Source organism: Saccoglossus kowalevskii, chromosome 2 (assembly GCF_978046115.1).
Source record: "Saccoglossus kowalevskii chromosome 2, keSacKowa6.1, whole genome shotgun sequence".
Classification (NCBI taxonomy): Eukaryota; Metazoa; Hemichordata; class Enteropneusta; family Harrimaniidae; genus Saccoglossus; species Saccoglossus kowalevskii.
Window position 1 is genome coordinate 22838658 of NC_140642.1, and position 61693 is coordinate 22900350.

Here is a 61693-nt window from a genome sequence, read left to right on the forward strand (position 1 = left end):
GAAAGTGAGAGTGAATGTCACGGCCGATCGTTTGAAGACGGCGAGATTCGACTCGTTGACATGTCACTGTTGAATGGCGCCCTAGAAAAAGAGATTTGTCAATTTTGCAAAGTAGACAATATCTCAATAGTAGAGCGCAGGCGTCACGGTCTAGGCAGTCAGTTTGAATTTCTTTGCACGCAAGGAGGTTGTATTCAATCGAAACTGAGCCAGCCTAGCTTCCCGTCATCCCGAAAAAAGGGAGCAGTTTTCGAAATAAATAGAAAAGCTGCCATTGGAATGCGAGCGATTGGAAAGGGACGGCACGCTCTGGTGAAACTGTCAAGCTATTAGGGGTTATCCGTATTTACATATTTGCAAAATTCTATTGCGTGTTTTCACAAACCTCGCGCAAACCACCGGTATACTCTAACTTTAACACCAAAAAACGTGCTTGAAATTTGTGACTTTCGGAAAGAAAAAAAAAAACTTAATGCAAAAAATAGAAATACGGATTTAAACTTCATGACCTTTGCTTCAAAACAGTGTAAAGTTTTTGATTGCATGAATGACTGTAGAGATGACAATTAAAATTTTATTCACGTTAGTTAAATTATCAGCCTCGCTGATTTTCAGTATCACGTGACGCTAAAACAAACACAATGTTCACAAAATATTAATAATAGGAAAATACAAGTCAAGAGCTTTCCAAACATATATAGATTGTATGGTTTCTTGTAAAATGTATTCCGATTATAGGTGTTTACATTTTTCATGCAAAAAAACTATCCTGCTACCTTAAATGTTCATTTGGAAGATTTACTATTCATTTCGGTATGCCATTTCTGCCATGAAAATCAACGCGAATATGAGATTAGCCCGTACGTGTTATTCTCTATAGGTTCCAATTTACGATTGGACCACTGTATGGATAAATCAGGTACACGTACTGTACCTTATTGAGGAACTGTGATTTATCTTCTGTCGTTTATTTAGTTTCTGCCGTTTATTCAGTTTATTTGCCATCTGTTATCTAAATGTTGTTGGTTTTTGACCTTCAAAAAATTAGTTCCCTAGCCGGGAATCGAACCCGGGCCCTGTGGGTGAAAGCCACATATCCTAACCACTAGACCACTAGGGATTACTGAAACCCGTAGTGCGCTGAAACGTATTGGACCACTCATGATAATAGGTGAGCATACACAATCACTGTAAAGCATTAAATATCAACAAACATTGCGATCTTTCAAATTCACAGATAACTATATGCTGATAGCGTATCTACCGGGTGTGGTGAAATGGGGGAGTACCATAGACGAAATAATTTAACACACATACCTACGAGGGCGCTGTCACAGTCAACATTGAACCAGGAAGTGTTTTGGGCGTCATCGTCGGTTTATATCGCTCCGAAAATGTCGTCTGAACAGTTCGAGAAACACGAAGATGAGTTTCAAACATTATATGAATCATTAAATTCAGCAGTGTCTGACAGAATACCTGCTTCAAGTGGAGGTGAGTTATTTAGATTTAGTCGAAATGTTAACGTGATGCGAGTGAATCACATGATGATCACAATCCAAAATGGCGCTCACATTTCCATTCACAAGTTGTAGTTTCGTCCACAATGTAAAACCTTGAAAAGCAGAGTTATTATATACATTATATAAAGTTAATTAATCCTGTACTTCGAATCTTAACAAAAAAATAATGTGCTCAGTGAAAGTCAATTCCAATAAATAAAGACATTCGCATAATAGAAAACTGTATCATCACAGCAATTTTTGCCCATATTTTGGTGAATTTGTGAAAAAGAGCACGACATTCATGGCTAGTACCTGTAAAATCTGAAGATCCAAGGACAATGTTTATGGGTTCAGCAGACTAGCATATTAATTTTGAAAGTGTGAAATATTTATATATTTGTGACAAGTACATTCCCTCTGTTTAGTTTCAAGATTGATCTGTAAATTAAGACACTGCTAAAGATTTATTTGGTTTTCTGGGGGTTGATGGGTTGAATTCTCATAAATTATGGGAAATATTTACCAACATTTAAAAAAAAAATTCAGTGATGTTCAGCATGTTTGTTGGCTTCCCATTTCTAATACCTTTTGAGTAGCATTCTGACAAGCACAAGTTCAAAACGATTTACCTCTGTTCTGAATTACTGTGGGCCTTGTGGGTAAATGTGGGCGAATTCTCAGAATGCAACTTTATAGTTGTTGTGTCAGCAAAACGTTGTTTCAAGACATGTTAAGTAGTATGCGCACTGTGATAAACACAACAACTATGGGATTCGCAAGATGTTTTTCAAAAGCAATATTCAATGTGAAGCATTTTCCATTTAGAAAAAAATCACACCATCAAACATTACATTTTTTTCAAATTTGTTGTGTTTAGCATGCTCCTGAAGCAGAATTTGAACAACAAATAAATACCTCAGTTGTTAAATTGTACAATGTGTCGTGTGTCATGATTTTTGACCAAGTGACTCGATATTAAATGGGCTTTCAACTAAGTTTTGCCGACAGTACATCTTTAACAAAACAATTTGAAATACAAGAATAAGGAGTGCCTTCCTGCATTCATATAAATGTACGTGCATATGTGATTTTGTAGCTGGATAATTGTATATAATCCCACTATATTTTCTCATAGTTTAACATCCGCAGACAAAAATAACAAGTGAATAACAATACTGAGAATAAATGTAGGAGCTTGCCAATATAGATGCCAAAAAAATTATAATATGAATTTTGCTATTTTCTGTTTCTTCGTAGAGGAAAGGAAAAGGTTGATACGGGAAGCTGAACGAAGAATTGAAGATGGGTTCATTTTGGTAAGAGATGCCCTTACTCCATCAAAATTCACCATCATCATATGTGTATAGCACATTATGACACTATGACCTTTGTATAACTCATAACGTTGGATCTTGCATTGGACAGAAAATGGTTGTTTTCGTGTGTACTGAAGCTAGAGTTTGTACCTGCCTGTCTGCATAATGTACATTATAGGGCTTAATTATACACCGGGTTTTTTTTGTGCTCATTTTGCAGAAAGTTAAATGTTCTAAATTAAAAGCCATTGGTTTCAGAACCTAGGGAGTACATTGGAATCAATAAACCCATATTATATGCACATTCAAAATTTCATTCAAATTCAAATAAATGATTGGCTCAGTCAATTAGAGCAACTTATAAACAATTTATAATGTACATGGCTTTGTTGACACAAATGAATATTACTGCAACTTCAAATCCAATCAAAGTATTTTGCCATCTACAAAATTGGCCACATATTAGTTGAATAAATTTGGAGACTGTATAAAAATGCTGTCGATGAATGATTGGTCAAGTTTTTCTTTGTTTAATTTTGATTTAAACTTTATGTTCAACAAGACACTGACAGATTGCAGTTTCAGTGTGATGATTACATTATTTTGTGTGTATACAACTTATTTTCTGGTGTCCCTTTTGATCTTTAAACTGATGGGGTCGCCACCTGCACATACACAGTAATTGAGTTCCAAGCGACGATAACAACACACACTAAAAACACAAAGACTCGTGGGTAGACTCGTTTTTGTCAAGAACGACACGCTATGGCCGTCTGACGCATACATAGGTGACCACACTCCCGCTTTAAAGCACACCCAACCATAAAAAATTGGTAGGTTCTTTTAATTAATTTTGTAACTTTGTAAACACATTTCAAAATTAATTTTGATTTTTTTTTCTGTACATATTTTAGGTGCATGAAATGGAAGAGGAATTGAAACCTGCTCCAGGAACTTACAGAATACAGTCTTTGAGTAAAGTCAGAAGTTACAGACGAGATCTTGAAAAGATACAAAACAAATTGGTAAATAACTAGTAACAATACTTTAGAACACTAATATGAAATGTGTATCTTCCAAACAAAGTAATAACAAGTATTGATTGTTATTAGAAAATGTTTGCTTCAAGGAATTCGCATTACATTTAAATTAAAAAAAGAAATAATTATTGGCCAACCACTATAACACTTCACTGTATTTTGGTACAGAGTATTAATAATATAATTTAAAAAAATTAATCTATTTTAAGCTTCAAAGTTCATTAGAAAAGGATCACTGTGTTTTGTTTAATTTAGCGACAGTTATCGAGTGGAGCTAGTGGTCGAGATTCTTTTGGTCCTGGTGTTCATGATACTCAGGCAGAAATTACTGTAAGTAAATACTTTTCATAAAATTTGAGTTTTTTGTTGTTGAGATTTATTAATACTAGTATGTAAGCAAATCATTTTTTTGACTGACTTTGCTTTCTTTGATGATGATTAATAGCCGAGTTCATCATCATCCAGTGTCTTCTTCCATTTGAAGGTTGACAACAAGACTGCGCCAGAAACTTCTGTTCTCAGCTTTTCTCTTGGCAACCCCAAGGTTTTCCGTGTTTGTCCATGTTGTGATGTTCTTTCCCCAGGTTCTTCTAGGTCATCCTCTGCCTCGATATCCCTCTATAGTACCTTCAATTACAAGACTAGCAAGCCCTCCATTAGATCGTCTAAGAACATGTCCTGCAAACCTAGCTTTCCTTTGACACAGCCTTGTTGTCAATTTCAGTTGACATCCCATACGTTCTTCAACCTTTTCATTTGTTAAATTACCCTTCCAGCTCATTCTCAAAATGCCCAACTCTCGGAACCATAGCTGACTATTGAGAAAATATGCGTATCTAGAATCTTTTAAAACTGAGTTACTCATGTTTAATATGTGCTGAATGCACCATGACATGTGTTGAATCATGCAGTGGCATGTGCTGAGAACACCATGACATGTGTCAAATCATGCAATAGTATATGCTGAGAACACCATGACATGTGTTGAATCATGCAATGACTTGTGCTGAGAACACCATGACATGTGTTGAATCATGCAATGGTATGTGCTGAGAACACCATGACATGTGTTGAATCATGTAATGGTATGTGCTGAAAACACCATGACATGTGTCAAATCATGCAATGGTATGTGCTGAGAACACCATGACATGTGTCAAATCATGCAATGGCATATGCTGAGAACACCATGACATGTGTCAAATCTTGCAATGGCATGTGCTGAAAACACCATGACATGTGTTGAATCATGTAATGGTATGTGCTGAAAACACCATGACATGTGTCAAATCATGCAATGGTATGTGCTGAGATCACCATGACATGTGTTGAATCATGCAATGACTTGTGCTGAAAACACCATGACACGTGTCAAATCATGCAATAGTATATGCTGAGAACACCATGACATGTGTTGACTCATGCAATGACTTGTGCTGAAAACACCATGACATGTGTCAAATCATGCAATGGTACATGTATGTGCTGAGAACACATTGGCATGTGTTGAATCATGCAATGACTTGTGCTGAAAACAACGTGTGGTAAAAACAGAATGACATGTGCTGAAAATACAATGACATATCATGAAAATGCCATGCATGACATGTTTTAAAAATGCCATGACAGAAATTAAAAACTCTGTTTCCTCTGCTGTGTAATATTGTGAAGTGTAAGACACTGTTTGATTGGACATGGGGATGGTCTGAAAATTGAAATAAATTTTAAATTGCCCCCCCCCCCCCCAAGTAGAAGCAACAATTACCATTGACTTGCCTGGTTTGAAAAAACTCAGAAAAACATCCATGGATGAACACTGTAGAATGAGTAAAAAGTTACATTCAGTGTCATTTTATATATGCAAAGTCTTACTTTGTATCTTACCCGGTATTACTAATATTATGTTTTTAAAAACAATCCAATAACTGAATAATTGTTTGCAATTTGCAGCCATTTATTTCTACTCTAAATAGCTTTTTTGTTGCCACTGTCTTGGTCAAGTTGCAACATATTTCAGAAAGTCTTGAATAACCCACTTCACTCTAAGGTTAAAGGTATGCATGAATTGCAATCTTACAGTATGTCACCTTATCTTAGGCAATGCAAAGTTCTCAGAGATCACGATTATTACAAGGGACAGACACATTGATGAGAGCATCAGACAGCATTGATAGATCACGTAGGGTGGCAGCAGAAACAGATGAGGTTGCTGTGGAAATAATTGGTGACCTGGGAGAACAGAAAGAGCAGCTTGTTAGAACCCAGGACAGGGTAGGTGGTTGTTATCAGTATTTCTGATATAGCACTGATGTTGAGTTTTTTTTAATACTATGGTTTTATCAACAGATACCACCTGTAGTTCCACCTGTTAGTTACTATGGTGGAAAATATTTTATTTTGTGTCTCTTGTGACACTGCCTACCCTTATATTATAGAGATATGAAAACCATTGAACAAAGCACTCACTTTAAGGCATTATAACCTGATGGAACAGAAGCTGGCATGTTATCTGCCCTGCAAAGAAATTGTGTTTGTTTTGGTACATTCCACAGTGTATAAACATTCGATATATATCGCATATATATTAGATATATATATGTGAGTGAGTGAAGAACAAAATTTAAAGATCACATAAAATACTTGTACAATAATACAGAATGTTTTGACCAAGTTGCTTGTGTTGTTACCACCAGTGTGGTAGCTGATAGTAACTGTAACAAATACATCATCATACAGTAATATTGGTTAGAGCAGTTATACTTGAGAACTGCTCTAAACACTAGTTAAGACTCACAAGTACATGTACATTCCCCGATTTCAACACACACATTACTACATAGTGTATATTGTACCTTTTCTCATAAATCTCTTTCTCAATCTTTACAGGTACATGGAATGAATGCAGAACTTAGTAAAAGTAGAAAAATTTTAAATTCCATGGGAAGAAAGTAAGGCAGTGTATAACAAATAGAGTTGTTTTTTGCTAGTCCTTGTGGTGGGGTGGTGGGCGTGCATCTTTCTTGCATCTATCTTATCAGTATTCAAATGAGGATGGTTCAAACAAAATCAAAACATTAGCCACTGCATTACAGCTAATAATTATTTATTATAACCAATCAATCTTACATGTCTCCAAGTAGGTGTAAAATGTTGTGAAATATTTTTCTTATACATAACAAAATGAACAGAAGCATGTGAAAAATATTATAAATCATAAGGCAACCATGTGACCTAGACATACTCTGTGGCATATGTTGTCAAGATTCTGTTTAATAATATTGATTTCAATCATGTGCCACCCATTAAGTAGCCTTCATGCAGTAAATTGTAATATAAATACAGGTATTAATGCAAGAGAATATTTAATTTTTATGGTGTCACAAAAGCCCAATGTAATATAATAAAATAATGAAATACAAAATATCAATGAAAATGCTTCACCAATTAATTCTCTTGGTGCAGAAGTAACTCGTGATCTGCTAAATAAATACATTATAGAGTTGTGGTTATGGCCAGTACCTCCTAGAAGGAGTGTAAATTTAGACTCCACCTTGATAATCTTTGTTCAATAAGCTAAGAAAGACACCAAGAGTTACGGGAACTAGAAATTGGTGGAAAAAATTCACTGAAGTAGACATATATTTGTATAATATCAGTTGAAGATTGTTTTTAAAGGGTCAGAGGGCATGTGGCCTGATTGTTTTTAAAGGGTCGGAGGGCTTGAGGCCTGATGTTGAGGAAGGAGATATAAGCATAAATCATGGAAAATATACATTTAATATGTGAAACTGTCAATGGAATAAAGCAGTGGATATACTTAAAACTGAAAAGTGTACAATATGTTTGTGGATAGTAAAAACTACAACATCTTAGTAAAAATTTAAATAATATTGCAGTTTTTGCAACCAGACGTTGGTAGTAAGAGCACCCACTGAATACAAAGTTCAGTGGATTCTCTCACTATTAAGTTTTTTAAGTTTTTAATTTTAAGAAACAGAAACAATAAGCCAGGCACCACTCTAAAGTTTCAAGAATACATAATTATTTAATGTTAGCTGTCTGATTTGATAATGAAGTTATCACATTGGCATACTGTCAAATACTTCATTTTAGCTGGAATTAATGTTCACTAAAAAGAATTTTGAGGTTTTTTGTATCAAATTTATTTTCATTGATTTTTGACAAGTTGAATGCAAAATATAGGAAAAAAAAGTATATTAACTGGGTTTTATTTTCACTAAATCAACCCTTCAGTGAAAATAAATATTTTGCAGTGTCTTCAGAATATTATTTGAACATCAAATTATTAATCAAAAACCTTGATTATAAAACAACCACAACCACATATTTTTTGCATCACAGCCTGTCTATTGTATACTACCGGTAAATAGAATCTTGGGCACTATACTATAAGGTTTATACTTTGCGGTATTCTCATAATAACCTTATTATTATACATCTTATTCAGGCTTCCAGTAATAATTTAGTGCAATTTAACATGCATTTGAATGTTGCATAAATAATCTCAAATGTGTTCAGTGTTTTCTTACTCCAAATAAGGACCATTTCGAAAGTTTTGTACGAATGCAAATATGTCATTATTGTTTTTAATGCTACATGATGACTGATATATCGTATATTATTCTGTCTTGCAGGTTGATCACAAATAAACTTATACTTGGATTCATTATACTCTTGGAGATGGCAATACTTGCTGCTATTTTATACTTAAAGTTAAAATGACTGCAAACAAACAAATCGTATGTGAATAAAATAAGTGGTAATGGACTCATGCATATTGGTTGGTGGAAGTCACAACATTTGAATCAACCAAACAAGAAATAGCCATATACTGCTATACCACTGTGGATCGGTTTTGTTAGGGCTGAATATCTTTTTTGTTTTATGAAGATTCTGTATCGCAATAATGGTATTTTGGCTTTAAATCTAAAACAAAATTGTACTATCTCAATCTTCAATCTGTGTAACGAATTGAAAACATGCTGAATGGTAATGGTCAAACTTCAAACCAAAGAATCATGTTGCACCCATGTTGTCTGTATTTATAAATGAAGATGGGACGGAATGTTTTGGTGCCTATCAGCTATTTATAAATAATATCTGAATCCTGTTTGAGTGATGAGGTTTTGCAGATGCTCAGCATATTTGTACACACTTCTTCTACTATCCAGCAAGGATTTGTTTCATAAAAAGGTGTTGAACCTAGGATTAGAAAAGACCTTTTGACATGCAAACTTTTATGTAAATATGATAATAAAATGTTGGATTTTGTACATAAGGAAAAACTTAATTTAAAACTGTTGTGCAGAGTGAGTTTGAATTTTATTTAAACAATATATTTTACACATATTTTATGTGCCCTTTATCAAACACAAACATGTCGGAGGTGAACATCACATTAACATAGTACACGTCAAGGAAATATTACATTGACATACATGTCAGAAGTCAATACCACATTGACATCTTACACGACAGAGGTCCACATCACATTGACATTGTACTCAGCAGAAGTTGACATATCCTATGCTGCAGGTCAACACCATATTGGCATTGTACACAGCAAAGGTCAACGTCACATTGATAACTTACACGACAGAGGTCCACATCACATTGACATTGTACTCAGCAGAGGTCAACACCATATTGACCTATCATACAGGGCAGAGGTCAACACTACATTGACATATCCCATGCAGCGAGTCAACACCATATTGACATTGTACACAGCAGTGGTCCACATCACATTGACATTGTACACAGCAGAAGTCAACACTACATTGACATCTTGCACAACAGAGGTCAACACCACATTGAAATATCCTACAAGGCATGTCAATACCATATTGACTTTGTACACAGCAAAGGTCAACGTCACATTGATATCTTATACGACAGAGGTCCACATCACATTGACATTGTACTCAGCAGAAGTTGACATATCCTATGCTGCAGGTCAACACCATATTGACATTGTACACAGCAAAGGTCAACGTCACATTGATATCTTACACGACAGAGGTCCACATCACATTGACATTGTACTCAGCAGAGGTCAACACCATATTGACCTATCATACAGGGCAGAGGTCAACACTACATTGACATATCCTATGCAGCAAGTCAACACCATATTGACATTGTACACAGCAGATGTCCACATCACATTGACATTGTACACAGCAGAGTTCAACACTACATTGACATCTAGCTTGTACAACAGAGGTCAACACTACATTGAACTATCCTACACGGCATGTCAACACTACATTGACATTGTACACAGCAGAGGCCCACATCACATTGACATTGTACTCAGCAGAAGTTGACATATCCTATGCTGCAGGTCAACACCATATTGACATTGTACACAGCAGTGGTCCACATCACATTGACATTGTACACAGCAGAGGTCAACACTACATTGACATCTTGCACAACAGAGGTCAAAACTACATTGAAATATCCTACATTGCATGTCAATACCATATTGACTTTGTACACAGCAAAGGTCAACGTCACATTGATATCTTATACGACAGAGGCCCACATCACATTGACATTCTACTCAGCAGAAGTTGACATATCCTATGCTGCAGGTCAACACCATATTGACATTGTACACAGCAAAGGTCAACGTCACATTGATATCTTACACGACAGAGGTCCACATCACATTGACATTGTACTCAGCAGAGGTCAACACCATATTGACCTATCATACAGGGCAGAGGTCAACACTACATTGACATATCCTATGCAGCAAGTCAACACCATATTGACATTGTACACAGCAGATGTCCACATCACATTGACATTGTACACAGCAGAGTTCAACACTACATTGACATCTAGCTTGTACAACAGAGGTCAACACTACATTGAAATATCCTACACGGCACTTCAACACTACATTGACACATTGTACACAGCAGAGGTCAATACTACATTGACACATTGTACACAGCAGAGGTCAACACTACATTGACATATTGTACACAGCAGAGGTCAACACTACATTGACACATTGTACACAGCAGAGAATTACCAAAGATTACCAGTTAATGATGCAGAGATACTTCAAAAACAATAAAAGAAATCTCACAGAACAAATGTCAGAGGCATTTAAATATCAAGGTAAAGACAAATACTTCTTCATATGGAGGTGGCCGTAGTCCAGACCTTATAACTTTTGTATCTTTGGAATAGCTATAGTTTGAAATGCAAACTGCAGTCACTTTATAAAGAGTTTTGGGAACATTGATGATTGTACATTCGTTGAAACCTGAGCAGAAAATTATTATTATAAATGTATCCCTTTCTAGCACTTCGCCAAAGATGAAGCCAAAAAAGACAGATTTGCAAGGTGGTGTTAGCACCATTACATGTAGCCCTCTCGTGTTTTTTTAAGAATTTTGGGGAATATATTTGGCTAACATTATACATACTAGATATTTTGTTTTGTAGTACTTGCATTTCATCTCGTTACTCTGAGATGTATAAAAATCTTCCATCCTCTCAACATCAACGAGAAGGAAATATAACTCGGCTGGTGATTTAAAGTATTTTCAAAAGTAGTTTGTAGATAGCTTCTTAAAATGTGCAATGAGTAATACTACTAAAGTTCAAATACAAGAAATCCCAAATGACGCACATTGTGATTGAACAAACATTATTCAACTACATAAAAACGAACCTACAAACTACATCTTGTTTTATTGCCTTATTATTTTTCTTATTTATTTGTTGCTACCCTTTTACAACAGGGGCTCACTAATAAGTGATTAGGAGCTGCAATGAAATTATTGGAATTTTTCATTAAACTTTAAAATAAATGCAGAAAATATGTCTTGGCTCTTGGTAAGATCGACGAAACACATGCACATGAAGGGTTCCTTGTTCCTTGTAGTTATTCTACGGTGTATAGTATCTTGAATGAATTCTGTTGTGTTGATTTCACGGAAGCACTTGTCACAGTTGAACATCAGAGGCTTTGGTTCAGTAAATGTGTCAACATGTCATATCGTGTACGTGCTTGTAAAGCTCATTGTATTGACCATTTTTGAACGTAATACTTAAAGGGGAACCGCTCAATCCCTTGGATTGCACCAAAGAATCATGGGACACTATTGTTTATGTTGTTTACAATGTTAATCTATCTTTTGTTATCCATTGTTATTTTAATCCAGAAAGTAAATTTGTTGTAAAATTAATCTTAACTGGAAGGTGCCCCTTTAAGTACGTCAAGGTTGCGTGCTTAGTCCATTTCTCTTTATAAATGGATTCGAGTAAGCCGCGATTGTTCCATGGTGCGATGGTCTAGTCGAGATTTGTATTAGTTTGCCCGTAGTTTGAATGAGGCATATACTGGTTAGGTAGCGTGATCCTCCTACCAAACCAACATGTAATCAACTATGGTTAACTCCGATCCTTCAAAGGTCTTGCTGCGTTTATCTTTTGTGGTTTAATCTTAACATTGTCAAAATGTATCCATGTACCCATGTTTGGTAAATTGTAGTTTCTTGTCATTATGATCACCGTTTTCTGAAAGTGTAATAATTTTGGTTTATATCCTTGGAATATTATGAATAAAGATTCTAATTGTTAGCGGTGAACATTACGTTGACATTGTGTATGTCAGAGATCTATATCTATCTATATCATAATACATTTTAACGGTCAATATCACATTGACATGTCACCATCATGTCAGATGTGAAGATAACCTTGACATTGTACATATCAGACGTGAACAACACATTGTTATAGAACATATGAGAGGTCAACCTTACTTGAAATAATATGTCAGGTAATTGTAAAGTCTACTTGACTTTGTATTCTGTTTGGTTAGAATTAAATGGTTCTCTTGAATTTCTGAGATGTCTTCTATTGCGTCTGTAGACTCTTCCATTTTCTGTTCTAATGTCATATGATCTTACATCGACTTGTTGTTCTACACGAGCTTTCACCCATTGGCCAGACCGATCATGCGCCTTTGGCCTCATACGTACTATTTCTCCTTCCTTCAAACTAGGTAGTTCTTTCACCCCACGATTGTAGTACTGACATTGTACTTGTTTTCTTTCATGTAGTTTGGAGGGTACTTTCTCAGGTATTTCTGGTCTTAGCAGTAGACAAGCTGTTGGTAGCAGTGTTTTTGTGCGTCTACCACATAAACGTTGTATATGAGATGTTCCCATTCCTTCACTTGGTGTGTTTCTCCAATTAAGTAGTGCGAGGTAAAAATCAGTTTCTGCATCTTTTGACTTTTTCATTAACAATTTGGCTGTTTTTACGGCATTCTCTACTTTACCATTACTTTGTGGATATTCCGGGGAGCTGGTAATAAGTTCAAATTCATAGTCTTTGGCGAAATCGCGAAATTCTTTAGAGTTGTATGGTATATTATCACTGTAGTACTGATCTGGTATACCGTGTACTGAGAAATGACGTTTGGTTCTCTTGATGATTTCAGATGCAGTTTTCTCATACAAGCGATCAATCTCAAAGTAATTGGAGTAATAATCCACAGTTATGAGATAATCTCTTTTGTTGAATGTTAGAATGTCTGAGGCAATCTTTTCCCAAGGACGTTCTGGGATACCATGACTTATCATTGGTTCCTTCTGTTGATTATTTTGGTATGTATTGCATGTTTCACACTTTGAGATGAAATCGGTGAGGTCTTTGTTCATCCCTGGCCAATATACGACTTCTCTTGCTCTTCTTAGGCAACTCTGAATTCCATTATGAGAGCTGTGTAGTTTCTCTCTAATCTTTGGTCTCAAACTAGTTGGTATTACACATCTGAGACCTTTGAACACTACACCATCTTGCATGGCTAATTCAGAACGGCAGTCATAGTAGACATGTAGTTCAGCTGGCAAATGGTGTTTGTCATCAGGCCATCCCTTCAGTATAACTTCCTTCAATGACTGTAAAGTTATATCTTTGCTAGTCTCTTGTTGAATCTGTCTGAGCTGTGGCTCAGAGATGGGAAGAAAGTCAACTACATGAATGCTTTCAATTTCTTCTTCAACTTCTGATCTATCTATGTCCTGTAGTGAAGCCCGTGAGAGTGTGTCTGCGAGGTACATTTCCCCACCACATCTGTAACGAATCTCTACATCATAAGCGTGAAGTCTTAGCAGCAATCTTTGTAAGCGCTTCGGAGCTGAGGCTAACGGTTTGTTATATATGGATACTAGTGGTTTATGATCAGTCCACAGAAGTATTTTCCTTCCATACACATACTGGTGGTTTCGCTCCATTCCAAATACTTGAGCTAATAGTTCCTTTTCAATCTGCGAATATTTCTGTTCGGTACTGGTTAAAGCTCTGCTCGCGTAAGTTACTGGCTGACCATTTTGCATTAATACAAATCCTAGGCCTTTTGAAGATGCATCACCTTGTCCTTCCGTTGGCTCATCTGAATTGAAGTACTTTAGGACAGGAGCAGTAGAGACTGTTTCCTTCATTTTCTCAAATGCTTCATCTTGTTCTTGAGACCAATTCCACTCCACATCTTTGTGTGTTAGTCTTCTCATTGGTTCACAGATGTCTGACAAGTCTTTGAGGAATTTGGTTAAGTATTTAATCATACCGATGATTCTTTGCACTCCTGCAACATCTGTTGGTTTCTCCATTTCCTGTATGGCCTTCACTTTATTTGGATCTGGTTTTAAACCTTCTTTTGTCAAAGAATGTCCGATAAAGGTTATCTCATCACTCTTAAGTTGAAATTTCTCTTTGTTTAACTTAATGTTCTTTTCTCTGCATCTTTCAAGTAGGTTTATCATATTTCTATCATGATCCACGTTTGCTTCCTCAGCAGTTTCACCACGTCCTGTTATTAGTAAGTCGTCGGCTATCTTATATACACCAGGTAGATCTTCTAGGTTCTGATCTAGTTTCATTTCAAAGTTCTCTGGTGCTGGAGTAATTTCGAATGGCATTCTTAAGTAACAGTATCTGCCCCATGGCGTCTGAAATGTAGTGAGTAAACTTAACTCATCATCTAGTTCTAACTGTAGGAATCCATCTTTGAGATCAGCTTTACTGAAGACTTTAGTATTTGCTAGATCTGGGAGAATGTCTTCGATCACTGGTAGTGGATAGTGACTTCTTTTCAATGCTTTGTTAAGATGCTCTGGGTCAACACAAAGTCGAAGCGATCCATTTGACTTCTTGACAATGACTAAATTTGATACCCAATCTGTTGGCTCTGTAACTTTCCTAATGACACCAAGGTTTTCAAGACGACTTAGTTCATCTTTGAGTTTCTCCTTAATGGCTATAGGTACTCGACGAGGAGGCATTACAACTGGAGTAACAGACTTGTCTAATTCTAAGTGTAATTTACCATCCATCCTGCCTAATCCTTCAAATACATCACCATAGGATTCCATTATTTGATCCTTGCTTAGTTCACTATTCCTTGTTGTCTCTTCAATTTGGAGTATATTCTCAAACTGGACTGTGATTAGCTTCATTTGCTGTGATGCACGAGACCCTAGCAGTGGTATATAGTCACCTTTGACGACTACAAACTCTATTTGATATTTCCTGTCAGTTTTTGGGTTACGTATATTCAGTTTACATGTACCTATAACTGGCATGTTCGTCTTGCTATACATTGTGAGATTATGGTTGGATGTCTGTATTCTAGTCCCTTTTGGTACATATTTCTCAGGTAGTACATTGCAAGTAGCTATCAATTTGCATCTGGACTGGTTTACCTTTTATTTCCATTGTAGCCTTTATTTTGGTTACATACGGTGATTTGTTTATTACGTTCACTTCATAGTTGTGTTCTAGAGTTAAGATCTGTTCATCAAACTCAGATGTGTCGCTGTACTCAGAGTCATTGCCTGTGCTGACTACATGTACTTTCTTTTTGTTTTTCCTTGGCTCAAACCTGTCACCTTCACATTTCTCGGCAAAGTGATTCTTTTTTTTACATGCTGAACAAACTTTTCCATATGCTGGACACTTGTATTTATTCTTCTCGTGTCTTCGTCCACAGAATTTACAGTTATTGACAATGTTAGAACTTTGAGTCATTTGTTTATTAGGCTTATTTCTCTTCTTCACAAAGTTTAATTGATCTTGCTCAGTTGTCCCACCCATGGCTTTCACTTGAACCGTTGTAGCTTCTGAGGCTCTACAAATGTCTATACATTTTGACAGTGTTAAATTCGATTCTTGTAGTAGTTTGCGTCTAACCGTATTACTTTGGATACCACACACAATTCTGTCATGTACCATCTCTTCTGCCAGTGTACCATAGTTACAAGTAGTTACCAAGGTTCGTAATTTTGTAACATATGCATCAATACCTTCATCTGGCTGTTGAGTATGATTGTTGAACACATAGCGTTCATATATCACGTTTGTTTTTCCTATGCAATAGGTTGTCCACAGTTCAATAATTCTAGCTATGTTCTCCTTTTCACCTTCATTTTCATAAGGCAGACTATTATGTATTTCTAACGCGTCTAGTCCTATACATGTGATGAACGTAGCAACTCTGCACTTGTCATCTTTCTTATCAAGGTTGGTTACAATTTCGTATGCATCCCAAATCTGTTTCCATTTCTTCCAATTTTTGGCAAGATTACCCTTCAATTCAAGTTTTGGAGGCAGTGGAACATTAGATGTAAAGTTCGATGGATGGGGGACATTTCCTTGTGCTTGATCATCCGCCATACTTGAAATTTATGAGGTATAAACTCGGAAAAATTGTCTGCATTCACGGAGCAGCAACGGCGATTGCAAAGTCACGTGTGTACATTCAACTTCGAACAGGGAAAGTTGGTCTGATCAGTTTAAAACTCACCTCGGCGATTCAATTTCAGTTCGCTATGGATTTCTGGGTTACAAAACGTTTCCTTGTGCATTCATTTAGCAACAAGACCACTTCTGACACCATGTAAAGTCTACTTGACTTTGTATTCAAAAGAATAAATATTGTACACAAGGATGACCTCGAGCAATGCCCGACAGTAATATTTTTTAATGCCCACGCATGCGTAATGGAACATACCATTACATAAGGAGGAGCCGTAGCTCTTGCAATACAAGGGGCAATGTATACGATACACTAACGTTACAGTAAGCGCTATGTCACAGTGACACACATGGTCATGTGACATCGTATTGACATAGTACGTATCAGAAAGTTAGAAAAGTGGTAAGTAAAATTAGGTGAAAGTCTTCAACATTTTTACCACCAAATCAGTGAGCATTTTTTTTTCTTGAAACATATTAAGGGTTGACCGTCTGGAAGGGATGGTGTATATTTTCACGTACACGGCAGACATCTATCTAGAACTTTATTTATACGTACATTTGTACTTTTAAAAAAAATATATAGTGGTAAATGTATTTCAATACCACGTTTTAAAGAAATCGGATTTTTGATATAAATATTAAATAGTAGCCTCCTCTTCTACCCTTACATGCTTAGGTGTATTGTGCAACAAAAGTTGCTGACTTGCAAAATTTTTACCAAATTTTGATCGACAATTACCCACCCCCATATACACATCAGAGGTCAGCATCAAATTCCTACGTATTGAAAAATGTCGGTTTGTATCACACAAGAGTTTTTACTTTTTCTCCATCAGAAGCTGCGTACAGTATTTTTCTGTCCGTCTGAGGGACGTATGTACTGATTTGTTTTGGTAAAATTGTAATTACAGGTAAATGTGAGCACCATTGTCGTGATTGAAGATGGGTCACTTTGTCATGATCGACTTCTTCAAAACCATAAGCCTGATTATATATATTATGTTATGTCCTGTGGGTGCTTTTCTTTCGAATACGTTAACCATTGTTATAAACAGCGCCCTCGCACAGTCCCAGTATTGCATATAGGTGGCAGTATACATTGTATACTGGTTACCTGTTAACTCAGTGAAATTCAATACATCTCACATTATTGTCCATCAGTCGTGACCAATCAACATAAAAATTTCACTTTTATATTGTCACTACGCTGGTTATGTTACAACTGTCTAGAATAAGCAGTACACATAATTATTTACAAAGTATATACTTATTTAATTTTGTATTGCATGTCATGAAAGTAACTTCAGCTGTCTTACTGCCTTGGAGATGAAATGCGATTTGGTTGGTAGGGTTTTTCGTGTCCCTCTCCCTCTCCCTCTCATAATTCATCGCTAAGTCCCCACAGAAATCAATAAGTCACCTTCGAGATTATTTTGGAGAAAAGGCACGTAGACATAGTAACAAAGCATAGTATTTCTAAGAGCCATTTATGTCACATAGTAAGGTGTACTAGTAGAATGATCTACTGAACGAGAACTATGGAAACAAAAGTGACTTAATTTTAATTATCTTTATCGTAAATTTTAAACTTCTAAAAACGTAAAGTTTGTCTCATCTGATTCTATAACACTTTCGTATTGTCACGACTCGGGAGAATTTTGCACATACCAAGGAGGGGTTCACCGAATAAATATGGTAGGCAAGCTGAAGTAAAACAAAACAAAAAAACGCGTAAACGGGGTGTTATTTAGTTATTTGACGCGTATACGCGAGTATCGGATGTAACTTAGAGTATAGTAATAAAAGGTGAAAAAAGGTTTCTCATGAATTCCTGTTACCTCAACTTGGAAACATTATGATTTTAGTATGTATATAGGGTATCTATTTTATGTTTCTGCGCTTGAAATGGGGTATAATTTCACAAAAATAAGTACGTGTTTAGAGGTTTTGTTGAACGGCTATACTTTAGCATGGGTACCAGGTCTGACTTGGAGTAACCCCCCCCCCCACCACCACCACCACCACGGGTGCACATACGTATCCGGGCAAAAAATGATTCCTTTTCATTTGGTTTCTCCGCAGTATACGATATCCCTGTGGTCTATAGAAGAGCGTTGTTTCCAGTGCAATACTCCCTTCTGTAAAAACAAAGAACCCCTTTGTTGCGAAATGGCAATTCGGCTTTCTACCCGAGTATCCACCCGATGGGCGTCCTTCGCGTCCAGGGATGGATACAAGATGTGCAGATGCTATGTGTAATTCCCTCTTCCAACTTGAACTCTAAAAACTGTCCCTACTCGTTCAACGATATATTTACAAAAGCTAAATACATGCAGAAAAAGTTCCAAGAAAGTAACACCGAGGTTATATGATTATTTGTTGTTGTTTTTTTTCATTTGAGACACCGTTTTTTCGGAATTGTTTATAAAGTTCAAATACATATGATGCGACATGAATCATATTAATATATTCATGAATCATGTTTGTCAGCATGGTCATCGTGACTCAAAAATGAAAACGGGTGACGCAGTTTTTTTACCGAGGCAATAGACGTGGTACCAACTTGTTCGTTTCCATTTATTTCAAGCGTATTCAATAGTATTTTGAAATTTACCATACTAAAAAATCATGTACAGATTTGCAGCGAGTATGCACATAGCCCATGTGTGTCGTTGTTTGTTTTGATGTTCCAGCTGGCGGAAGCCGCTCGTTAGTGCGTTCGGTCGGTCGGAAGTTTCGCATTCCGCAAAGCATGTCGGTAAAATTATAGAGAAATTCAAGATGGCGGACTTTGCCGTTGTCGTTGCCTTCGTGAGTTTTTCTGTGATGTTTACTGTGTATCTGCCGCAATGTAAAACAATCTAAGCAACATCAAATACTAAGGTAGGGAACTAATATCGTTACTACTTGTTGCCAGCTATCACTGTCTAGCAATTTGTCTCGTGAGATACGAGCAGTGTTGATTCGGACGTGAAAACATTGCATACCAAACATTCCGGTAACTCGACTTTAGAACAATCTGTTCTCGGTCGCCTTTCGTCGTTGCGTACACAATCTTTCCCAGGTGTTAGTATCGCTGTTTGATATGTTTTTATAGCTGCTCACTGCGTAGGTGTTTTACAAAACTCTGAGGTACGTTACGTTCCTTCCTTGAATGTTAATTCTGTGAATAACCAACCCTCACCCCATATTTTAAAAATCTGTTTTTTGTGCAACCTAGATTTGTGATTGTTTTAGTAACTGCCACTTCAGTGCTGAGGGATTTAAAATCGCGTACGTGTCTCGCAGTGATACTACGGAAAATAATAATTACAATAAATTTAAACAGGCCAGTGCGTATGCAATGTCATAGATTTGCCCAATTCACGTACAAGTTAATGAATGGTACGCATACAGGCAAAACGTTCACGTCCTACATCTTGGAAACATAACAAGACTAAGTAAGAGTAAAGAGGCAAGAGTGCCTCCGTGGAAATCGATATTCTAATATCACTTCCATGTGTTGCTAAATCGCCACCCCCTTTCCGGCCTCTCGCTCGTTTTTTGTTTTCTGCGAGTCGATTGCAAACTGGCCACAACTGGAAAATGTTGGGTTGCTTCATCTATTCGGGGTCTTGACACCGGGTCCATGAACCGGCTTCTTGTGTGTTGACATCACTGGTGCATGTGTTCAAATCCTTTTTATTTCATTCCTTCAAAATTTCATCTGTGTCAATAGTGGATTGGCCTTAACAAGTTTATTATAAATATATTGCAACAATATAAGTTCTAAATACTAAAACAAGTGTCAAGTTTAAAAAATCTAAAAAAAGCAGAAAGTTTTTGTTTAGTCTTAAATATACAGCTACAGTACATTAAAATACACCTAGAGTAACCAAAATTAAATACATACATTTTTATTCTGTTAATTGGATTTGGTGTATAATGTATTGTTTATTATTGTTTGAGGTGGGTGATTATCTTGGTAATTGATGTCTACATGTTATGGGAAATTGTCATCTTTTCATGATTCTACATGTTAAACTACTAGGAAGCATACTGCCAATTGAGATTGGAAATGTACCAAATAACCCCCCCCCCCCCTCCCTTCCATTATTTGCTTGTAATTTATTCACAGTAAATAACTTTTGGGGTTTTCAGTGAAAATAAATATCACCTCGAGTAAAGTAGTCCTTAGTACTCATACCAGCGGTATAGTGTTGCAAATTGCATTGTTTAAAATCCAATGTTATTTTTTTCTCTAAAATGCATCATATATATTTTGGCTATTATTTATTAAAAAAAATACTGAGAATTGTAATGTCAGTCATTTCAGAAACTGAACCTAGAAAGTTCAAGTTGTGCCGTATTGTAACCCTATCACTGTGTCTTCACTGAGTAGTTGAATTACATGATTAAAACACACTTTGATGCAGGCTATTTTAAGCGCATTATTTGTTGTTGATTTTTTTTTTCATGTCAGTTTTTCTGTATTCTACCGCCTTGGTATCTTATCATCATATAGGTGTTGTTAAGGAGATTTTATTGCAAAGTGACACAAGTACATTTGTCAACGCCTTTAATTTTGGAATAGGCTGATAAAAATCCACTGAGGGACTTTGTTGAGTTCAGTGGATGTTAATATGTCACTAGTGAGATATAAGAGACAGATTAATAGGAGGCATTTGTTAGTTTATCTTATACACTGTGCATATGTCACCAAAGATTAAAAACACTGAGCTTGGTAGAGTCCAGAAAAAAGTCTTATCGTTGTTATGTTTTAAGTCAGGCTCAATTAGACTGGCTACTAGTATATTTGTTGTGAATTTCAGAAAATATTTTCTTGACAATTTCTGTAAATCTGTTGTTTCATTTTAATTAATATTAGCATGTTGTCTCCATGGTGACAGTCTTTTCTAATTCATCGCTTGACAATCCATCTCCATAGAGGAAATGATGCTGATCATCAGACCTCATGTGAATCTGATTCTAGAATTTGTACATGATGGCAGAAGCTGACATCTTATTACTGTTGATGCTATATTTGTGAAGAGAGGCTTTCTCTTGTATTTAAATTACTGCAGTGTTTTTGTGTCTATCAATAATTTTGGACTTTTATTTTTGTGTTCTTTTCTACTGTTGTGTCATAAGACATCCCGTTTTGATCAGTATTTCACCAATTAATGAGCCATTTAAGTGATTCACGTAGATTGTCAAGAGACATGTTAGGACATTGATCTTAAATACATGTACAATGTCAGTGGGAGGTGGCATGTATTGTTTATAGTCTTAGTGTGTAAATGCAGAGCATTATGTATGTATTAGGGTATAAAAAGGTGATAATGTTTTTAAGGGAGGGCGAGAAATCAGGAAAGAAAGAAGTGATATTTCTTCCATTGCTATAATTAGTAATGCAATGATGATTATTTGTTGTACAATAATGGCTGACATCGATGTTGTCATGTCAAGTAGACAAAATATAAAAGACTATATATATCAAATGATGTGCAACAATTTCTGACATTGATTAGAATTGTCGGTGACACTATTGTTAAGTTATCCATCATTACCAATGACCTCTATAGTGTGGAGAGTGCAGTAACAGTAACATAATGTTGAATTTGTCATGATTGCACAAAATAGTCACTATTTTATTTCAATGATGTTTTAGTGCATTGTGTTGAGATGGTTGGTTACAGTTCACACACATTTATACACTGCTTACCTCTGTGTTGTGTTATTGGCCACTGTATTGATTTTGATGCACAAGAGAAATAACAATGGGCATTTTTGAGCATTTCACTATTGATTCCTTTGGGAGGGAAAATGATAATGCCTATAGATTCACATGGTGACATATGGTGAAACAAATCAGATGACATGCTAAGGAGGAGAATCATAGTTTTGGTAAATTATCAAACAAATTACATGTACATGTAACTATCAATATTGTTATTTATGAATTCTGAGCTTACTCTCGTTTTTTTTTTTTAGTGTTTCATTTAAACTTGATAATCACGAAAGGAAAGTGATAATTTCTAGCATATACATATACCGGTAATAATAATGGGATTTTGATATTTGGTTGAACTTTGTTGATTGAAAGATTATATTGTACTGCTGGGTAAAAATTATTAAATTTCATTACTTTTGCTCAAGTGAATATCATTAATGTATTAGTTTGGTAACAGTATATTGAAATTAATATTTGTTCTATGTTTTCAAGGTTAGAATGCCCTCAGATGACCTTGAAATCGCATGGGATGTGTGATTATTTTTGACATCAATCCCTGAGTTCTGTCAGAGTGAGTCCAGCCTTTCAAGTCTGTTGGACATAAAATGTTTCTGTGCACATTAGGAATTTAATTTATAGCAATTTGCAATTTTCTTTAGATGATCAAAATTCAAAAATATTTGAAATTCAGATCAGTGAAGAAGTTTACCGTTTATAAATTATAAGAAATTATAGAAGTCTAGATGTCACCAAGACATTACAGTGAAAACCATGGATGTTGTAAGTTAATATTTTAAAATATTGTCAGTTACCAACATATTTTCTACATACAGTAGAAAAAGGTAAATACGTCTAGACTGTAGACAAAGGTCTGCAGGTAATCAACAATATTTTTTTGGTCTGATCTTACAACAATCAGAGCAATATACACTGTAAAATTAGAATTTCCTATATTGGTATGTTGTTATATTTCATGCTTCTGGTGTAGCCATGCAAATTTCTGAGAGGATTGACTGCACAATTGAGTGAAAAAAGCAAATTTAATTTACAAAGCATTTTAACATATCTTTTATTATCGTTAACTTAAAATCATACGATACATCATATATGAATATCTTTTGTTGAAAATCATTAAGAAACTTGTATCATTTTCATTGAGGTTAAAGAAAAACTAATTGGTTTTGCATATTATTTTTGTCTAAGTGTAGATTCACAATGAGAAGTACATACTGCAATTTGAATGGCCTGAGAGTTGCACTTAATTCAACTTAACAAGGGTGAATCTTTGTGTATCAATTCATGTTGCAACATGATTCAAATACATTAGCAAATGGTTAAGTACAAGCAAATAGGTAGCTGACATATTTTCTACTTGCTTAAAATCATTGAAATTTAAATGTTTAAATGTAGTTGCCTCAACTCATGCCTATTCATACCTGTAAATACATGTCAACAAAACTGAAAGTTAACATTTCAGTAGACAATTTTTAACACATGCATTGTTTGTGCATACAGGATAAGAATAGTATGCGTATTTACTGTAACTGATATCATTCATTATAACTGAGGTAAACATCAATAATCATTAATTAGTACTGATTTACTGTCAACAATGACTAATTAATGCATTATCCGCTATTGTCTGCAATAGGTGCATACTTATGAATCTATTGTAGTAATTGTGCATTGGTACACCAGTAAGCAATTTACATCTATAAAATAACAACCACCAAGCTAGGTGGTCATTATGGCCTACATTTGCTAAGGTTACACAACAGCGTTTTATTGGAGCCTAACTATTGCTCTTCTTACAAATTAACAGGGGATTACATGTATCTCTTGTGCAATTGTATTGTTGTGGCAGGTGTGGTTTGAAGCTCCGCCTGGTTTGTTTTAGCATGGATGTAAATGGTTATAGCCAAGCTGTAACAGTGCTTTTTACTGGGTGTTTCTGTTTAGAAGGTTGGATGGAGCTCAGTCCTTTTTTGTATTCAACACAACCCAAACCTGACTTGAGCTTTTACATGGGCATTTTCGCTAGCTCTAATAAAATATTGTAAACTAGGTAATTGTTTATACTGCATAGAAATATACACAAGTACAGATAAAGATGATATTTACACAATACACTGTGAACCACCAAGTGTTTGTGTGGACAAAATTTTGCAGATGTCGCTATGACTCCACATCGTTAGAACCGTAGTGAAATTTTCACTGCTACAATTTGTAATTAATTGGTAGCTACAAAATTTTTTCCACAAGTTAAACATTTGTGAAGCACTACAGACAGGAAATATCGTCTATATGTTGTATTGAATTAAAAGTGTTTTGTATATCATTGAACATTACTTCTTCAAAATCTATTTTCTATTTTAATCTGAGAAATGATTGAAGTCTATTTTCTATATTTGCATGGCCTTTAAAATCAATGGATCTCATAGCCGTAGGAATCTCTTTTGTATAGCAGTGGTTTTTGTTGGTATTTCTTTCCATCATATATGATATTATCTGAAATAATTACGCAGCCTCTCAAATGGTTTAAATTTAAGCCTAATGATACCAAGTTGATGTATTAGACCTCTTGTGTCATTGCAAAGGATTGATTGCTTCTCCAAGGATATATGGTTGGCAAGGTATTGATAACCCTTGTGTGCATATTTGCCCTGTATTAGATAATAAAAATTTAGAAATAATTAAATATTCACCTCATTACTGAATGTGATATGTCTTGAAATGTACTTGTATTGACACTGTGGACCTTAAATGCAGCAATTTTATCTTTGATAAAACATATCTTGTGTCATTACTGCTAATTAGTAATGGTCATCGCCAAAATGTGGACACTGAAAATATAGCATATACATGTATACTGACTTTGTACATTAGATGGCAGTTGGGTTACGTCCAGGTTTCCAGAGAATGTCATCCATTGAAATCCATTTTTTTCAAGTGAACCTCTGGGATCATGGTACAAGATGACACCTTACTGGGGGTCCTGGGCAAAATGTCAAAAACATTGCCTTCTTGGGGGGACTAACCTCTCTGACGACTTCTCACTGATTATTTTATGTCATTTCCCACAAATAATGTGCGCTGTGCATCATGTTCTGATCAAGTAACCGATTTCAATGAATGACGACTACTCGACCCCTAGTTTCCTGTACATCACATTTTATGTGACATTAGCCTTCTGTAACATTACTTTGCCCATACAATCTTGTATAAAACAATATTTTGTAAAAGACTTGGTCATCTTTATATGGTTAAACAAATAAAGAATCACAGCTATTGCTGCTTTAAGTTAATTGTCCTCTAGTTTATGAGTTCTGTTTATACGTGTATTGAAACACGTCTTTAGTATAAAATCGTTATTAGGTTAAATGGGCCATTGCATAATGCATTGCAATGCCATGCCATGATCACGATTTTTCTCAAGGAAATCTGATGTCATAACAATCTTGCTTCCTGTCTCGCTCTCTCAGATGTTCGCTCTCTTTAAATCATTCTGACTGTGTACCTTTCCTTTGACGTTTATTTAATGAGTTACATGAAACCCTGCAGCTGCCCTTTGTTGTTATTAAAGCATACTTTGAGAGGTATAAATTGTGAGGTTGACCTTTTTGATGTTTAGTGTGGTTGTGATGTCCGTTTGCCAGTCCACCATCATTGTACATGGATATCTAATTTAGAAACATGGCGTCTGTTATTTTCTAGACAGTTCTTCAAGAGCTACGTAAGTATGTTACTGCATTGCTGCCACTTGCTCCGTGGTATCTCTAGTGCTGTTTGTTAAAGTGTAGTATTTGATATGCATTCTCTGGAGCTTTGTGACCTAGTCTGCTTCAGCTATGACCTCGATGTACGTTGACAGCTGAAGTGAGCCAGCATATTGTATTTATCCCAGGTTATCGTGATGAAACAGAATCGTGGCAAAATTATTCAAGCTAATTTTAATCCTCTGTTTTGTGTCACATAACATGCTTAAATCAAAACAACAGTTTGTTTGCGTATTACTGTTGACGTCATAAGGCTTCACATCATGTTATGTAATAGATCATGAAGAGCAAGGTTTTGACAATGTAAACACAATGTGGTGGCTGATTTGTTTGTGATGTTGGCAGTAACAGCACATAACGGCATTTGTTACTGTTGTTGTCACATAGCATTATGCTTATGTTATAGAGTCCTTGATTATGTTTGACTCTTGTTTCAGGCAAACATATTGTAAATGATAAAGAGGCCAATTTATCAGTGATGTTATGACTAAATTCAATGAATTCGATTTTAGAGTTTGGTTTTACAGAGACGTGATATTTCTCCGCAATGGAAAAAAACGCAGTTGGTGTTCAGGGCATCGTCCTCCCCTGTGAATGTTTCTGTTATATGATCTATTCATTGCTGTTCAGTGTTTTGCTAATATTAGTACCATAAACTAAGGCTTTTAGTCCCTAAGTAACTATAAGAGTTAATTTGGTCATTGATTCTTGTAATTGCCAAATAAAATGTACTCACAGTAATACACGTATGACTGTAATGTGCACACAGTGTGTGTCACGAATTAGTCACAGGTGGAGACTAGATTTTATATGATGGCCTTCAGTTTATATATTGGAGTTAAGTTTTATAACTGAAAACTGTTCAGTATCATGTATTTGTACTATCACATCAATAGTGCCAGTTGTCACTGCTTGTCAAACCATGTAAGCCACTATTCATTTTCAGTAAATAAAGTGAAATATAATTATCTGTGGCTTTGAATTATAAATGCAGTGAATTTTATGATAAGTCTGATTGATGTCATTTAGTTGGTAAATGTTGATGTAATTATCACTTGTGCTAATAGATGAGTTCTGACTTCTCTGCTTTCTATGAACCTGCGCAGTGTGGATTCTGTATTATATGGGTAGGGCTAAGGGTGCTTTCATTTGAGCCTGTTTCCTAATGATTATTTAAATAAATCGGATCTTTCAGAGGAAGTTAGCTAATTTGCATCCTAATTTGTAAGTTGCATCCTAGCGCTGAACAATCAATGCAAAATGAAAAAAAGAAAACTAATTTTACTTAGTCAACATAGCAGAGCTATGCATATTGCTTCTTGAAAACAGAAAATCAGCTTGCTTTGATACTTCGTATATATATGTACCTTGGGTGGACCCTTCTCAGATTTGTTCTTTTCATGAAGATATCTTCAAATCTCTAAAAAGTGTTATTTTTGAATTCTTCTTAAAAATGGTTATTTTATATGTAGACAGCTCAAGTGGACCTTAGTTAGATTTGTTCATTTTGTTATGATACCTTCAATTCTCTAATTTTAGTGAATATTTTTGGTAAAAAAAAATTCCATTTTTAACTGTCTAACTATACAGCTGTTATACCAACCTCAAATACTACTTTGATGTCATTATATTATCTTCACAAATAAAAAAAAAACTCTTTGTGTAAAAACAAACTTTCAAATAGTCAACTTTGAATATTTAACAAGAAATAATGCCAAAATACCAAGCTTAGTCCCTCAGGATAAGAGTGTGTATCCTGTGTTTTTCCCTATATGAGAAACAAGTGTTGCATTTCTAGTCTTGAATTCAATCGTCTAAAATTCCTGTCAAGTATTATAAATCAGTCACTAGTTGTATATTGACATAATATAATAAATAAAAACATATTTAGCTTTGTTGAGCGGAGCTTATCATATGAGTGATTGTCCGATGTCATCCGTCGTTCGGTGTCGTCTGTCAACTTTTTACTTTTTTTTCGTCTTCTTGAAAACTACAAGTCTGATTGCTTTGATACTTGGTGTATATGTACCTCGCATAACCCTTGAGATTTGTTCATTTCATGAAGATATCTTTCATTTTTGATAAAAAAAGATATTTTCAACTTCAACAACAAGTTTGATGGCTTTGATATTATACATATAGGTACCTCATGTGAACCGATCTCAGATATGTTCATTTTGTGATGATGTTTTCAATTCTCTAATTGAAATGTGCATTGCTAACAGCGAACTATCTCAGCCGATAGGCTGCTTCTTTCATGTTTTGAAATCACTCTTTTCAAAAAGAGAACAAAAAGAGAATCTGTTGGCTATTAATAAAAACGACTGGCACTAACACATTAATAATACTACTTGCATTTACCAAGTGTCAATAATTTTTCGCATATAGCCATTGTTTTATTGATGGTTAATTCAGTCAGTTAGTTTTCCCAGATGTCCAATTCATAGTTGTTCTGTTAAACATTGGTGCTACTGTCTGACACTTGGTCTTTGTTTATTGCCTGGTAATTATACATGTACAAGGGGTCTCTCAATAATGTTGACATCTTCTAGTGATCGTTTGAAACAACTTTCGATCAGAAACAAAGAAGGACACATAGGATAAATAGGGGATGCTACTAAATGAAGAGGGGCCGAATAAATTTGAGAGCTGAGACTCTACCCCCTAAAACCACCCGTGAAGAATACTCTCTAGAGTGACTTGTACATTTGTAGTCCATGCATGGATACCAAAATATTACATATTATTAGTGTGTCCTGCTTCATTCAGTGTACCTGACATAATCAACAAACCTGAAGCTGATACACTAAAATCTCAGCATAAAACTGCATATACTTGGTAACCCTAAATATACAAAACATGTAGTGAAACTCTCTCTTTGTTTGGTTTGCAAGATTGATTCTGTTACTTGCATGATAACATAGCAACTAAAGAAACCAAGTCTCTGCTATTGAGCATTAAGCTTTCCGAGATTTGAATAGTGAGCCTTGATAATTTTAGAAACTGTAATCACACCTCGGCAGACTGAGGGCCCTATCTCTATTGTATTACTCTTCCCAGTATTGTCTTTCTGTTCTGTCACTAATACTAAAATGTGAGCGTCAAGAGAAGAGGAGCATGTTTCATAAAACAATACGATCACCTAACAATGAAAGCCGATCTCTTGAATATCCTTGCATGTTTTTTCAGCTTCCTCAAATTACTTTGATCTGGTATCATAGAGGATGTCTGACGAAAAATGATAAGTTTGTGATGTTACAAAAAAAATAATCTGATTGGTGGTCATGCAGTCGCATGAATGCATTAGGGAGTGTTTGGTAGGATGTGAGTCAACAGTGTTATCAAGTCACGACTGCAATGTACATCATGACCATGTGATCTCATCATAGTATGTCGCTGGATGGATCATCATCATCAGACCACTTTCAGGATTTGGAAGCATCTCTTTACCTCGACTGTTCTTATTAATTGTTGGCCGCTAATGGACATATATCCAATATGGGATATTTCAGTGCGGGAAAGCAGCTGGTTTATAATATTACTGTTCTCATCATGCCGCAGCAGTGAATTATTCGGTACTGGCATGACTTATTTATATAATGTGTGTTTATCTCTAATTAACACATTGTGTATGCTTCTTCCCTGTGAGATACGTACATGTAGACTACAGTAGTAGTGTATTAATTGCAATACTTCAACTTCAGTGTTGATATGACCTTGGCCTTATTCATTGTGTTGTTTTTAGATATCATCAACATCCCTAACAAGTTGTTTCTCTTTGCGATTACTGGGCTTTGGCAGTGATCTTACTGATGGTCACTTGTCTGAAGTTTCGTGCTGATTTGCTAGATAATATGAGGACAGCCAAATGGTATTTATTGAATAGTTGTACTTAATAGGTCAGCATTCTGATCGGCTATATAGGCTATCAGTTACTGGTAATGGAAACAGTGTGTAGTGATTTTCCCTTGTGCCGATCCAGTCCTGGGTCATGGTCTTATTCGCCATACTTCTAGTGTCGTACGTCCTTCATCATTTTTACTACCACGTTTTGCTTTGTGTATTGGTCACCTGTGGCGAGCGCTGTGAGAAGACTGATAATGAAATCGCTGATGAAAGTTACAGCTCAAGTATAACTTTTATGATTGATATAATGTTTTATTTAATGACGTGTTTTTCTTTCTGCAATGCAGGATGAGCATGAGCTCTCCATGGTTGCACGAACAACAACAACAGCAGCAGACGAAGACGCAAGAACACAACTACGTCCAAGTGACGAGTAGGTAGTAGAAGATGACTGACACTGATCTACTACAGGCCAGTGCATTGGTTAAAGACAGATGGAAAGTGGTAAGTATGTTTTATGTGCCCTCAATTCCCCCATGCCCTGGTGTCTAGAATCTGTTTATGTATTGGTCACGTTCATTGAGAATCAAAATAAGCTTGGTATAAAATAGTCATATCTATTCAGCTAGGAACTTGAAACTACTACCCCTCCCCCAAACCTGCATTATGTACACTTTTACTTGCATATTAAAATAATTTGTATATATTTTTTTTTTCTATGCGTAAATGTATCAAGCTCAATTCATATAAATTATGTATAGTACTCAGTATACTGTAATAACACTTAAAAATTACAAAAATGAATATTAAATAATCATTTTGAGAGAGTTGCTTGGATTTTATCAAATGTTATTAAATGTTACTACTGATCAGCAATCACCTGCTCTAGAACACGTCAAGACATGTGGGTCATTTTCAAAAGGCAATGCACAGAAATAAAATATCTCCAAAAAAACATGGGTAAAGCCCATTTTAAACTAACGCACACAGACCAGATACATGTCTATGTTTTTTGCCCTAACCTAAGAACTACAGATTCTAATTGGAAGCACTAATATTTGCTTTGTTGCACTGAAATGTGTGGATAATTTTGTTGGAAAGTTAATTATATATATACAATGGTCATGATATCCCCATTGACCCCTGTTATTTGAACTGCAGCACTCTGTGACCTTATTTGACCTTATTTGATGATGCATATACAGATAAATTACCTGTAGGTCTGAAAATGACTTCCAACTTAAATTTTGTATGCTTCCACGCTTTATATCTACTCCTGATGATCTTCGCAGATTAATTTTATGCAATAGGGTACTTTTCAAGCTGAGCAACAGATTAATTTAAAAAAGGGTGAGCCAAATTCAAGCATGTTACTGAATGTATGTGCAATGTATTATGGGAAAAAATGCTTTTGAATATGAATGAGAATGTATATTATCACACTTCGTAATAGACCAAAAAAAATAGTTTTGTTGCCCCAAGCGAAAAATATGAAATATCAGGTGGCGGTTTGTTTGTTTTTTAGCTCCGCTGTCGACTTTGTCGAGCGGAGCTTATCATATGAGTGATTGTCCGTCGTCGTCGTCCGTGTCAATGTTTTACTTTTTCGACTTCTTCTTGAAAACTACAAGCCTGAATGCTTTGATACTTGGTGTATATGTACCTTGGGTAGACCTCTCTCAGATTTGTTCATTTCATGATGATATCTTCAATTTTCTAATTTTGGTGAATATTTTTGTCATTTTTAGTAAAAAGTGATATTTTCGACTTCTTGTTGAAAACCGCAAGTGCAATTGCTTTGATATTACATATATAGGTACTACATGTGGACCTCTCTCAGATTTGTTCATTTTGTAATGATATCTTTAATTCTCTAATTTTGGTGAATATTTTTGTCATTTTTGGTAAAAAGTGATATTTTCGACTTCTTGTTGAAAACCGCAAGTCCAATTGCTTTGATATTACATATATAGGTACTACATGTCGACCTCTCTGAGATTTGTTCATTTTGTAATGATATCTTCAATTCTCTAATTTTGGTGAATATTTTTGTAATTTTTGGTAAAAAGTGATATTTTCGACTTCTTGTTGAAAACCGCAAGTCCAATTGCTTTGATATATTATACATATAGGTACTACATGTGGACCTCTCTCAGATTTGTTCATTTTCTAATGATATCTTCTGTTCTTTAATTGCCATGTGCATTGCTAACAGCGGAGCTATCTCAGCCGACAGGCTGCTTGTTTAATAATATTAAAAACTCACTATTTTAAGCAGTAAAAAAGTGTTTCCTCTAAAAATTAACGATCCTGGATCGCTGTTTGATCCCCAAGGTCCCGAGGGGATAAGTGGCGACTTTGAACCTCGGGTTGATCTGTATTTAAATACAAAAGACTGAAAGAAACACTTTGATTTTTGTGTTTAATATCTAACATGCGTTTGATTGATTCCCATATACCTCGGCTATTTACGATACCCTTAGTTTTCACAAGTTTGAATAAAAAAAAATTCTGACCGACTGCCCAAATTTTTCAATTTTCCGACTTGAGGGCAACATAAGTTGTTTTTTTTTGGCCTAATATCAGGACTCTTACCAATTTATTTTGTTTTTTCCAGTTTTTTTACTCTCACTAATCAAATTGTCTCTCAAAAATGTGAGGAAATACATGTGACTATTTATAAATTTAGAAAATTAAATGAAATGATGTGATTTTAAACATTTGTTACTAAGTTATTTTACAACAGACAATTCGAACAACAAGCATTTGAGTACACTATCTCTACTATAAGGGGAACAGAATACTTCGGTATCAAGTCTCACATGGATGGATATTTGTCTCATACTCTATAAACTGATGGAACTGCAATTCTGCCTCGCATACTAATTTCACGTTGAGAAGACTGCAATAACAATACACAACCTTTTTAATCCCTGTTATGAGCCAAATTTCAAGAAATGTTTTCACTATAGAAACAAAGATATTTTCATGCAAATTGTCCCAATTTCCAGTACACTGTGGACTGGATTGAAAATTGAAAAATAGTTGGTTGACCCCAATTTATGTATCTTAATGAAACCATAATAAAAATACAAAAATAAGAATATCTAATCATTAGTCTAATCATTAATCATTAAAATCAATCTAATCATTAGAAAAAAATACATCTGTTTCACATGACATAAGTAGTAGTGTATTCTGTGTATGTTTCTATAATTAATGCACAAACACATCTGCTTCCATAGCTATGATGACCGCCCCCTCCTCTCTCCCCACCTGATTAGTTTGCAACATGCTGTATGATTATAATAGTTTTAATTAGTGCAAAGTCTAGCTGTTGAGACTGATTTAAATCTCACAAATACCATGTCCATCTGTTTTAATTTACCACTGCTGTACATCATGGGAAGGCATCCATTCACTTCAATATGTGCATGTTCTAGCAAGTTTATGGGAAAATTTTAGTCAATAAAATCTTTCCTTCAGTCTGGTGACAGTGACTTCTGTGTGGAATGTAAAAAATAATCAAATAAAAAAGCAGTTGATTAAACAGGTGTTTTGTGTCAGTTAAGTGTTTATTTATCATAGCTTGGGTTGTTTCAGCATGTCTCCGTAGTTTAGTCTGAACAGAAGTTCTAGGGTGTAAATGTAATGTGTTGTCATGGGTCAGGGGATAAACGGGTTATTAAAACCCCAAATAAAATAATATTTTATGTATAAAGTATGGTTGTATTATACGTATTTATGCAACTGGCGCTGCTAGGTGATCAGTGCATGGTTTAGTCATCCACCATGATTATGTAGGTTATCTAAGGTAGACTATTAAAAGTTAATCATCTGCAAATGTAATAATGTGACCTGAGAACACAGGCAGAGGTCTTTTGCTCATGTCAAACATTGTTACTGTTGTCCTTCACTCACTGTGTTGAAGGGGAAGGTAATTGGGGGAAGATATGTCTGTTATGTCATCAAATTTTAAGAAAGCTATTGAGTTATTTCCATTTAATTAACTTCCAATTTTGTTATGTCATAAATAGTTGGTTGTATAATGCTTGATGCTCTTGTACATATATGTGCGTTTGATTAATGAGGCATGCTCAAAATGAGGCTTAACCTTCACTGACCTTGTCTTTCCAGGCTCTGGCAGGTTATTTTGACTGATTTTGCAAATCATGGCTGACTGGTGGTAGTGGTCACCAAAAAATGAGTTATAATACATTATTGTAATTTGTTTTAGCTGACACTGACTGCGTAATCTGTTAAAATAAATGTTTACCCTGTATTTTGTGTGTCAAAATAAATTGTAATTTATAGTGCGAATTAAAATGTGTAGTATAGATTGACAAAACTTAGTCTATGCCACCCTTCTATGTCAAATACAAATTAAAACTTGTTTTATGCCCTGAGAATGAATTCCATGGAATTGTCTTTGAAGAAATTTAATGATAATATTGTCTCAGTCAAAACACAACTGCTAACTGACCTAAAAAAAACATGCCTAGACATGGCAGTTTACTCTCAAGAATGTTTGTTATGAAAGTGAATGTTTTATAAGGTGTCTGCAGCCTGCTGTTTTGGGCTTGAAATACAGTATGCATTACATGTACTGGTATATGACAATCTCTTATAACTGTGAATTGTATATGTATTAGTACTCAAACTTCAATTTTGATTTTTTTTAGGTAGCGAAAATTGGTGGTGGAGGCTTTGGTGAGTATTGTATTTTATTCATGTGTTCAGATGAAGGGAGCGATATCATAAGGCCAACAATTAGGGAAAATTGAAAATGATACAGTGACATGAGTTAAATATTATTTAGTACTTGAAAAGCAAGATATATTTTCATCGTTTATTAATTATTAAATATACAATGGACAAAAATCTTCTGACACATAAATAATCACATCTCCAATTTATTGTATGTTGTGCACTTACCCAGGATGCAAAAGTGTGGAGCAAAGGTTTCTAACTACTTCTTGAGAATTTTATACTGCTCATTAGCAAGTATAAGTTGTGGGTATTTAGGTTTTTTTTTTTTATTACATGTACCAAGACGTTATAAGAGTGGAATGCATAGATTCTAAGATTGTATTGCATATAACTTCTGCCTCTTTACTACTTCCAGGTGAAATCTATGAGGCTTTAGATCTTCAAACCGGTGATCATGTTGCTGTCAAATGTGAATCAGCACTTCAGCCAAAACAGGTGCTCAAAATGGAAGTGGCTGTTCTCAAAAAACTACAAGGTGAGAATCTGAGGTACCCCCACCACCACTGCCACATAACCCCATCCCATCCTTATTTTTTAACCAAAAACTGTAAACGGATATATGTTCACTATTTGTGATAATTAAATGGTGTTCACAAAGACTGGATTCAACAGAAGTGAAATTTTTGTTTCTTCAGGAAATTATGATTTTCCTTTGTGTAATTTTTTTTTCATTTGTAAAAATATTACTCAATATGGTAAAAACATTGAACATAATTGATGCTCATGGGCTTTTAGTGGCATTGTGATTAAACCTAATTTTAGTTGAAACCAACAATACTCATCACCATCGTGATGGTTGTTGCCTTAGCAACCATAGTTCTGCATTTACATTTACTGATAATAAGGGTCTTATTGCTATGGTAACTTACAATTGGTGTTATAAGTCATAAGGAGGAGTATTATCATGACAGGTACCACTGATTCATGAGCAGTCTGTCTAAAGGTTGCTTGCTAAAGCCACATTTCCATTCCAGATGTTGTTTTCCTTTTAGATGCATGTACTAAATGACCTAAAAGTCACTTCCTGTAATCAAAATGTCTGGAATCTAATATTGACCATAGTTGTTCAAAGGATATTCAACAAATTATGTACTAGTGGTATTCATTCTGTGAATTTAATTAGGTGCAGGTTTTGTCTGTCTGCAACTAGCTTTCTGACCTGATTTCATTTCATTCTTTCATGTACATGACTGTCCTACTTTCATTTATTTTGCAAAGTCTATGAAAGATGAAAAATAAAAACAGTTAATAGTGTGAAGTGGTAGAAATATATTTATAATTTCAGAGTTTGAGATGCAGCTTTCAATCTCTTCTCATAAGATTAAAATGTCATTTGTGCACATACAAAACATTTACTTTACATTAAATACTTTAAATTGTTAAGTTGTTATGGGTTTAGTGATAGGTGTTTGCAAAGATGCAATTTCACCAAATTCACTGTCTCTAAGGACCCATTTAAAGTGCTCACTGTACAAAATTCGTTGTTATTCCACTCATGAAAACAAAGCAGTTGACACTATATTTTGATGGTATTGTTACAGTATTTTTTTTTCAAAGCAGTACATTGACTCAGAAACTTATCTTCTTCTGTCTTATAAGGAAATGTATGATTGGGTGATGTCATTGGGTTTCTATCACATGACCAAATGTTTTCATTTCTCTACAAAAGGTCAAGGGTCAAACACTGGAGATTAAGATGATAGATACTTTTCCTATATTTTGCTGTATATTTGGCATTTACAATTTGTTTCTCAACACTGCGTCCTGTTTCTTTAGCAGAGATAATCGTTCTGTGTCTGTCATGTTAATACTGTACATTCTCTGCCAGTTTCCCATTATAGCTGTGTTTTTACTGGTATTATATGTACACAGCTTGTTGCTCACTCAAAATAGCAAATGTCAAATGGCATGTTTTGAGATAGTGTTACCACACTGAATCTTTAAAATTTGTAACGCATGTATTTATTACCCGATGAAATTCTAATTTTTGCTGTATCCCAAGCTCAAAACAGCTCATATTGTTTTTATGTGAGGTTGTTGTTTTTTTAAATTTTTTACCAGACAGAAAGTATGGAAGTCAATTATGCTGATGTTAGAACCGGGTGTCAAATAACCCATTTTTAAACTAACTCACACACAGCATGGATGAGGTGCAGTCAGATAGATACTACTGGTAGTTTCAAAGTAAAGATAGATAAACACATTTTTTTTAAAGTCATTTATTAAAAAAAATGTGACCATATGTCTGCTAGTGATGGAAATGTATGAACCCATACAGATGAGGACGGTTGCCAAGTAACCATGCCATTCGCCCTCCTAGTGATTGCATGCAGTTGAGTGTATTACTAGATGATGATGATGGAGTTCACAGTGCACTATATTTCCATTTCTAATGATTTCCTACAAATAATCTATCACTGGACTGCAGGGATATTGTAAACTATTAAATTTCACCAGAGAAACAAATCTGGGATTAAGTAGAAATGCAACTTTAAAGCGGGGGAGTCGTCACCTGCGCATGCGTCAGATGGCCATAGCGTGTCATTGTTTACAAACAAGCGTCTACCCATAAGCCTTTGCATTTTAAGCGTGTGTTATCATCGCTTGGGACTCAATTCTCGTGCGAGCACAGGTGACGACCTTCTCGCTTTAAAGCTAAACTAAACTATTCTTTTATGACTTGTTAAAATACTTTTCATAAAAATTTGAATACTGCTAAAACTTCCTGAAATGTTCAATTTCGTGTGAAGGTTGTAATAGTGTGATGTAGAATACTCAAGAGATGTGTGGTGTTTGATCTGATAGAAGGCATGCTGCTTTTCAGACCAAGTTACTTCTCTTGTTCTTAAGATCAGTTTTAAATCTTTAAAAACTACATATGGCCATAAAGCATGACTGTGTTTTATGTTTTCACAGGAAAAGATCACGTTTGCAGGTTTATTGGCTGTGGACGTAATGATCAGTTCAACTATGTGGTTATGTCGCTACAGGCTCAAAACCTCGCTGAGCTCAGAAGAAGTCAGGCTAAAGGAACTTTTTCAATTAGTACTACACTACGTCTGGGTTTGCAGTTATTACAAGGCATTGAAAACATACATGATGTTGGCTTCCTCCACAGAGATATCAAACCGGTATGTATTTACTGACAGATCTCTGGCACTTCATTTGCTGCCTTTAATTAATTAGAATCCCTGTGTGCGGTGACTATGAATTATTATGCGTCCTAGCAACACAGATCACATGTGCTTTCATGTGTTTTTCAAAGTAAAGTTCTAACAAATAAGTTGTGCATGATACTTTCTCATTGTGAAGGATGCTCAGTATGCATGCTGTTCGTGTGATTGTTTTTACTGGGTTGATCAACTGATATTTCATTTAATAGTGTCTGTACACATGTCGTACATTTGTTTTATATGTACCATATATATAAACAGTTGCATCGATTTGATTCTAGTTCAGAATGGTTTAATTAGAATTCAAATTTGATTTGGTGTACTGTAAAATACTTTATTTTTGCTGAAGGGATGATTCAGTGAAAATAAAATCCAGCGAATATACCTTTTTTTCCTATATTTAACATTTAACTTGTCAAAAATCAGTGAAAATATATTCCATACAAAACACCCAAAAAGTCTTTCTCAGCGAATAAGACAAAACCATCTTTTTATTAAGAATCTGTTTTCTGGCAATAGAATATCCACTTCAATTTGCAATTTGTAACAGCCACGTGTATATGACATTTAATTATATATTTAATGCCCACATAATGCATCTTTGTCACATTCACAGAAAAGATGCAATCACATAAATTGCTCATTTGTAGTGTTATCATGTTACATCCACTCATCATTCGATGTCTTTTCCTGCTTATCTTGCTCGACATTTCATGTCTTATCTGCATTCATTCAGCCAGTCCCAAAGTGACAGGCATATATCGGCTAACGTATTACATTCAGTAATTCATTTACATATTTCCCATCCCTGTCTTATTTCTAGTTTATGTTGTGTTTTGTGGTTGTGTAATGTGGATTTAGATCATGAACTAATGTCCTACTGCGCTGTTACTGTATCTACCATCCTTGCATTGATATACAATTTTGAAATTTGTATTTTAAAGGTGTGTCCTGTTATACGCCTAATTCTCATAGTAAATTTACTTGGATAAAAATGGTAATTGAAACAGGTTTGAAAAAGACATTACCTGTAACTGCGCTGTTCCATGATTCTTTAGTACAATTTCAGGGTTTGACAGATTACCCTTTTAATAATGGACAGGCCTGACAGTGATATATATAAAGTGTACACAAGACAGAGACGGTGTTGTCCCACAATGCCATGGTGCAGTTCCGGGGATTGAAAGCCTTCCCTTTAATAGTCATGCCGTGAAAAGTATACTCAAGACAGAGACAGTGCTTTCCCACAATGCAATGGTGCAATCCCATTGATTAACATCCTTCCCTTATTCAGAGCATCTGTTATGTTTTTTTCTACAGTCCAACTTTGCCATGGGTCGGCTACCTACTACCAACAGAAAAGTTTATATGCTAGACTTCGGTTTGGCGCGACAATATACAAATTCAATGGGCCTAGTTCGAGCTGTAAGTATGCATTCATTCCATAGTTTCTGTATTGTACATATTCTAAATCTTAAATAACAGAGGTGTGGTTAAAATAATGATCCAGTATACACTGAATGCAATCTCAGTAAAGATGCTCTTCCAGTAGAAGAAATATATGTGTAGTATTCTTGGGGAATATAAGGCATATGAGCCGTATGTGTGCTGTATACTGAGGCCAAAAAATTGTCTTAAAATGTCACAGATTTATGTGAAGGAAGTATCTATCACTCTGGCAATCAGTGTGGCTTCTGAATTTGTATCAATGCATTTGTTATGTTATTACTACAAATTATATCACATTGGAAAGGCATCTTTATAATCCCTTTATACACTGTGTTACTACCAATGTCAAAACCTCCAAGCTAGGCTGAAAAACTATGCATTACTATATGCACTATATACCGATAGAGGATGAGATTGTATGTCTGTGACCAGCAGGTCATTTTGGCGATTATTTCAAATTTGAGACTTTGAAAGTCACTGTTAGGAAACAGTTGTAAAAGTATGTATGGCAAAAATCATCAAAATCGATCAGGCTAATTTTAGGGCTAATCTATTTACCTTAAGAAGATTTATGAATGGAAAGATGTTTGAATTTGTTCCAACTGACACTAACACATGTTTTGTAGGTGTCAATCATAATTCAGTCAGTTAGTTAGTTTTTTCCAGATGTAGTTTTCCCCAGATGACCAGTTGACTGTAAAAGTTGTCTGTCAAACATCCATGCTACTGTTTGACATGAGGGCTTTATTTATCGCCTGTTAAAGTACCTAAGAAATGTGATACACAAGCTTTCATTTTTTTTGATGGGCTTTGCCCTGGTTTATGATGTTTTAGAATATTTATGAAACTAGAATATGAGCATCCGGCTGGTAAACGATGATTACTTTACATTTGAACCACATCCTCTTAACTCATGGCTTTTGACTTTTTCTGGCTCTCTGGCAGTTTCCGGATTATAGTGTAACCTCATCCTAATGAACACCTTTGTGATGAATTTTCTTATACAATGTTTGTTCCCCACAAAAAGTTTGTTACAACAAGGTCAGAATGTACATGTAGTAAAAACAATGGAAATCTATTGACACTGTGCAAGTGGTATTTCTTTATTCAATTTTTCTAGTGATCCTAGGATTTGTTTTATGGACTAAGACTGTAATTTTCACTGTATTATATACCAGCACATATTTCATTACAGATGCTTTTCAGGATTCATTGTCTTAGTTAACGGAAAAAAGTTAAGCTCATGTTAAAACCTGATGTTGTATCAACAATATTCAGCATACAGGGCTGAACCACATTTCCAATAATATAATAAAGATGATATTGACATTGAAATCCTTTGAAAAATAAAAAGCAGTACTCGGGTCATGTCACGCATGAATAATAATACCGGTACTTACATTACCAAAATGGCCACCTCATACTCAAAGTTCAGAACATACATTTAAAAATTATGATTCATATTCATCAACTCAAGCCTATTGGATTTACAAACAGTTTATCAACACATTGATTAAAGTGATGCACATTCATATCATGATCAAACAAAACAATTTGAGTTTTGAATGCTGCCTGCACTAGAAGTCGAGCTAGCATCGGAGTTGTTACCAGGAACTGTTGTTGCGTTAGCTTCAACCTGAGAATTAGTTTGGTTAAATGTGCACTTTCTGCTTGGTATGTGTCTTTTGATGAATCAGAGTCCTCAAAAAAGGAAGAACAGAAGTTTGAAAGTTTCTACTCCCTAACGCCTACAATGTATGTCAGTTAATACAAGTCTCTAATCACCAAGTGACGTCACAAATCTGTGTTTGTGGAGCTTAATCCAATTTTTAACTGCTTGTGAAATTGAAAAACAAGAAATATATCCAAAGAACAAATTTTTGCAGGTGAAAAACAGAATTCATTCATATTTTTTGGCTATATTTTTGGCAAGGAAAACATATGTTACTCAGACACTTTATTTGAACGAGAGATTTTTCAATAAAATTGTTGTCAGGACACTCACTCACTTGATTGAATTTTTCAAAGATGGATGCCCTCATGTTAATGTAAATTAAATGACATCATTAACAGCAGATGTTACAACTTTCGAATAAATACAACTTTTATTCACCTGGAATGACATGATGAACTCCTAAAACATGGTTTAACAAAATATCAAAATTATTCATATATGTGTTATTTATGAAATTATATTTAATATTTTCAGCCACGGGCAGCAGCTGGGTTCCGAGGCACTGTTCGCTATGCGTCGGTCAACGCACATCGTAATCGGGTAAGTATTTTTCGGTATTGTAGATATGGACGTGTGCTGTTCACGCATTCCATCAGTTTTAATTGATATCAATAATTTCTCTTGGCACCTGACTCTTTGCTTGACCTCTTGGTGACCTGTCATCCTCAAAGATGTCCTTCTGTTATAATAAAATCAGATATCTGTAATAGATATGAACCAGTGTATCAAATTCATTTAGTAATAATGAGCTTTTAGATAATGCAAAAAAAAAATGACCTTTTGACTTCAGAAATGTTAGCTCATAAAAATACCACTGTCATAATATTCAATATTCTTGCTTCTCGCACTGCGGTAATAACAGTAAAAGTTCATAATATTATTGCATGCTGTTGATTTGAAATGCCAGCATTTAGGTAGTGTAACAGTAGGAACTGAGTTATGACTTGGTAAACATGTTTACATCTTAGTTGTATTTGATGCTGTAATAATTTACTGAGAGAATAAAAGTGAGGTCATGGTCTCCATTAAGATAATTCAATATTTTAGTTCTATTGATGTGAGATATTCAATGTATCAAGGACTGTTTTGTTTTCTGCCTTATTAGTAAAAAAAACATTCTACCACCTGTTTAAACGACTGGATTAGACAAAAAACATGTTTACGACCTGTTTAAAATACTGGACTAGACACAAAACACATTCTACCATCGGTTTAAAAAACAGGCTTATTTTTTTGACTGATTATTTATTTTTGCTCAAATGGGAAATCGTTGAATATGCTTTTTGCTGTAGTTTACCAATCACCAATTGAATACTGTAGAACTGGAAACTTTTGTGCAAGAGTCAAAAGTAGATATTTTGCACAGTTTAATTTTCAAGAACGATCTCTGCAAGTCATTTACATGTCTATATACCATACAAGTATCAGAAACAGATGCAATTAGAAAACAAAAATATCAGTAGAATATTCTGATCGTTTTCTAATTGTTTTTCCACAAATCACCTGAAAATAAAAGTGGACAAATAATTTCCAGTACTGTAGTATGTTAAAGGTGAAATTACTGTAGCTCATAAAATATGTTCATATATGTACTGTAAATAGCTATGTGATATTTTTGACAATTTAGTTTAAATTATTAAACGCCTGTGAAGGGTATCAAATAACTTATTGTGAGAATATACTTTATGCTGAATCAGCTATATATCTTGTGACAATACAGCGAAATCAGCTATATCTGGTTACAATACAGCGAAATCAGCTAAAATGAGATGCTTAATATTAATTTAAATTCCATAGTTGAAATAATGTGATGTACAGAGGATATTAATGGTTGCTTCCTTAATGGATTATGTCTTCAGCACGCTGATCGTGTGTTTAATTTACATGTGCACAGTTTGAGATGTTATACAGTTATATTTTATCCCATTATCTTCTTTGCAGGAGATGGGTCGGCATGACGATCTGTGGTCTCTCTTTTACATGTTAGTTGAGTTTGTAGCAGGACAGTTACCCTGGAGGAAGATCAAAGATAAGGTGAGAAGTTCTTCTTAAATGTACTAGCTCATATTCCATTGTTGCGACAAATACCTGGGTATGCACCAATGGTGAGGTTATCGGTAATTCATAGTTCTGGAATCAATGCAGACAATTATTTTTGCCATAGATGTTGCTAATCCAGTTTTCAGCTACCAAAGTTCCCACTTTTCTGTCCTATTAAAAATGTAATTTGCAAATGTTTACAGTTTCCAAACATTAATAACATGTTTTGATCACAATGCATACGTTAACAGAAACAAATTGCAGGCAAAGCCTGTTTTTTTCCAGCAAGTTTTATCAAATTTATTGTTTCAGCGAAAATTATCCATAGCCTTCAAATAATGCAATTGTTAAATTACATGTAAAACAATGTATTTGCACACACATTGTATACATCACATTAGAACCATATCAAACACCTTTATATTTGTCAACACTATGATTATACCTGTACTATTTTGCCCTCATTACTAAAACACTTTCTCTGTTGTTTGCAGGAACATGTTGGCACTTTGAAGGAAACGCATGACAACAGAAAATTTTTGAAGCAGCTTCCATCTGAATTTAAACCTTTTCTTGAACACATCCAGGGATTAAAGTATGAAGATAAACCAGATTACAAAGTAAGTCATTTTTTTCTTTTCGTCTCAAGTCAGCATAAAGTATCAGTGTGCCCTCTAAGCCAATATGTCCCCTAGTTATACTCATTCCCTGGTGTGTCATTGACATTAAAAGAAAATTAACACAAGTGTGAAAACATTAAAGAGGCCACTACATTTTTGTTTTGGGCCTTCAGAAGTCACATTGAATGTCACTGCTGTCTCTCCTGAATTTTTTTTTCTGTCCAAATTGCAAGTGCTGACTTGTAGTGCATTGTACCAAAGAAACCATGTTAAATGTTTTTGAACTACCTGTCAGGGCTGCGTAACTATCTGCCTATCATAATGACATTATAAATTACCATAACAAATTTAATGTCCTTACTCTCCATTGCATCATGGAGCCCACCTGTTTTTAATTCAATGATAATAGTATTATGTTACTATTACTTTGCCAAGGCATTCAATATGCACTCATGTTGATTGACCATAATGGTGATCATATTTTAAAATAGTCTCTTTTGATTTTTCTTTCATGCAAATATTAAAATATTTCAAAAATATGTTAGTTACACTAAGGACTAACTTTAGCTGTTAAGCAAGATGCTGTATAAATGTATATAAATGAAAATGAAAATATTCTTTGTTCAATGTACATTATTTCAAACACAGGGTGTTTAATTTGCCTCCTATCCTCCTATTTGTAATCTTGCCTGTTGAGTTTTCACTTACCTAAAATTTGTTGTGTTTCTGGGCTTGTTTTATTGTGTCTGGTGATAATTTGGGAATCAGTCAAAGTGCAGAATAAGCATCAATTGTTCTGTGTATGTAATAGTGTTTTCCCACTTTATATTGGTATTCCATGCTGTATGGAATATTGGTGTGACATCTTTATCTTTCTTTTACAGTATCTCAAAAACTTATTGGAACACTGCATGAATCGTAAAGGTATCAAAGAAGCCGATCCTTATGACTGGGAAAAAGGCATTGGTGAAGGATCATTAACTACAACCACTGGCACCTTGACTACACCCCCTAAAATACAAGGGTAAGTGAACAGTTTTTAGGGAAAATTCTTTCATTAAATTGTCTTCCAGTGTATATTTTTACTTTATCCTCTTATTTTAATAATTTTTCCTCTCTTTCTGTTTCTTATTAGTCCCGTAGCTGACTTACAACCTGCCAACACTGATGCGGTACTCGATGAAAACTTCAGTTACCATGAGCAGGTGAAACAGGTTCACATTGAAGTAAACAAGCAAAAACCTGAGAATGAGTACATACAGGTTGAGGAAGTCATTGAACGACAGAGAGTGGAAGAGGTTGATCTACAGAGAGAGATTGAACTGGAGGAAGTTGAGATTGTGGAAAAGGAGGATGACGAGGATGAAGAAGATGAATACGAAGAAGAAGAGATGCAACAGGAAGAAGAGTGTGAGGATGTGGAGAATAGAGTCTTGGAAGTACCACCAATTGTTAGGAAACCTAAACTGCCAGGTGAGAAACCGAAACGTCGGAAAGGTGCCAGGAAACGGAAGCCTAAAAGAATGAGAATTCATGACAGCCATGCTATATTGGAAGGTGAAATGAGTTTTATGACATTCAGGGATCATTTAGGACACATGATGAGTGAAAAAGACCAATCAGTTCAAGATGATGATAATGTACAAGTTTTAGGAGCTGTAGGAGGAACTTTGGACGGTGAAGAGGCTTTGGAAGCAGTACCCAATAATGTGCAAAATGGTGTCGCTGGACGACCACCATTACCAGCTGGAAAGCCACCTCTCCCATCTGCCCTTAACTCTGCCACTGCGAAAGAACATGTATCAAATGAAAATGGCATTCTTGACGATAGGCCGCCAATACTTGGCCCTACCACAGTACTAACTGAAAAAGAAAGTTGCAATGAACAATATGATACAGCATTACAATTTATTGAGCCCATTGAAAATGGCTATGAGCATATTTATGCACGTCAGCCATCGGTGCCTTCGGATTATAAATTAGCATATGAGGAATATGAAGCTGATGTGGATGAACCAAAGCCAACGTTAGACAGTGCGCCGCATGAGAGTGATAAACAATTATCGGCATCTGCCAATGATCAGGTGGATGTAATACCACCAGAACATCTGACAATTAAAACTGAAGTGTCTCATTTACCAAAAGACTCTCCTACACCTTGGCATGAGGAGGAGGAGGAGGCACAGGCGAATATTTGTGCAATAGAAAGAATTGAATATCAGGGTATAGAGGAAGTTCAGATTTGGAAACCGCCATGTCTCGAACATGTTCAGATCTGGAAACCTGAGAGAGGGACTCATTATGAGAATGTGGAGAACTTTGAAGCAAAATACAATCAAGAAGAGAATGTTGAGGATGCACTTGAACTGCAACCGGTTTGTGTTCAGGAAGATGAAATTGAGAAACATGTTATCGAATACACAGGCTACCCTGATGAGATTTTGCATGTCTCTGAAAACAGTGTTGACTTAAATGAAGCTAGGATAGAATTTCCTGAGGGGAAATGTGAAATAGCTGACAGATTTACCTGTGGCAATAATAAACAATTTGAACAGAATGCAGGGTCAGGGTCAGTTTCAGATGACGTCATTGAACATGTGCATTTTGATGCATTTGAAAATTTTAGAAGAGACGAAGAATACAATGCATCAAATGAAGATGAAGAGGAACATCTTGAAATACGGCGAAAATTTGAAATATCCTCTGAGGAGGAACCTGTACCTTCTTTTCTGAGGATAGATCAAGTTAAAATGGAAGACAAAGAAGCAGATAATCTTGCCATACAAAAATCTACTAATGTTTCTGGGCCGGCTGAGACGTCCATAGAAACACTTCAGGACAAAAATGGTGCTGACAAACAAAAAACGGTGCTAGTAGAAGTTCAGGAAAAAACTACATTAGACATTGATCATCCATTGCATGAAGAGAAGGTCACTGATAGGACTAAACTGATCAGAGATGAGGACACAGTGGAAGATGAGGAATTGAATAAATTTCAAAAAAGGCTTTTGCCAAAGATAACTCAAAACAGAGAAAAGATGGAACAAATTTTTACTTTTAACACTGAGTTTGAAAGTCCTGGGCAGTCAATCGAACTGTGTGTAGAAACTGAAGAAGAAGCTGCTAAGAGGATACAAAAACATTTATCAGCTAGTAAAAGGAGTCCCAATAGAGATTTAATGGAACAAATTTTAGCTGGTGATGACTCAGAGGTTGATGAGAGTCCAAGTGCTTTACTCAGGGTATCAAGCAATAGGCCTCGAAAATCTACAACTGAAAAAGAAAAGCCAGAAGATTTAGTTTTAAGAGATTTTGAACAAATAGATGATACCAAACATTTAGTGATTCCTAATATAGACATTTTAACTGATTCTAAGGAACATTCAAGTGGTTCTGGGAATGCTTTATCGGATCACCAGTCCAAACACAATTATGACACAGTAGAAGGCAATTGGGATGTCCCAGATGAGAAGAATTGTAAACGTCTAGCTGATACAGATTTAGAGGAGCGAAGTCTACAGAATAAAAACAAACCCACTAACAGTGATTTGGAATATATACCCTCAGTTCATTCACTGAGGATTGACACTTCTCAACTTTCTGAGCAAGTTGGGAAGATTGGATTGGTTTCACCAAGGGCTGCTATGGAGGAAATATTTGCTCTTGGTGTTGATTCTTTGGAAGATTTCAGTAGTGAGAAGAAAACACCCAGGAAAATGAAGGTCCAACAAACTAAGAAGCAATCTGAGAAGAGTTTGTCTGATGTTGATCAGTTCAGTCAGAGTTCTGCTTCCAGTAAAAGTTTGAGCCGGTCAGACAGGTCTAATAGATCAGGCAGACAGCTTCCCTTAGTGCCAAAACTTAAAGAACATTTGAAGAAACTTGCTGTTGAAGAGAGTGAGGGGAGTTTAAATAACAGAAGGAAAGGGAACAGAAAACTACCTGCTGTTCCTAGGCCATGGGCAGATGATGCAAGTAGCAGAGAGACAGATGCTAAAGAATCAAACCCTTCTTCATCAAATTTGGAGGAGGCAGATAACCCAGTGCAGAAACAAGAAGAAAAATTTGTCAACTTCACTGCCAAGATGCCAACAACTTTCAATTTACCTGAGGAAGAAAGAAGTAAAAGCAGCAGTGACTTTGCTCAAGCATATCAGAAAGATGGCCTGCACCCTGTGAGTGAATGGCAGCCATCTACATTGGCTGTTGTTGCGACAGTTATGATGGATGATGACGCTATAACAACTGCCCCCATGATTCACCCTTCAAAGTCCAAGTCATTATTAATGGATGATGATCATTCTTCTTATAAACAACCATCAGATATTTCACCTGCACTTGTTGATGAAGAACAAAAGTCAAAAGAGAGAAAAACTGTACTTTCAGATGACCGAACTGATGGGCATGAGGAAAAAGCTGTCCGGTTTGCTACTGATGCCATAGATGCAGACCACAAAGAATACACCCATGAGGGATCAATGGGCAAAGTGGATCAGTGTGCCACTCATAATCAAGTACCAAGTTTTGTTTTAGATGCTCATCATGATGACTCTATACCTCCATCTCCTGTAGCAAAAGTTTTCCAGTATGATTTTTCACAAGAACCTCAACTGCACAATGCTGGGTTACTGCCAAAGGATGATGTTTGTTGTGAGAAAACCTCAAAAGAGAAGATTTTGGAATTGTCAGATAAGATTTCTGTCGCAGTTGCTGCAGAAAAAGAACTTTCAAAAGTCAATAAGACACCGGTAGAATCAAATTCAATAGTGCAATTAAAAGATTCAGTCTCTAAGAATGTTAAAATCATTGATAAAATTGACTCTGTTAGTAAGAGACGACGTAGAAGAGATAAAAACATAGTACCTTTACCATCTGGTGTTCCTACGTTCAAAGTTGGGAAAGGTGGAATACCATTCATACCAGCTGCCAAAGGGGATCTTACAAAACCTCCCAGTCCTAGTGAAAAGGCCAGGTTTTTTAGGAAACCTGAAGTAAAAATACAAACTGGTGAAGATGATAAATTACCCAGTGAGACTAGTGATGTTTCTACAAGTGCAAGAATAGAACAATATTCTGCTATTGATGTAATCAGTGCTCCAGAAAATGTACAGACAAGGGACTGTAAGTCAGACAGTGAAACTGGTCGTAAAGAGGAAATTGTTCTTGAAAGATTTTTCACTTCAAGAAAAGGATTACTTGGTGGATTAGCTTCAAAAACTGGCAAGCAAAATAAAGATATCAGTCAAGGTTCTGAAACTAGTCACATTCCCACTTCTGAAAAAAGCAACAAGGACAAGAAAGATAAAGATAACAAACTAGAACTACCAGAGAAAGCAGTTCGGAAGAGAGGTGATAGAAAAAGAGAACGACGAAGGAGAAAAGAATTGAGGCTACAAGAAGCAGATCAGACGGAGAGTGTGACTTCTGCATTAGATTCAGAAGTACATTTTGTGGTTACTCTTCCTCAGGATAACAACAAAAAACCAGTGGAATGCATAACCGAACCATTGGATAAACCCATCACAAATGAAATAAAATGTGATGAAACAGTCACAGCTCCAGCTCCCAAGGAATCCTCTATGCCGACTAGACGTGCATTATTCAAAGTGGCTGAATACTTAGAAATTGGAGAACATTATGAGCAGTGTGAACAGGTAGATGCACCTAAACCTGAGCAAGCATTACTAGTGACCAGTGATTCACTGAAAGAAGAATCTGCAGTGTACACTGCCAGTCCTGTGCAACAAAGAAGAAGAGAAAAACCTGCACAGCCATCTTGTGAAGTAGTGATAAAAGAACCACAATCACATCCCAACGATGAAGATAATGATTTCAGTGTCCGATCCGCTGTGTATGCACAAGCAGGGGGAATAGAGGATCAAGGGTTACATGAGCTAGATGATCATCGACTGGAAGCTCTTAGTAGGAGAGATGAAAGAAGAAGAAGTAGGAGGCGACAACGACAAGCATCTACCGGGGACAATGACCTAGAGAAAGCACATTCCACTAAACCAGAAAGGGACCTGTTAACTGTTGTATCTTGTGACCAAGTAGTAGATGAAAATAAAAATCTGGCGCAAAGTCAAGCGTCCATTAGACAAGCAAGGGAAAGACGAAGGAGAAGGAGGTCACGCAAAAGTTCAGAAGACGAGAAAGATTTAATTCAAGCACTTGAAATATACAAGGCTGAAAGAGAAGAGGCATTGAGGGGAAATAATGACCAATCAGAACTTTCCCCTCCAGTGTATGATAATTTAGCAGAAACTGTTCAGCCATCAAGCCCTATGAGAAGTCCCTCAAGACCAAAAGAACCCATGTCTCCACACAGACGGGCTCGGTCAGTTAATAGAAATAGAAATCGTAATCGAAAAAGCCCCCAGAATGAGCCTGATGAAGGACAGCCTGAATCATCAGCCCAGTTAGAGATTTCCCAGGAACCAATAGAGCGAAGTCCCAGTGTTTCACCTAGACCCGGGCAGAGAAAACGATGGCGAAGGCGTACGCTTGAAGGAGATCAGATTGAACTACCACCAAAAGAGGAAGTACTTGTAATATCACCATCACCAACAAGTACTCGGAGCATAACTTTTGGAATGGACACTTTAGAAATTCCTCAGTCTGCAGGAAGTCCCATAACCTCACCTCTCATGCGGAGGAAGAGAAGTAGAAGAAGGCGACCATCTGAGGATGAGGGCACTCTTGAAACTGCAGTAGACTTTGACACACCTTATTTAGATTCTAGTCCCCCCATGATCAGAGACGATTCTTATCGACTAGATTTATTATCAACCAGTCCAAGGGCGGTATCCCCTCTTGGAGGCTGTGCGCCAGAATCACCTCTGTCACCACCACAGTCTCCCAGATCTTCACCAAGGTCACCCAGGTCTTCACCAAGGTCATTGTCAGTGTCATTGAGGTCATCACCTAGATCATTGAAATCATCACAAGAAGACCAATTTTCCCATTTATCACAACCAAGTGAACACACTTCCTCACCCAGGGATGAAGATAGTCAGATGTCTTCAGCGGCACCCAACTCATTGGCACGACCCAGACCACCTCCAGGACAAGCACCAAGACAAGGGTGTATATCAGCTAGGTCAGTGTCTTTATTGTCTCCATCTTGTTCAGATCAGAATTTGTCGATATTAAGATTCTACCTTACAAACCATGGCAAAAACCATAAAAAAAAATTGCAATTTTTCACTAAATAGCATACACTTGTTCTATGGGAAAAAACATACTTAAACTAAACATGGCTTGCCATGTAAATGTAAGGCTGAGTAGATCATAGCATAGGGAGGAGAAGGTTAGATTAACTGTATATATAAGATATTAATCATCTATTTAGATTGTAGAAAAAAATAAGTTACTCATAATGACTCTTTAAAGAAACAATTTAAAGGAATTCAAAAGCAGGTGTAGTATCAAGTGTATTATGTTTAGTAACACAAAAACAAAAGTCTTAAAGCTATCCATGCTGTTAATTTAAGTTGAATGATCTGACCTTTATATTCAATACTAGTGTTAATTTGTTTATCATAAACTTCAACACAACCAACCTAGATTTGTTATATTGCATGAATGCACATCCCCTCCCTATTTTGCTGAATGGTTTAGCCCTAATTGATACCAGCATTGTCCCTTTAATATGGTAAAACAAGCACACCGTTCTAGTGAATATTTGTTATTTAATTCATTGAAAGTGTTAAACACTAAAGTTATGAACAAAAAGTTAAGGGGCACCCTCTTTGATAACAATTACAAAATAAATGTGACATAATAAAAAAACTGAACAAAATGCTGAGTAAAGGGAAAAAAAGAAAAGAAAAAAAAACATGAATTCTTCTTTATAAAGGGAAAAAATATTAAGTTTCTAGCATGGGATTTAATCTCTTGATTTTCCACATTACACTATTTAGTTTCCCAATAGACACTATATACACTTAAAGAGGCACTTCCAGTTAAGCCTAATCTCCTATCAAGCTTACTTTCTGGATTAAAATTACAATGGTCAACTCTGAAACCTATACAGGTCAACTACATACCTTCCTGTGATCTTCTGACCATAAGCTGTTATTTTTTTCTGTCCTTTGTAGTCTATTTCTCCATCTTGTGCAGGGCAAGCCGTGTGTAGTTTAACTATGTTTATTAGTTGAGGAAGAACTTTCTATCCTCATTAACTACAGCCATGTACTTACTCACAAAGTCTGTACAATTTACATTCTCCATAAAAACAATGTCGACTATGTGAGATTGACAATAGCAGTTTACAAGTGAGATTTGTTTACAGTCTACGTAAAAACAAGGAGACAAGTATGACCTAAACAATGTATCACATGATTGAGAGGATCATGGATAAATGGGATAAAGAAGATGATATGTGTGATGAAACAATACTGATGTAAGAACAATGAAATCTGAGGACTACAGCTTTACAGAAATGAAACTCAGAACCATAGTTTTGCCTTTTTAAAAACTGCTATTTGGATATCAACTTAACGTGACAGTACCCAAATTCCATCAGTCTACTTCATGTTAATGACCAGTCTCATTGGCATGTCAGCTGTCTGTTTGTCCTTCAAAATACACCAATGATATATAAATCACTATGTTTAGTACATACTGCAATGTCTTCAATGGTGAAACACTAATAACCATATATGATGTAATCCGTAAAATAACTTGGCATAGGATTCTACACATTCCGGCTTCCCACATGCAAAAATACATGTATTTAAAAAAAATATCAAATTAGAGGTTTGACCATTAGAAATGCTGGGAGGAGATACTATTTGAAAAAAAACTGGGCAAATTTCCTGTGTTTCCCTTGATTTATTTTAGAAGGATGTAGGCAAAAATTAATTTTTCCTTCACTCTGTCAAAGAATTGCAGATTTGTTTATGAATAATTTTTGTTTATGGTATTTTCCCCCTGAAACCCCTTATCAATATTTGTTGTTTATTCACCTAGTTCTCCTGCAATTGTGGACAACACAAGCTATGGTTGTATTGGACCAGGGGTTAAAAATGAAATATGTAGCGAAAATCACAACCAAAGGAGTCTGTGTTACCAGCATTTTATAACAAAAATCACATTAGTGTTTTCACCGGGACAATTTTAAGCATGACGATACAGCTGTTTGAGTTTTCAAAAAACTATTAGGTACAACATAATTATGTTATTTATGTAAATCAGACATTGATATGTTATCATTAAACCATTCATTGTACATAAAATACAATGTTTACTGAAGTTAAAACCAAACAATAATGTGCTTTCCTAATTACAGGCGCAGGCGCTTTAGGCCAGCTCATCTGGCATCTCCTCGCGAACACGAACAGTTGACACAGACCACTAGTTAGCTGAGGAATACATTGCTGCCAGCGTAAGGTGTAGACTGCTTTGCAATCAGTGAGTATGCCATAGAATTTAAACTACCATGGGACACCAAGTTATCAGGAATATTATTAATTTATGTTAAATTATATTGTTCAGCAATGAAGACATGACAAGAAGGTGAGTTGTGATTTGAGAGTTTATTAAATTTTCACTCTGTGATCATAGCTTGATTGTTGTTTATTACATGTGTATTTAGTGTTATGAATGCTGTAATCTTGTTCTGAATGACTTTACTCCCAGCTACAGTAATTTGAAATAGTTGTTCTTTTTTTTTTTTGTAAATCCATGCTCATTGGAATACTGATCAAAAGCTAATAGTAAGGGGTGGGCCATTACAAACTGTGAGGGTGGTGGAATTGAAAAAAAAAATTGCTCAGGAAAAAAATACTGCAGGATCAATAACAAAAATAAAAATTCTGCATGCATTCTGCATATTCTGTGTAATATTTTTTCTTTGAGAAAAAATTCTTAAAGAAAAAATATTACACAGAGAGTAAATATAAAAAATTACAGCGAATTGCTGAGTTGCTAATGGTCCACCCCTAAGCCAAAACAATCAGCATATTTCATGCAATACTCACAAATAATTCACATGATAGTTCTAGGACCTCAATAAAGCTTTAGGAATTATTTCATAATGCAACTTTCACCTCACTTTTGTAGCTTTGAATCTTATATTCTGAGCCTTTGAGCACAACTTTTTATATTATCGCGGTGTATTTAGAGACATTGTGATTATTGTTTTACTTTGAGTCTATGGTAATTTAAAATTAGTGATTGTGATAAAATTGGCACACATACCAGTAGTTTAAATCCTTGGAGACGTCATAATCATAAAATCCCATACATTCGATAAGAAAAAAAGTTTTGGTTTACACGTGTCACAAATTCTGCCATTCCAGGGAATATTTTTGTAGCGTCCAACTTCAATTTTATGAGTGTGATGTGATGTGATGATTCAGTCGGAATTTGGATATACCATCACATCCAGTGCGTATCTAAATTCATAATTAAAGGTATAAACCCCAGATAAGTTGTATCATATATAAGACATAACTTGAAACGTACCAGTCGAAGAAAACAAACATGCTACTCTCTCATTGGTCTGAAAAACAAACATGCTACTCTCTCATTGGTCTGAAAACAAACATGCTACTCTCTCAACGAATGTGGTGTTGGGTAGCCACATTCACAAATCTTGTGTAGAATCCCATTCATTGACTTCGAAACTTGGGTTTGTGGCATCATGGAGATACAAATAGTGTGGTACATTTTTCTCCACCAATTTAGAGTTGTGTTTATATTAATTAATATTATTAACAGTTCTAATTATATGTGGGATTATGCTGAGTGTCTTTCATTGTATATACAAGTTATAACAGCTTAACATTCGACCTTCAATAAATTTCATCATTTCACCATCCGTATTTACTATGGTAAAAAAAATCCCATATGTCATTTCGAAACATGTTATTTTTTTGGGACGATGGTCTGATTCAAATATAATATTACACTTTGGTTTGAAAATCAGCCAGCTATGTGTCAAACGATAGTGATACAAGCAAGATACATGGCAAGTGTGAAGGTCAGGTCATAACAACTACACAAATCCAGCTCTCACTGCCTCCACGTTTTACCTCTAAAATTACTAAATTTATAACCATTTGAATATCAACTTTCACAAATTAAATCTGCATAATTTTCCCATATTTTTTTTCAATTTTGATTTATTAAGCAATTTAACCAATTGCAAATTAATAACAACGTTATTATGGAACACTAGATGACCAAAAATATGGCATTTATAAAAAGAAAGGCTTGATAAATGCACTATTTGTACCTTCAGTACTTGCATGTAAATAACATTTGGACACAACATTTATAGTCCCCGTTGGGATGAAGTCTGAAAACGGGGACTTAAAATTAGGTCTCCGTCCGTGCGTCCGTCCGGAGTCATATCTCAGAATCCCTTGGACCGATTCTGTTCATTCTTTGCATGTGCCTAGTACTTTATGCAGGACATATGCACATGCAGTGGTTTAGCGATTCGATTCAAAATGGCCGACTGGCAGCCATCTTGTTTCTTGAAAATGTTGTATTTTGGACATGCTTTGTCAGTTTTCATTCAAACTTGGTACATAGATTATATATGTTAGGATACATGTCCATGACGATTTATTTCGCAATTGGATAAAAGATTGCTGGCAGGCATCAGTCAGTTTTCATTCCAATTTGGCACTTTATACATGTTAGGATGCATGTCCATGACAATTTGTTTCAAAATCTGGTCAAGGATGACCGATTGACAGCCATCTGACTTTTTGGCCTTACTACTATATTTCCACAATTTATGTACCATTTTCATTCGTATTTAGCACATACATCGTACATATCAGTGTGTTTCATAATCAGATCAAAGATGGCCGAATAACGACTGTTTTTATTATTGGCCATATTACTACTACACGGAACACGTGTTTTGATGTAAATAAACAATCTGTTGTATATGCCAATTGGAACTCAAGTTTCAAGGACACGCTCCCGACAATCCCTCCGAGCACAAAGAGAACTTTCAATAATTTAACGGGGACTGTGTCATTTTCAATGACTTGTGTTTTTTTTATTTCATATTAATTTCATCTTTTGCAGGAATTATTGTGCCTTTTGCCCCTCTACTCATTTTAAAGTGAAGAGAATGAATAAATAATTTTGGTATCCGTCCAAGGGTCATCCATCCATGGCTATTTACAAATGTGGTGATATATATACTGCCATTGTGGTTTTACCCACCAGTACGTCGCTGAAACTGACTGCGCCATTTCACTGGACTTCAATAAAGATGGAAGGATACTTTAACGTGACAAGACATTATATACAAATGTAACTTTTTCTGGAATTGGTGCAACAAACAATTGAACACAGCCTGGTAATATATGCTATGATATTCTGGAACTATCGAGGCTGATGCGTTTTTTTTTTCTAATGATTATCATTTTTCTTAGTAACTGACTGACTTCCTTGCATTGAGGGCAGTATCATGCCAACAAATATTCTGAAAGGAGAAATTTTCACTGGGTATGATTGTTGTTAATTCATTGGATAGTTTTATGAAAGAAACAATACACTCTATGATCAAATGAACTTGCATGGTCTGTGATAATTTAGCTATAAGCAAATATATAAACCCCAGTGAATTATTACCCTTTTATGGTAGTTACTTTATGTGGCATGTAGGTATTCATTTGAAGACTTCCATTTACAAATCACTTCATTAGATATGCATCTTTATTTGTCGAATTAAAAACAATTGTCATTTTAGAATTTTTCACAGAACTTTCAAAATTGCTGTTGATATTTGAACGTAACTGCCAAAACTGATACTTTCTGTGGATCTGATTTTATTTTTATTGATTTATGATACCAATTGAATGTCATGCTTAATTAAAACTTGTTCTTTTATTGATAATGCCCAAGTCAGCGGAAAAAAGCTACACACTGGCAGTGCACCAGATATAACTGCTGCAGCAAGTGCTTTGAAGACTTTAGCACTGCTATTCTGACAGACAGCATCTGTGCAGGTCAGATTAAAGGCTTATTTTAAGCCCTGAAAACTTGGCAATGCGGAAGCTTAATTTGTTCGCCATACGTTGCCATTTATTATTTGCAATCAAATGTATGTTATGTATGTGTCAAGGAGTTCACTATTGTTTTTTTTTACAAAAAAAAAAATTACATGTATATAGGTGTTCTTCCTGGATAAAATTTTAAGAAATTGTTATGTTTCTAAAGTTGCCTGCTACCGTTTTCCTGCATGCTGAAAAAACATCTTGCAAATTTTTTTTGTGATTTTTTTTCTGGTGCATGGGTTTCTCACAATTGGTAATAAAGTTATATATAAATCATGATACAACCAAGCTGTTATTTGCAGAAAGCGGTGTTAGCAACGGTGGCATGGCTTCCTTCCTAATCAAGAATCTGATGGTTACATGAAAATGTAGTGATACTCCCATCAATAAATATGTTACAATAATAGATCTTTGTACATTTTTAATATAAATGAAATCAAAAAAAAAACAAAAAAAACCTGAAGGGTCTTAATAGGTAATTTACATAATGATATACCACCTAAGTTGTATAAAATGAGTCAGGGAGGGGTAGGGTGTAATATTTTCATCTGAACTATACTGCTACAAATAATCAAACTATTATTGTATTTCATCACTTTTTCAAAGGCATAAGATTTTTTTTTAAATTTAAAAATTTTCTTTAGTATCTTTTTCAGTCTTACCTTTAATTGTACTAGTGAATGACCAAATCTCTTTTTTTAATTTTTTGTTTTTAAATCTTTAGCATAATATTGGAGCTGGCAGCAATCTTACCTCCACCCCTTGTTCAACTTCTTATATTACATACTACAATGTAAATATTTATTGTAATATTATTGCCATACCTGGATGTGCCTTGTTGAAGGCTTCCTGCTACTTCATGCGCGCGAGCCAATTTTTAAAAAGAAATAAAATTGTTTATAATTATTGATATGACTGCTTATAGTACTAGTATTTATTTCGTCACATTGCCCATTTGAAAGCATAGTGTGGAGTTACTCTCTAACGATTTGATGCTTTGAAAAGGGTATCTTCTAATGAATACAACCATAGTTGTTTACAATCTCCATATGAATACAACAATAGTGGTTTACAATTTCCATATGAATACAACCATAGTGATTTACAATCTTCATATGAATACAACCATAGAGGTTTACAATCTCCATATGAATACAATGTACAACCATAGTGATTTACAGTCTCCATATGAATACAACCATAGAGGTTCACAATCTTCATATGAATACAACCATAGAGGTTTACAATCTCCATGTGAATACAATGTACAACCATAGTGATTTACAGTCTGCATATGAATACAACCATAGAGGTTTACAATCTTCATATGAATACAACCATAGAGGTTTACAGTCTCCATATGAATACAATGTACAACCATAGTGATTTACAGTCTGCATATGAATACAACCATAGAGGTTTACAATCTTCATATGAATACAACCATAGTGATTTACAATCTTCATATGAATACAACCATAGAGGTTTACAATCTCCATATGAATACAATGTACAACCATAGTGATTTACAGTCTCCATATGAATACAACCATAGAGGTTCACAATCTTCATATGAATACAACCATAGAGGTTTACAATCTCCATGTGAATACAATGTACAACCATAGTGATTTACAGTCTGCATATGAATACAACCATAGAGGTTTACAATCTTCATATGAATACAGCCATAGAGGTTTACAGTCTCCATATGAATACAATGTACAACCATAGTGATTTACAGTCTGCATATGAATATGAATACAACCATAGAGGTTTACAATCTTCATATGAATACAACCATAGAGGTTCACAATCTTCATATGAATACAACCATAGTGATGTACAATCTTCATATGAATACAACCATAGTGGTTTACAATCTCCATATGAATACAACCATAGTGGTTTACAATCTCCATATGAATACAACCATAGTGGTTTACAATCTCCATATGAATACAACCATAGTGATTTACAATCTCCATATGAATACAACCATAGTGGTTTACAATCTCCATATGAATACAACCATAGTGATTTACAGTCTGCATATGAATACAACCATAGAGGTTTACAATCTTCATATGAATACAACCATAGAGGTTTACAATCTTCATATGAATACAACCATAGAGGTTCACAATCTTCATATGAATACAACCATAGTGGTTTACAATCTTAATATGAATACAACCATAGTGATGTACAATCTTCATATGAATACAACCATAGTGGTTTACAATCTCCATATGAATACATGTACAACCATAGTGATTTACAGTCTGCATATGAATACAAGCATAGAGGTTTACAATCTCCATATGAATACAACCATAGAGGTTCACAATCTTCATATGAATACAACCATAGAGGTTTACAATCTCCATATGAATACAATGTACAACCATAGTGATTTACAGTTTTCATATGAATACAACCAGAGAGGTTTACAATCTTCATATGAATACAACCATAGATGTTCACAATCTTCATATGAATACAACCTTAGTGGTTTACAATCTTAATATGAATACAACCATAGTGATGTACAATCTTCATATGAATACAACCATAGTGATTTACAGTCTGCATATGAATACAACCATAGAGGTTTACAATCTTCATATGAATACAACCATAGAGGTTTACAATCTTCATATGAATACAACCATAGAGGTTCACAATCTTCATATGAATACAACCATAGTGGTTTACAATCTTAATATGAATACAACCATAGTGATGTACAATCTTCATATGAATACAACCATAGTGATTTACAATCTCTATATGAATACAACCATAGAGGTTTACAATCTCCATATGAATACAACCATAGTGGTTTACAATTTCCATATGAATAAAAACCATAGCGGTTTACAATGTTCATACGAACACAACCATAGTTGTTTACAATCTTCATATGAATACAACCATAGTGGTTTACAATCTCCATATGAATACAACCATAGTGGTTTACAATCTCCAAATGAATACAACCATAGTGGTTTACAATCTCCATATGAATACAACCATAGTGGTTTACAATCTCCATATGAATACAACCATAGTGATTTACAATCTCCATATGAATACAACCATAGTGGTTTACAATCTCCAAATGAATACAGCCATAGTAGTTTTTGGTAATCTGTGCATAATAATTACCTAATAGTAAATTTTCAGCTTTTTCATCGATATTGCAAGTAATCATCACATTTCAGTGAGACTTGGTGCATAGATGTTCTGGATCAATGCAAAAACCTGATAGATTAATTTTGGGCATATTGATTAGCTAATCGATGAAACTTGGTACATAGATGCTCTGGGATAATGCGCAAAGTTGATTAGGTTTTAGTAAAAAATTCATGAATATTAATTACCTAATTTGCATAATAATTTAGCTGATTTTTAGCTGTTCCATGACTGTTCCACTGATATTTGAAGAACCACTCATTGGATTTTGATGAAACTTGGCACATGAATACAAATGCGTAGATTTGATTAGTTTTGGGTAAAAATCTGTATTAATTACATAATTTACATAATGATTAATCAATTTTCGGATTTTCCACTGTTATCTCAAGTACTAATCATAACATTTCAATAAAACTTGGTACATAGATGTCATATGACACTTCACAGACCTGATAGTTTTTAGGGTAATATCAGTACATATTAATTACCTAATTTGCATAATTAGTTAATTTTCAGCTTTTCACCTGATATCTCAAGTACTAATCATTACATTTCAATGAGACTTGCGACATAGATCTTCTAGGACTATGCAGAGACCTGTTTAATTTTGGGGTAAGTAATTGTGCATATTAATTACCTTTTTGCATAATTAGTTATTTTTTGCTGTTCCATGGCTGTTGCACTGATGTCTAAAGAACTACTCATTGGATTTTAATGACACTTTTAAAGAGTACTTATAACATTTCATTGAACCTAGGACTATACACCATATTAGTTTTTGGTAAATATTCTTGCTTCTTAATCACCTAATTAACATAATTAATTAATGCAGGTAACTCAAGTACTGATCATCACATTTGAATAAAATTTGGTACATAAATGCTCTAGGACAATAGACAGTCTGATTAATTTTGGGTTAAAATCTGTTCATATTAATTCTTTAATTAGCATAATAATTAATATTTGTTTGGTTCTAATCACATTTCAATGAAACTTGGTACATTGTGCAGACCTTATTAGTTTTACACTTAAATCTGTTCATATTAGTTACCTTACTAGTATTTGCATAAGCTTTTCTATCAATATCTCAAGTTCAAGTAATTTTGAATTAATTTTTAATGTGTCTCCAATACTCAGCACACGCGAGTTCTTTCTAAGAATTCTTTGATTTTATTTGTTGTATAACTACACTAACTTGAACTTGAAATCAGATATAATGCCACATTTTTTATTGGAGTCTTAAGAAAAGTAAGGCCAGAATTATTTGGAACACCATGCAAGGAAGGCCTATAGACGAGGAAATCTTATCTTGGTCTCGTCTGTTTAAAACAAACATTGACAATGATCTGGATTATGTTTCTATGAAGACATAATAAACACCTATGAAGCATTTTATTGACATAACATTTATTGCATAGTACATAATAAACACTATACATGGTTTCTATAATCAAACCCCATACCTGCCATATTAAATGTAAATCTCCATGACTCTGGTGGTAAAATTTCAAACAGTTCACTGAACTCATGAAGAATTACAAACACTTTCTACTAATCAGTGGAAACAAACAACCAGACCTTCCTCCTTAATTTATTGTCCACATCTGTTTTTAACGCATACTTCGGAACAGAACAAATTGTTCAGTCCCCAGTGTGTTTTGTTCTATA

The 61693-nt window shown here is 35.1% G+C and overlaps 3 protein-coding genes and 1 non-coding gene across 5 annotated transcripts; 2 read left to right on the forward strand and 2 right to left on the reverse strand.

Moving 5' to 3' along the window:
* Positions 1–1048: 1048 nt before the first annotated feature.
* Positions 1049–1120, reverse strand: TRNAE-UUC (transfer RNA glutamic acid (anticodon UUC)). The gene has a single exon. It is a non-coding gene; the product is annotated as a tRNA-Glu (tRNA).
* A 207-nt stretch (positions 1121–1327) lies between these two features.
* On the forward strand, positions 1328–8824 carry LOC100377352 (vesicle transport through interaction with t-SNAREs homolog 1B-like). The gene is made up of 7 exons (XM_002741070.4): positions 1328–1494; positions 2763–2821; positions 3736–3846; positions 4117–4191; positions 5959–6132; positions 6748–6809; positions 8517–8824. The coding sequence occupies exons 1-7, from the start codon at positions 1395–1397 to the stop codon at positions 8602–8604; spliced, it is 669 nt and encodes a 222-aa protein (XP_002741116.1). The 5' UTR covers positions 1328–1394; the 3' UTR covers positions 8605–8824.
* Positions 8825–15570: 6746 nt separating this feature from the next.
* Positions 15571–16590, reverse strand: LOC146748601 (uncharacterized). The gene has a single exon (XM_085505380.1). It carries the CDS (start codon positions 16588–16590, stop codon positions 15571–15573), a length of 1020 nt encoding a protein of 339 aa, XP_085361506.1.
* Positions 16591–19409: 2819 nt separating this feature from the next.
* On the forward strand, positions 19410–57734 carry LOC102806847 (uncharacterized). Of its 2 annotated transcripts, none has more exons than XM_085492951.1 (13): positions 19410–19557; positions 30357–30513; positions 34692–34719; positions 35135–35254; positions 37696–37910; positions 39273–39377; positions 41611–41676; positions 43078–43170; positions 43671–43796; positions 44681–44820; positions 44932–50895; positions 53089–53315; positions 55848–57734. In XM_085492951.1, exons 2-12 carry the CDS (start codon positions 30457–30459, stop codon positions 53159–53161), a joined length of 6987 nt encoding a protein of 2328 aa, XP_085349077.1. In that variant the 5' UTR covers positions 19410–19557; positions 30357–30456; the 3' UTR covers positions 53162–53315; positions 55848–57734. The 2 variants fall into 2 exon arrangements, with proteins under 2 accessions (XP_085349077.1, XP_006824479.2); XM_006824416.3 differs by lacking the exon at positions 19410–19557 and adding an exon at positions 29490–29738.
* Positions 57735–61693: the final 3959 nt, after the last annotated feature.

Excerpts from the sequence above, each read along its gene's own strand:
- LOC100377352 (XM_002741070.4), top strand. The coding sequence starts at position 1,395 with ATGTCGTCTGAACAGTTCGAGAAACACGAAGATGAGTTTCAAACATTA. Across the intron at positions 3,847-4,116 it reads AAAAGATACAAAACAAATTG|CGACAGTTATCGAGTGGAGC; the intron begins GTAAATAACTAG and ends TGTTTAATTTAG. Across the intron at positions 6,810-8,516 it reads TTAAATTCCATGGGAAGAAA|GTTGATCACAAATAAACTTA; the intron begins GTAAGGCAGTGT and ends TCTGTCTTGCAG.
- LOC146748601 (XM_085505380.1), bottom strand. The coding sequence starts at position 16,590 with ATGGCGGATGATCAAGCACAAGGAAATGTCCCCCATCCATCGAACTTT.
- LOC102806847 (XM_085492951.1), top strand. The coding sequence starts at position 30,457 with ATGACTGACACTGATCTACTACAGGCCAGTGCATTGGTTAAAGACAGA. Across the intron at positions 41,677-43,077 it reads TCAACGCACATCGTAATCGG|GAGATGGGTCGGCATGACGA; the intron begins GTAAGTATTTTT and ends TCTTCTTTGCAG. Across the intron at positions 50,896-53,088 it reads CAAGGGTGTATATCAGCTAG|GCGCAGGCGCTTTAGGCCAG; the intron begins GTCAGTGTCTTT and ends TCCTAATTACAG.